Raw genomic sequence first — 54896 nt, 5'->3', positions numbered from 1 at the left:
CCACTCCAGGTCCCTCACTCCTTCAACAAACTCTTCAATAAGACATCCAACAAATTCGATCACTGAATGTCTCAGGACATCCCATGACTCCTGGGATCTTTGAATCTTCACCTGACACCCGGCTTCATCAGCCCTGGGTTTGGAGATGTCTCCTGCAACTGCATTGCCTGAACATTTTACATGATGTTGAGAATTAAAGGGAAAAATGCTTGCAAGCCAAATACAGGCATATATTTAAAAAATCAATAAAGTGGCAGGATACAAAACCAAGTTACAAAATCCAGTTGCCCATGTATACACTAACAATAAGACATAGTGACAAGAGAGATCATGGATTCATTCCTACATACACAGGTGTCAAAGAAAAAAAATGTCATGCTGCAGAGATGGCTCAGTGGTTAAGAGCACAGATGCTCTTGCAGAGGTATTGATTCCCAGCAACCACATGGTGGCTCACAACCATCTGTAATGGGGTCCAATGCCCTCTTGTGTTTGTGTGTGTGGGGGGTGTCTGAAGACAGCCACAGTGTACCCAAACAAAGTAAAATCTGACAGACCACTAAAATCAAGATACCAAGTGACCCAATTTTAAAAAGAAAGAAAGAAAGAAAGAAAGAAAGAAAGAAAGAAAGAAAGAAAGAAAGAGGGTCTATGCATCTGAACACAGATGTTTCAGGTTAAAAAATAAAAAATGATTAAAGTAAAAAAACCAAATCTCTAAAGTGTTCAACACCCTTAGCAATTAGAAAAGTTCAAATGAAAACTACTTTTAAATTCATCTTCCCCCAATCCACAATGGTTAAACTCAGGAAACCTGTGAAGCACAAATGCTGCCAATTATATGGGAAAAGGGAACCTTTGTTCACTGGAGGTGTGGCCACAAGCTGATGTCATCACTCTGAAAATCAGTGTGGAGAACCTTCTAGATACTGAAATTACATACAGAGTGGTTCCAGGACTTCCAGGCGCTACAGAGAGAAACCTAGTCTTGAAATAAAAATCAAAAACAAAGAAACAAACAAACAAAATGCAAAAGGAGAAAAAAGAAAAGAAAGGAAAAAAAGAAATGACTGTTACGGTTTTGCCAAGGAGAACATTATGTTTGTTAGGCAAGGATTCTATAAAGTAAGCTGTATTTTTCAACACAAAAATCGATATCTCTATAATCTTGACCAGAACTATACATAAAAAAAAAAATCCAGGTTCTGTGCACCTTGAAACCACAGTAGTTTCAGGCTACACAACAAAGAACAAACAGGGCCAGAAACATGTATGTGTAAGTTTGGTTTTAGAAAGGTCCAGAATATTGAGGTATGTCTTTTGGGTGGAGAAGAACCCCTCCTCTGGCATCAAGACCCCAGAATATTCCCACCCTAGAAAAACAACCACCTGGAGATGGCCTAGTTCCTAGGGGCTATTCCTAGTCTCTGAGTGGCCAGAGCCTGTTGTAAAATGTTTGCTCCTAAAGACCAGTTTGACCACATGCCTGCAGAGGGGCTGCTTATCTGACAGTATCTGGATAGAGACTGGCGCCTGCTCTCAACCCTTTGACCTTCCAGCGAACACATTAGGAAGGCCCTTTCAAGAGAAATGCAGGGAACCTTAGCAAGGTATGGCGATTTACTCAGTCCTTCACAGTTTTAACCAGTCTGTCCAGGACTAATAACCCCCCATCCTCACCCACGCTCCTGAAAAGGCACACCATGGACACATGGCAGACTCTAACTGAGCTTTCTGTGAACACTCAAAGGAAGAGACCTGGTGGATCACCTTCTCCGTTTAATTTCTCTTCTCTATCAAGTAACAGGCCGCTAGTATAAACTACTAGGCCTAGAGGAAAGACACTCTGTGTTTTGAGAGGAGGTGGTCTCACTGTGGTTCTGGTTTTCTGAAAATCACCATGTAAACAAGCCTGGCCTGAAACTCAGAATCCACTTCATTCTTTCCCCTGAACGCTGGGATGAATGTCGTGAAAAGACACCCCCAACTAAACAAGAGGTATTATAAAAACACTTGTGTATCGTCTCCAGAGCTTTTCTTCTTCAGTACGAGTCGTTTGGCACAGTTGAACGTAGACAGTAATTTATCCAACTGCGAGGTGGGTCGCCACGTGTGCATCCATACCAGCTTGAGTACCATGCGGTCCCTGCAATGATATCCTGCTCCTTGCAGCACAAACCTGTTCTGTTTTGCACCTGAGGCTCAACCCATAGCTGCAGGAGATCAAATGGAGGTCAGGATAGCTCACCTATGATTGGACACTTCACTACCGCCCCCAAGGGCTATGAGAGAATCTCTTCCTGGTTGCAAAGCCAGGCTTTTGGCTTTCGGCTTTCGGCTTTCGGCTTTCGGCTTTCGGCTTTCGGCTTTCGGCTTTCGGCTTTCGGCTTTCGGCTTTCGGCTTTCGGCTTTCGGCTTTCGGCTTTCGGCTTTCGGCTTTCGGCTTTTGCCTTTCAGCTTTCAAAACCTCAGGAGCTCCGACTCAGAATCTGCTGGGGAAAGCTGCAGGGAAGCACTCAGGACATGGAGCATCAAAACACCAACTACCTACTTCATGAGGGACTTGGCAAGGACAAGGAAAAGTTGAATGGTGAGTGCCTTCTGGGAATGGTGGCTTGTCCACATCCATGAGAGGAGGAATGTGTCCCACAGAGGTGACTTGATAGTTGCAGTGCCCTGAAGCATTTCCTGAGATTTAACAGCACCTCAGCACCAGCCTAGGCCCTGATGCCTGTTTGTTTGTTTGTTTGTCTTGTTTGTCTTGTTTTGTTTCCCCACATACAGGTGGGAAGACACAGGCAGTCTTACCACTGGATGGAGAGGGAAGAAATGAGGGAGAGAGTGGACTGGGCCAGTCCGGAGCCGCAGCAGTGGAAGGGGACAAAGCAGAAGAATTAAGTGGAGAAGGTGGGCCTGCTGCTGGTGATGCAGACCTCATGGATAACAGCAACCAAGAGGACCAGGACACCAGTGGCAGTGCCCAGGAGGAGGAGAAGCTGCCAGAGGAGCCAGTTCTCAGGGATGCTGTGGTCATAGACAAAGTGCAGCCTATTCCAGTGCTGGTATCTGGTGTGCGGCCTAAGTCAGTGTGGGTACAGCAGCGTAGCTTACACTACAATTTCCAATGGTGGCAGCTGCAGGAGCTGGAGCGCATTTTCCAGCAGAATCACTTCATCCGTGCAGAGGAAAGGTAAGCAGATTCTTGTTTCCTGGGAGCACAGAGCAGTCCATAGTGGCTGTCGGGTCCTTCAACTGCTACCCCCTTAAAACTGCACATTCTCTCTGTATTTGTTGATTTGTCTATGACAGTGCGCGTGTGTTCATGTGGGTGTAGAGTACAGCTTGGGTTAGGCTGTTCTCTCCTTGCACCTAGTGAGTCTCTGTGTCAAATGTAGGCCATCAGTCACTTCCTTCACCTTCACCTTTGTCTCTATCTTTACCTTCTTCACCTTAATCTTCTGGGCTATTTCCTCAGCTGGCCTGTTACCCTAAATTAAAGCCACTTCCAAAATCAAGGCTGCCAGAATCCTGCATCCTGTAGTAGTGTGGTAGGGTAGTGTGCTGGGGTAGGTGGGAGACTTGTGCAAATGTTTGTTCTGGATACTTTGATATCCACATAAGACAAGCTAGAGTTCTCAGAGAGGAGGGATTCTCAGTTGAGAACAAGTTTCCATAAGAGCAGGCTCTGTGATGAGCGTCACAGTATAAGTGATGAGGCCTCAACAGTTAGGAGCAATAGCTGCTCTTCCAGAGGAGTCAGACTTAAACCCCAGCACCCAGGTGGCAGGTCGCAATGGTCTGTAACTGCAGTTCCAGAGGATCTGGCACCTTCACATACGCATGCCTGCAGGCCAAACATCAATGCCAATAAAATAAGGAACATATATGTTTTTTAAGACCAGGTGATAGAAGTCTTTAGGGTACTTTCATGATTGTTGGTTAAAGTGAGAGGGCCCAGCCTATTGTGGGTGAGGCCACCCCTGGGCTGATGGTCCTGGATTCTATAAGAAAGGAGACTGAGCAATTCATGGTGAGCAAACAGCATCCCTCCATGGCCTCTGCATCAGCTCCTGTCTCCAGGCTCCTGTCCTACTTCTGTTCCTATTCTTAGTGTTAGCGAAATCCGGAACTGTGAGCAAAATAAACTCTGTCCTCTCCAACTTCCTTTTGGTCAGGGTGTTTTATTGCAACAATTGTAACTCTGGCTAAGACAATGAGGATGAAGGTATTATCAGATAGTATTTAAATGAATCAGCGGAAACCTTCAGGCTATGTATTCTCTATAAGCAACGCCCTACTGAAAGTGTGAAAGGTGGAGTGGTTGGAATAAGAGCAACTTCGTAAATCTGTATAACATGTGTTTGACTTTAAGTTCCTTTGTTTGTTTGTTTCTTTGTTTTACTTATGAGTGCATTACCTCTTCAGGGTCTCCCTAAATATATTTGTGTGTGTGTGTGTATATATATATATATATATATGTGTGTGTGTGTGTGTGTCTTGCTGGCTGGCATGGAACTTATACATCTCAAGTGGTGGCACAAGCCTTTAATCCCAGCACTCAGGAGGCAGAATCAGGGGGATTTCTGAGTTCAAGGCCAGCCTGGTCTACAAAGTGAGTTCCAGGACAGCCAGGTCTGCACTGAGAAACTCAAAAAAAAAAAACCAAAATAAGAAAAAACTAAAGAAAAGAAAAGGAATTCATAAAATTTTCTGCCTGCGTTTGACTTCCAAGTGCTTTCATTAAACATAAAAACCACAGAACCTGGTGACACCTTTCCCTTAGTTAATGGGGTTTTTGTTTTTTGCCTACTTTTTGTATCCCTTCCCATAAAAAAATGGTCTGTAACCAAGATTCAATACTTGCCAGGATGGCATCTTTCAGTAACCCTGGTGCTATGAATGCCAATCCTGCACAGGGGTTGCTTTCCTTGTCAGTTTGGGCTAGTGTCTTAGTTCCTTTCCTCTTGCTGTTCTAAGATGCCATGACCAAGGCACCTTATTAAAACAGAGTTTTTGGAGAGTTCCTGAATATCACGGCGGGGAGCATGGCAGCAGGCAGGCAGGTACAGACACTAGCGAAGATCTTGAGACACAACCACAGGCAATGATAGAATCTCATGAGTTTTGAAAGTTCAAAGCCTACCCTTCCTCCAACAAGATCTCAAGTTCCATTTCCTTCGAAACAGTTCTACCAACTGGGGATTTTATTCAATACAATAAGCGTTCAAACATGTAAGTCTGTGGGAGAGTGATATTCTCACAGTGTCAAAGTGAAACATTATCTGAAAACATTATTTTACAAAAGCACGATGCACAATCCTGGCTGTCCTGGAACTCACTCTGTAGAACAGGCTGACCTGGAAGTCACAGAGATCCACCTGCCTCTGCTTCCTAACAGCTGGGACCAAAATCCCAGTGGAATTTAATTAAGTTTCAAAAATCTTCAAGGTGAATGTGACAGATAGTGAAGGGTGGATGAATATTTAGACAAGTATTTATAAAACATTTTATTTCTTTCAAAATGCCCAATATTGAATATCTGCCATTTTTCCCCCAGAAGACATCTGGCAAGATGGATAGGTGTGAGTGAAGCCAGAGTTATGGTAAGGAGAAGAAGACAATTTGACAGGAGAGCCATTCTAGAACTTGATTCTTATCTTGGATACTTTTAACCTAGGCGCAAAGTGGTGGTGGTTGTCCTGGTGCTGCTGGTGGTGGTGTTTTAAGTGCTATGTTTCAAAATGAAATTTTTAAAATCTTTTTTTATAATTTTCATTCACGTGTATAGATTTGCCTGTGTGTGCATGTAACATGTGTGCAGGTGTTCTCAGAGAGAGAAGAGGATATCAGATTCCCTGGATTTACAAGTGCTTATGCATGGGCTAGGAACCAAACTTGGTTCTTCCCCTACAAGAGCATCAAGTGCTCTTAACTCTTCTCTACAGCCTCCTTATAATGACTTTTGAGCCTTATGTTCTTTCTGAGTATAAAATTGAATAAGAAACCCCAACCAACTTGAAATGGCTCATTTTAATAGAGCACAGCTTCTCAAAGGAACCCAGAACACATACACACAGATCAGATATAGATGTATCTTGCATATAAACTACAAATATATGTTGTACCATATACTCTCTATGCATTAATACTTGTATTAATAAAATTGATATTCAACCTCACACATATACATATATATGAAATTCTTTGGAACATTGATATCTTCAGGATATCAATGATGAGACATCCCACTGAGGTTATGAAATATAAATTATTTAAACAAGAATCATATTACTGGAGATAACCCTGATCCTAAACAATTGAAATAGTGAAAACTAAGCATAAATTCTAACCTTATAGGAGCAATTTGAGTGTACCACAAATGGTTAGTTCTCAGTCAGAGCCAGGCACTCAGAAAGCTGATGTAAACTTGGTTAAACAGAGACTGTGGACATGGGGGAAGCATAGAGTCCAGTCCTCCTGGTGTTTGGAGGTGCCTAGTGAAGCCAAACAGATACAGACACCCGTCATGATAACTCTCAGGACCATGCTGCTGCATCTGCCCGAAAGTGCTGATAAGTATCTGCAGAGGGCTCTACAGTAGAGACAGAAACCCAGTGAGCAATGTTTGGTCCACTGTCCAGGAACTATTTTGCACTGCAAGGGCCACACAAGTGGAGCTTCTACATTCTAGGCAAACTCTGCACTGTGTACCAGGTCTTCAGGTCCTCATAGAATTACAGCAGTGAGATACCAGGGACTTCTGAGCAAGATAATATTAATATAAATTCTATTGATGTAAAGTATAGAGGGCAACTACTATTACATGATGTGGTTTCTGATTTATAATCGTGAAAATAATACAGAACAAATCCCTGTTCCCTCTCATGGTAGACATGGTTTAAGAAGAGGAGAGAGCACTTCAGAAGAGGACAAAGTCAGTTAGGAATGAATGATGATGCCCCTGTGGGGTCCCACTCTACCTTTCTCTGAAGATGGCACAGGAGGCCTGGTGTACCACCCTTGACCAGGAGCCACGTGCAGACCCCTGCTGCCTTCCACCAGCATGTTATTGCATCTCTATCCCCTAAGCATTTGTATGTGAAATAAATAGATTCTCAGTTACTTTGACTCATGTGTCTTTTTGATTAGTATTGTAGGTGTGGCCCTAATCAAGGAAATGCCATTTAAAGAGGGCAACAAGGTCTCCTTCTGTGAGTTGATGTTAGCGCGGGATCATCAGAAGCTGTTTAATATTACAGAAGGTTGTCACATGTCACAGTGAGTGTGCATTGACCATACATTGTTTTTGTCCTCCTAACATAATTTTCTCACCGGATGAGCTGGCACTTTTTAAGAGATAGGTGTAAATTATACAGGCCTCAAGATTTCAGAAACACAATGATTCTTAAAATAGGTTCCCACACTTGTAATTTCTTAAACAGTGCCTGATGAAAACTAAACACCACTTAAATTCCAAGAAACACCTAATGACCTGTACTACCCTGTCCGCCCTCTGGCTCTGGGAAGCAAACATGCAACTGTCATTTCTTAGGGACACCAATGGTGCACTGCACACTGAATAGTAGCTGGATGTCTTTCTACCCTATGTCATAGCACTCCGGTGATTGAATTTGCCCTGCAGTGGATGTGCCCATCTGGGCAGAGCAGGAAGGACTCAGAAGCTGCTCCATCAAACACATGCCCCTGCCCCCCACCCTCACCACTCTGCTCAGACTCCTCCCTTCCTCACCTTACATCCTGCACATGCCTCGAGTCCAAATATATCAAGGACCTCAGCACAAGACCTGATACCCTGAACCCAATAGTGGAGAAAGTGGGCAATATGGCTTGCCATCCTAGCAGAGGAAAGGACTTCTTCAACTGGGTCCTGGTGATGTGGGCAGTAAACTTATGAGTTGACCAATGAGAACTCAGAAAAAGAAAAGCTCGAGCAAAGAGAAGGAGAACATCCTTGTGACAAAGAGACTGCATAAAGAATGGTTGAAAAACCTTTACCAATTATAATTCTGTCAAAGTGTTGGTGTGTAGAATATACAAAGAACCTTAAAAACTAAATGGCAGGAAAACATGCACACAGTCAAACATTTCAGCTTGAATTAAACAGGGAGTACTCACAAGGGCCATGTGTATATGAATTCATCCCCTCTGACTACTTATAAAAGACATGCACAGAAAAAGGCTAGCCAAAATGCTACTGCCAATAGGAGAAAGCCTTGGGAATTTCCATGCAAATGGTAAAAGTGACCATTGACTTCAGCTGGGGGAAGGAGAGTCAGTTTGCTGCAATGGTAACATCATGAGGAGGTTATGCATGCTGCAGTAATGGTCTTATATCCATGTACACAGAGGCAGCAAAAAGGAGACTAAGTAGGTTTTAAAAACATAAAATAGGAAGAGAGAAGTAGAGAGGAACAGGGCAGGGGTAATTGGAGCAAAGAGAATGTGAGGGTGGATTTGAGCTGCTGCATCATAAGCAAGGATGCAATGCTCAGACAGTAAAATTAGATAAAATGTAAATCAATTCGGCCGTTCACTGCATGACAGGATAGTAGATGAATGAGAATTGGTAAGCTGAAATGAGTGCCCTACATTTTCTTGACACATAAACTCATGTCTCAGGAAATTACCTTATTGAGACATAACCTTGTTAAAGAAAAACTTCTGAACACACTCACTAACTAAAGATGGTTTGGAAAAGCTGAGCAGCCTGCCTCTCTCTGCCAGTGCTCACATTACAGGCACTGCGGCATTGAGCCTCCATGCTTGCTCCTTCAGTGCTCCAGGTAAACCATGGGTGGCTTTATACATGTTAGTTAAAACTCTGCAAACTGAGCTACATCTCCAGCAATAAACATATGTCGTCACTATTTTTCCAGACTGGACAGTAAATTCTCCAGTGCTTGACACTGACACGAGCAATGCCAGGATTTAGAGCAAAAGGGAAGAAATTCTAGGAAAGAAAACATGTAGGCTTTGTTGTGAGGTAGTTATCAGAGCTGTGAGGTGAGTCTTGTCCAAGGAGAACTGCAGCACCAGGAGTCCACTCCAAACAAGGGACAGTGTGGAAAAATGATAGTGGTGCAGGGCCTTCTATTTGGGAGGATGAGGTGAAGAACTTTGGGTGTAGGATCAGAAACGGAGGCAACATTTGCAATTTATGTATACACACACACACACACACACAAACACACACACACACACACACATATATATATATATATATATATATATATATATATATATATATATATATATACATACATACATACATACATATGCATACATATATTCACACACACACACATCCCCACACACATAATTGACCACACCATGGGAAAATGTGGCTGCCTTAGGATGAGTCTGACTACATTCCAATGTAGGATCTGTTTGAATGACAGTTCCAGGACGTGTGTGTGTGTGTGTGTGTGTGTGTGTCCAAGACAAATGTGAGGAAGTTCAGCACAGGTAGGACAATTCTTGTGGCTTTTGCAAGCACTTATCAAAGCCTGAGAGTAATTCTAACTCCTCCCCAGAAACCCTGGCGAAGGTGAGTCCTCTGCTCTCTCTGCTGAGCCAGCAGGGCCTGCAATTCTGCCCAAGCTCCCATAAAGGCCGTCCTGGAAGCACGATACACTACGTGAACTTCACTTTCTGTGAAAGCCCTAAGGAAGAACCTCCCACATAGAATCATTAGCTTATATCCGGTCTCAGCCATGGATCAGGGATGCAATGTGGAGAAATAGACGAAGCGGTATTGTCCACACATTTCCGCAAGGCCTCCGGAGGTACAGAGGTATCTTTTCTTACTCCCCGCAAATGGGTTTCCTCAGTGAACTGCCATCTCTTCCCTAGGAAGTTAATTAAACAAGGCAGGAGGACTCAAGGAAGATGCAAAGTGGAAGCCCCTTCTATACCTGACTTGGAAAGAGAAGCCATCATTTCCTTCTAATAATTCCTGCTTCTTTAACCTTCCCACTGTCCTGAGTTTTGCAGCGTGGACTTCAGTTGCAGCAACAGGAGGACAACCAGAAGGCAGGACACACTACCATAATTGGATATATGCTAATATTGAAGATGGGGACCGGAGGTGTGGCAGCAGACCATTGGTGGCTTAGAAGCTCTACTTCCGGAATTGTTGAGAGGTGTAACAGTGAATAACGACTTCCACGGCTTTACAGACATGGAGCGACAAAGCATCAATTACAAGCTTGATGTGGGACCTGAGGAGGATGAGGAAAATGCGAATGGTCAGTGAGTGAAGGGAAGGGTGGGTTGACGATATACACAAGGGGAGGAGCATCCCATATAGAACTGAACTGGAGCTGTGCGCCACAGGCTTTGGCCTGACTCCATGACACTTCCTCAGCAGCCTAGGCCCTGAGGCCTGGTTTTTCGTTTCCCCACTTAAGGTATAAAGACTCTGATGGTGTTGCTGGCTGGAGAGGGAAGAAACGAGGGAGAGAGTGGACGGGGCCTGCCTGGGTCGGGAGTCTCAGCAGCGGAAGGATACAGAGCAGGAGAATTAAGTGCAGGTGGGCTTGCTGCGCCAGTAGCCGACCTCATGGATAACAACAACCAAGAGGACCTTGGTGCCACTGGCTGTGCCCAGGAGAAGGAGAAGCAGCCAGAGGAGCCAGTCCCTGATTCCATGGGGGATTTGGAAAATGTAAAGCCTATGTCAGGGCCGTGGTCCACTGTTAATCCTGTGAGAGTGTTGGTGCCTGAATTCCTTCACGGTTGGCAACAGAGCTTCAATGTGCTGCAACTACAAGAGCTGGAGAGCATCTTCCAGTGCAATCACTACATCAGCACTACAGAGGCGTGAGTACATTGCCTAGCTTGCATCAGTTGGATGGGGGAATGAAGTTATGCACAGACAGTTTCTCCTCCTTCCTGGTCCCCCTTTTGCCCACCTTTTATATTCAACTTTTTATTTTATTTTTAGACGTACTTTTTAAGTCTCTCTCTCTCTTCTGTATATGTCTCTCTCTCTCTCTCTTCTGTCTATGTCTCTCTCTCTCTCTCTCTCTCTCTCTCTCTCTCTCCCTCTGTGTGTGTGTGTGTATGTATGTATTTATGCACAGGCATGTTGTGCTGTGCTTGTGTGTGCATGTTAACAAGACTGCTTATCTGGAGGCTAGAAGACAGCTTGTGGGAGTTGTTTCTTGTTTGCATCCTGTGAGCCCTGGGTTTTGAACTCAGGCATGCAGGCTAGCACCTTTACCGTCTAGCTACAGTAGTGAGCACCAGGCCAGCCTCTGCTGCACAGCGCAAGGCTATCTTTAAGCTATTAAAATAAACAAATAAAGCCAACAAAGCAAAAAGAAAACCAAACAAACAACCAGCAGCAGCAGCAGGCTGAATGAGAACGAGGCAGTATATGTCTGTAAGCCCCGTTCTTGGCCGGTAGATCCCAAGTTCAAAGTTATCTCAATTATGTAATGAGCCCCATGCCAGGCCCTTCTCCATTAGGCTATTTGTGTTGTGATTGACAGCATACTCCACCATGTTTTCTGTTTGGTTGTTTGGTTGGTTGTTTCCTGCAGGGGTGGAGGAGATGTGTTCAGAGACCCTCTTCTGATGTTTGATCCTAGATCTCACTGTGTAACTCGGCTTCCCTGGAACTTGCAGGGAGCTTAGACCTCAGATTTCAATCATGTTTGGAATCCAGGACTGTGTGGTCAGTGTGGTGAGGTTTTATAATACTCATTTCCTGTGTACTGTGGCTTCTAACATTTCCTTACCCATAGTGGAAGATGGCTCAGCAGGGTAAAGGCATTTACTATGAGACCCTGAGTGCCAATCAGAGGACACACATAGAAGATCACTCCCTAATGCTGTCCTCTTACATCTGCACATGCAATAGGGACATGCACATGCTAAATAATAAATTTAAAAAAGAAATGTGATATTTGATTTTTCTGGTAATCAGGGATTGGAGTCCCTCATTCTTAACTGAATATTAAAAATTTTTGGATGCTTTCCATTAATCTTCTTTGTTGGAGTTTCCTTTTATCCTGACAGAACACTTTGTTTTTCCTGTTGGCATTTGTTTTGTAGTTTTTGTCTTGTTTTCAGTTGTTTTGTTTGAGATAGCATCTCCTGTACCACTGTAGCCATTGTTAGGAACATTTCTTTTGAAGGTTTTACTGTCTTCATTAGTGCTTTAAAACTTGCTTATTACAGACATGCTTGGGTTTGCATATATCTATTAATGCTAACTTGGTAATCAAATACTACCTGTATCATTTGCTCTAAGCACCTCAAAATTTTCAGGGTGAATAACAGAGAAAATATGAATTGAGACAAACCATTCAACACAATGATAAACTATCCCTTTCCAATTTTATTCCACATATCCACAATTCTGAATGCTGAATATCTTTTTTTTTTTTTGCCTGTAGAAAGTGTCTGGCAAGATCCATGGGTGTGAGTAAAGCCACAGTGCAGGTCAGTCCGCACAAAAAAGCTGTTTCGTAGGACAGCCATTCCGGAACCTACTGCATCTGTAGGTCCTTCTGGTTCTCTCAGTAGAATTGTGTTGCCTTTGATAACATGTCCAAACCATGGTTGAAAATGACTTTTTCAAGATTTATCTCTAGTTTTTTAATGTATGTCTGGGCACGTGTGTATATGCCGCACATTCAATCCATATGTGTGTGGCTGATCAAGGAAGCCAGCAGAGGGCATATATTTCACGTATATGCCGGAAGGACAAGTATTTATAAGCAGTACCAATGGTCCTAAGAGCTAAACTCAATTCCTCTACAAGACCAGCAAGCTTGAAGCTCTAGAACATCACTCTAAACCAACCAATATGGCTTTTGAGATTCGTGGGTATTGTGGGTAGAAAATGGAATAAGAAAGCCCTACTCCTCAGGATTGGCTCATTTCCTGGACACACAAACTTCCTAAGGAACAAAGAAGTGTACAAAGCTTATTTTCACTAAGAACATATATATATCACATACATGTATCCTGTGGGTAAATCATTATATGCATTTTAACTTAGAAAGTTTTACACCTTATGTGTAAATTAGTTGTATTGTGTATAGATGTGTAGGACTTATGTGTATATATGCACTTTAAAAACCATGTATATGCGAGTGTGTATATGTATATATAAAGAAATATTAAAATGTTGTCAGGCTAGTATACTTTGGTGTATATGTGTGTATGTGTGATTTGTTTCTGGGAGACAGTTTCTCTGTGTAGCCCTCCCTGTCCTGAACTAACTCTGTAGACCAGGCTGACCTCAAACTCACAGAGATCCTCCTGCCTGTGCCTCACTAGTGCTTAAATTGAATATTTGTGCCACAATGACCTGGCCAAGCCTAGTGTTCTGGGGAGTAACACTATGGTTGTGACATATGAATTATGCAAATTGGTATAGCTAGATCATCCCTGATACTATTCATAAAAATATTCATAAACTATATCCTTACAGTCTGAATAGGTGGGAGGTAATAATTACAGGTCAAATCCACAGAACTATTTAAAATTTAGCTGTGCAGAGACTTATGGAAATGGAGAAGATAGCAAGTCAAAATACCCACCTTGCTGGTTTTGTTAGTTCTTTGATCTCTTTGTATGAGTTTTGACAATATTTATCCTGTTCCCCATGAAACTTTGTGTCCCCTAATTTTTAATAATCCATCAAGATCAATTTGTGCTGCTCAAATATGTATATGTATGTATGGGTATATATATATGTATATGTATATATATGTATGTATATATATGTCCTGATATACCAAGAAAATCACTGTTTCCTTGTGGTCATACACAGCCTCTTTCCATCCTTTTTCCCTAATGATCTCTGAGCCTTGGGAGGAGGACATGTGGTGTGTATGTTCTACTTGGGGATGAGACTTCTTCAATCTCTTGTTTTCTACACTTTGATCAGTAGAAGATCTCTATGTTGATCACTTCTCAAAGTAGAAGTTTCTCTGATGAGAGCTGAGAACTGCACTAATTAGAAAGATACAACATTAGTTGTCAGTTTAATGCTATGCTGACATGGCAGAGTAATAGGAAGGGGGTCTACCCCTAGGATTTGTCTAGGTTAAGTTTCTTAGCCCTAATAATGTTGCCAGGTCCAGGTTTCAACGTGTGGAGTAGAACCTGAATTCAATTGGAAACTACTTGATTACTACAAATAGGAAATGAATACTGTAGATTCTTTCTGGTATTTATTAAGTACTTCAACTATAATCCTAGTGGTTTACTCTTGTCTACCAATTCCTTTTTCACAATGACTGTAGGAATGGTTTTTGAAGAGGAGAGAGAAATACAGGAGTTATAAGAGGCTGTAAAGGCTCAGAGGTCCTCTTCCTGCATTCCGGAGCATCTCTCTGTGAAGGCTGTGGAGAAGCCCCAGGCAGCCACCCATGCTCAAGTCACTGTAGACAGATGATGTTGTGCCGCCAAAGTCCTGTTACAACACAGTTATCTCCTTAATACTTGTATTTGCAATAAAGAGCTGAATTCTCAATATATTTGTTTTGTGCTTCTTCTGAGATTGTTAAGATACATGTCTCATATCAGGGAAATGCCATTTAAACACGAGAAGATCTGTTTCAAGGAGGTAACATCTGTGCATCCCAGTCAGTAAGCCCTGTGGATTACAGAGACTTTCCAACATCCATAGTAGCTGTACCCTGACACAAGTGCTCTTTTTTTGGCAACCCCTCTTACTGTTCTCACCATGACTCTTTTTTTTTCTTTCCATTTTTTATTAGGTATTTAGCTCATTTACATTTCCAATGCTATACCAAAAGTCCCCCATACCCACCCACCCCCACCCCCCTACCCGCCCACTCCCCCTTTTTGGCCCTGGCGTTCCCCTGTTCTGGGGCATATAAAGTTTGCGTGTCCAATGGGCCTCTCTTTCCAGTGATGGCCGACTAGGCCATCTTTTGATACATGTGCAGCTAGAGTCAAGAGCTCAGGGGTACTGGTTAGTTCATAATGTTGATCCACCTATAGGGTTGCAGATCCCTTTAGCTCCTTGGGTACTTTCTCTAGCTCCTCCATTGGGAGCCCTGTGATCCATCCATTAGCTGACTGTGAGCATCCACTTCTGTGTTTGCTAGGCCCCGGCATAGTCTCACAAGAGACAGCTACATCTGGGTCCTTTCGATAAAATCTTGCTAGTGTATGCAATGGTGTCAGCGTTTGGATGCTGATTATGGGGTGGATCCCTGGCTATGGCAGTCTCTACATGGTCCATCCTTTCATCTCAGCTCCAAACTTTGTCTCTGTAACTCCTTCCAAGGGTGTTTTGTTCCCACTTCTAAGGAGGGGCATAGTGTCCACACTTCAGTCTTCATTTTTCTTGAGTTTCATGTGTTTAGGAAATTGTATCTTATATCTTGGGTATCCTAAGTTTTGGGCTAATATCCACTTATCAGTGAGTACATATTGTGTGAGTTCCTTTGTGAATGTATACCTCACTCAGGATGATGCCCTCCAGGTCCATCCATTTGCCTAGGAATTTCATTCAGCAGAGTGGGGTTCAGCAGAGGAAAATGGAAGGTCATCAGAGCAAAACGGGGGTGTCAGCAGAGAAGAATGGGGGTATCAGCAGAGCAGAATGGGGGTGTCAGCAGAGCAGAATGGGGGTCAACAGAGCAGGATGGGGCATCAGAGTAGAATAGGGGGTGTCAGCAGAGCAGAAGGGGGTGTCAGCAGAGAAAATGGGGGTCAGTAGAGCAGAATGGGGGGTGTCAGCAGAGAAGAACGGGGGGTATCAGCAGAGCAGAATGGGGGGTGTCAGCAGAGTGGGGGGTCAGCAGAGGAAAATGGAAGGTCATCAGAGCAGAACAGGGGTGTCAGCAGAGAAGAACGGGGGGTATCAGTAGAGCAGAATGGGGGGTCAGCAGAGAAGAATGGGGGTCAGCAGAGCTGAATGGGGGGCATCAGAGCAGAATAGGGGGTGTCAGGATAGTAGAATGGGGGGCAGGAGAGCAGAATTGGTGGTCAGCAGAGCAGAATGGGGGTGTCAGCAGAGCAGAAGGGGGTCAACAGAGCAGGATGGGGCATCAGAGTAGGATAGGGGGTGTCAGCAGAGCAGAAGGGGGTGTCAGCAGAGAAATGGGGGTCAGTAGAGCAGAACGGGGGGGTGTTAGCAGAGAAGAATGGGGGGTGTCAGCAGAGTGGGGTTCAGCAGAGGAAAATGGAAGGTCATCAGAGCAAAACGGGGGTGTCAGCAGAGAAGAACGGGGGGTATCAGTAGAGCAGAATGGGGGGTCAGCAGAGCAGAATGGGGGTGTCAGTAGAGCAGAATGGGAGTCAGCAGAGCTGAATGGGAGCATCAGCAGAATAGGGGGTGTCAGGATAGCAGAATGGGGGGCAGGAGAGCAGAATTGGTGGTCAGCAGAGCAGAATGGGGGTGTCAGCAGAGAAAAACGGGGGTCAGTAGAGCAGAACGGGGGGTGTCAGCAGAGAAGAATGGGGGGTGTCAGCAGAGTGGGGTTCAGCAGAGGAAAATGGAAGGTCATCAGAGCAAAATGGGGGTGTCAGCAGAGAAGAATGGGGGTCAACAGAGCAGGATGGGGCATCAGAGTAGAATAGGGGGTGTCAGCAGAGCAGAAGGGGGTGTCAGCAGAGAAAATGGGGGTCAGTAGAGCAGAACAGGGGGTGTTAGCAGAGAAGAACGGGGGGTGAATTTGCTTCCTTTTTTTCTAGAGCTTTTAGATGTGTTGTCAAGCTGCTAGTATGTGCTCTCTCCCGTTTCTTCTTGGAGGCACTCAGAGCTATGGGTTTCCCTCTTAGAAATGCTTTCATTGTGTCCCAAAGGTTTGGGTACGTTGTGGCTTCATTTTCATTAAACTCAAAAAAGTCTTTAATTTCTTTCTTTATTCCTTCCTTGACCAAGGTATCATTGAGAAGAGTGTTGTTCAGTTTCCACGTGAGTGTTGGCTTTCTGTTATTTTTTTTGTTATTAAAGATCAGCCTTAGTGCATGGTGATCTGATAGGATACATGGGACAATTTCAATATTTTTGAATCTGTTGAGGCCTGTTTTGTGACCTATTATGTGGTCAATTTTGGAGAAGGTACCATGAGGTGCTGAGAAGAAGGTATATCCTTTTGTTTTAGGATAAAATGTTCTGTAGATATCTGTCAGATCCATTTGTTTCATCACTTCTGTTAGTTTCAGTGTGTCCCTGTTTAGTTTCTGTTTCCATGATCTGTCCATTGGTGAAAGTGGTGTGTTGAAGTCTCCCACTATTATTGTGTGAGGTGCAATGTGTGCTTTGAGCTTTACTAAAGTTTCTTTAATGAATGTGGCTGCCCTTGTATTTGGAGCATAGATATTCAGAATTGAGAGTTCCTCTTGGAGGATTTTACCTTTGATGAGAACGAAGTGCCCCTCCTTGTCTTTTTTGATGACTTTGGGTTGGAAGTCAATCTTATCAGATATTAGGATGGCTACTCCAGCTTGTTTCTTCATACCATTTGCTTGGAAAATTGTTTTCCAGCCTTTTATTCTGAGGTAGTGTCTATCTCTTTCTCTGAGATGTGTCTCCTGTAAACAGCAAAATGTTGGGTCTTGTTTGTGTAGCCAGTTTGTTAATCTATGTCTTTTTATTGGGGAGTTGAGACCATTGATGTTAAGAGATATTAGGGAAAAGTAATTGTTGCTTCCTGTTATTTTTGTTGTTAAAGTTGGCATTCTGTTCTTGTGGCTGTCTTCTTTTAGGTTTGTTGAGGGATTACCTTCTTGTTTTTTCTAGGGCATTGTTCCCGTTCTTGTATTGGTTTTTTTCTGTTATTAACCTTTGAAGGGCTGGATTCGTGGAGAGATAATGTGTGAATTTGGTTTTGTCGTGGAATACTTTGGTTTCTCCATCTATGGTAATTGAGAGTTTGGCTGGGTATAGTAGCCTGGGCTGGAATTTGTGTTCTCTTAGTGTCTGTATAACATCTGTCCAGGCTCTTCTGGCTTTCATAGTCTCTGGTGAAAAATCTGGTGTAATTCTGATAGGCTTGCCTTTGTATGTTACTTGACCTTTTTCCCTTACTGCTTTTAGTATTCTATCTTTATTTAGTGCATTTGTTGTTCTGATTATTATGTGTCGGGAGGAATTTCTTTTCTGGTCCAGTCTATTTGGAGTTCTGTAGGCTTCTTGTATGTTCATAGGTATCTCTTTCTTTATATTTGGGAAGTTTTCTTCAATAATTTTGTTGACGATGTTTGCTGGTCCTTTGAGTTGAAAATCTTCATTCTCATCCACTCCTATTATCCGTAGGTTTGGTCTTCTCATTGTGTCCTGGATTTCCTGGATATTTTGAGTTAGGATCTTTTTGCATTTTCCATTTTCTTTGATTGTTGTGCCGATGTTCTCTATGGAATCTTCTGCACCTGAGATTCTCTCTTCCATCTCTTGTATTCTGTTGCTGATGCTCAAATCTATGGTTCCAGATTTCTTTCCTAGGGTTTCTATCTCCAGTGTTGCCTCACTTTGAGTTTTCTTTATTGTGTCTACTTCCCTTTTTAGGTCTAGTATGGTTTTGTTCATTTCCATCACCTGTTTGTATGTTTTTTCCTCTTTTTCTGTAAGGACTTCTACCTGTTTGATTGTGTTTTCCTGTTTTTCTTTAAGGACTTGTAACTCTTTAGCAGTGTTCTCCTGTATTTCTTTAAGTGATTTATTAAAGTCCTTCTTGATGTCCTCTACCATCATCATGAGATATGCTTTTAAATCTAGGTCTAGGTTTTCGGGTGTGTTGGGGTGCCCTGGAGTGGGCGAAGTGGGAGTGCTGGGTTCTGATGTTGGTGAGTGGTCTTGGTTCCTGTTAGTAGGATTCCTACGTTTACCTTTCGCCATCTGGTAATCTCTGGAGTTAGTAGTTATAGTTGACTCTGTTTAGAGATTGTTCTTCTGGTGATTCTGTTACCGTCTCTCAGCAGACCTGGGAGACAGATTCTCTCCTCTGAGTTTCAGTGCTCAGAGCACGCTCTGCTGGCAAGCTCTCTTACAGGGAAGGCGCGCAGATATCTTGTTTTTGGACCTCCTCCTGGTCGAAGAAGAAGGCCCAAAACAGGGCCTCTCTCAGAAGCTGTGTTGCTTTGGCAGTTCCCAGAAGCTGTCAGCTTCTGTGGTGCAGACTCTCACCTGTGCAGACTAAATTCCTAAGTTCCAGGGAGTCCTGGAACCAAGATGGCGACCGCTGCTCCTGAGGCTGAGGCCGCCTCCTGAGCCAGGCGGACACCTGTCCTCTGGTCCGGACGGTGGCCGGCTGTCTGCGGCCCACCAAGGGTGCTGCCTCAGCGGCTCTGTGCTTCTGCCTGTCCCAGAAGCTGTCCGGTTCTCTGGCGCACCCTCTAACTTGTTCAGACTAATTTCCTAGGTCCCTCGGAGTCCCGGAACCCAGATGGCGACTGCTGCTGCTGAGGCTGAGGCCACCTCCCAAGCCAGGCGGACACCTGTCCTCTGGTCCGGACGGTGGCCGGCTGTCTGCGGCCCGCCAAGGGTGCTGCCTCAGCGGCTCTGTGCTTCTGCCTGTCCCAGAAGCTGTCCGGTTCTCTGGCGAACACTCTGACCTGTTCAGACTAATTTCCTAAGTTCTCCTGAGTCCCGGAACCAAGATGGCGACCGCTGCTGCTGCGGCTGAGGCCGCCTCCCAAGCCAGGCGGACACCTGTCCTCTGGTCCGGATGGTGGCCGGTTGTCTGCGGCCCGCCAAGGGTGCTGCCTCAGCGGCTCTGTGCTTCTGCCTGTCCCAGAAGCTGTCCGGTTCTCTGGCGCACCCTCTAACCTGTTCAGACTAATTTTCTAGGTCCCGCGGAGTCCTGGAACCCAGATGGCGACCGCTGCTGCTGAGGCTGAGGCCGCCTCCCAAGCCAGTCACCATGACTCTTATCCCATGCAAATTTACAAGAGAGATGATGCAGGACCCAAGGAGAAACAGCAGTCTCTTCCAAACAAAGGTGATGCATGCCACCCTGGCCCCTTCTCAAGATTTCACTCCAGCCCTGAACTCTGACAGACCCTTCATTTGAGACAACCCACAGGGTTCACAGGACACAAGCAATGATGTAGGAAGTACATTCCTCCCAATTATTTTCCTTGCCTTCATTTTTTTCTGTGAACCTTTGGGGCCATATGTGGCATGAGACAACAGTTAATTCTGTCATAGGTCTTAGGTTTAGCTTCCACCATCATGCTGTTATTACACACTTAGTCCCTCAGCCCTTGCATTTCCAACAAAGAGCTGAGTTCTCAATATATCTGTATCAAGTGTCTTCTGAGACCTTTAAGGAATATGTCTAAATTACCAAGGCAATGTCATTTAATCAGACAAGGCAGATGTGACTTTTCTTGGTTCTGATAGTTCAGAGGATCTCCACTTTCCTTGCAAATATTTCATTCTCTTCCATTCATTTAAAAAATTCGATTAAATGTTTTAAATGAAAATGAAGGAAAGCTATCATGCAGTGGTACAGACAGTGGAGTCCTTCCATAGGGAAGTGAGGGTAGACACAACAAGTGCTGAGCACCATGGCCAGGAGCTGTAATCACAGCACTTCAGAAGTGGACTTTTGAATGAAGTGGCCCTCGTTGGCCACACAGCAAGTTCAAGAACAGCCTGCATGCACTAAATGAGGCCTCCATCTCACTTTTAAATGTGGGGCTGGGAAATGGTTCAGTAGGGAAAGTGACTGCCAGCCAGCAGGAAGACATGATTGTGACCCCCAACCTAGATGTAAAACAGTAGCCAACATTTCAGTCTGGGTTCTGAGACCGAGAAAGTTGGCTTCAAAGAGGGTGCTGGTCATCCTGCCAAGTTATAACTATGGGCTGACGTTTAGAGACATAATGGGATCCAGAAGAGGCTAACCTAGGGCTGGCTAGAGAGATGTCTCTGCAGTAAGAGTACATGCTGCTCTTGCAGAGGGCCTAAGCTTGAATCCCAGCACACAAAACAGACAGTCAAAATGCAGTGTAACTAAGCTCCATGTGATCTGACACTCTTCTGGTTTTTACAGCCATCCACATATATGTGCACAAACCACCCTCAGGCCCACATATATGCACATCATTGATAAATGAAAATCAAGAGTCTGGAGAGTATGTACTTGTCTTCCAGAGGACTCAGATAGACTCCTGTCGACCTCCTGCACCAGGAGGCTCACAACCACTTCTCACTTCACCTCCAAGAAACACAACAGTCTGCCTCTGTAGGCATCTGTACACACACACACACACACACACACACACACACACACTTGCAGTTAAAATAACAAAAATAGTCCAAGGTGATTCCCTCTCCAATGGTCTGAGTATGTGCCTTTTTCAGGAATGTAGCAAGTTGGAAGAAAACCAGGCATGTCTGAGGTCTCTGCTGATCAAGGAACACTTGTTTCCTTAGCCCTCCTCTGGCTGCCTACATGTATGCAGAAAAAAAGAAAAAAATAACAAAAATAAATTTTTATATATTTTTATTATGCATTTTCCTAATTTACATTTTCAATGGTATCCCAAAAGTCCCCCATACCTTCCCCTCTCCCCTACTCACCATCTCCCTCTTTTTGTCCCTGGTGTTCCTCTGTACTGGGGTATATAAAGTTTGCATGTCCAGTGGGCCTCTCTTTCCAGTGATGGCCGACTAGGCCATCTTCTTATACATATGCAGTTAAAATAAAGAGCTCCGGGGTACTGGCTAGTTCATATTGTTGTTCCACCTATAGGGTTGCAGATCCCTTTAGCTCCTTGGGTACTTTCTCTAGCTCCTAAATTGGGGGCCATGTGATCCATCAAATAGATAACTGTGAGCATCTACTTATCTGTTTGCTAGGCCCCGGCATAGTCTCACAAGACACAGCTATATGGGATGGAGAGATGGCTCAGCTGTTAACAACAAAAATAAATTTAAAAAAAAACTTACAATAATATGCAAAGCTAGAGGTTGTCGCTCAATGTTGACCTCTGCCCAGCCTTGTGAACAGATGGGTTCCTATCTTGAAAATACATGTGTAAACACATGGACAGACAACACATGCATAGGGTGAAATTGTTTTTAATTAAAAGAGAGAAGTCAGTCATGTATTCAGATTGAAACACTAAGCTTTTAATACTTCCACTATAAATGTTGTAAAAAATTAATGGAATTTATAAAAAAGGAATTAGAGGAACTCATGAGAAAAGTGTTGACAAAGGTTATCAAACTGTTTTCCAATAACAAATAAAAATTCAGAAGAAATAAAAAATAAAAAAATCTATAAATAAAAAATAACATAAGGACTCATGAGGTAGCTGTGAAAATAAAATATCTTACCAGCAGTTCTAATGACCCGATTTCCATACCCAGGACCCAAATAATGGAAGGAGAGAAAGTTGTCCTTTGATATCCACATAGGAAGCACTGGTCCCTTCCCCTCAGCAATAAATAAATGAATTAAAAGTATATATCCTAACAGCATTATTCATAAAGTAAAGACAAATAACTATATTGAATAAAAATCACTGCAGCAGCCAATAATAGAACTGGTTAGTCTAGAAGATTGGTCAGTTGAGAGTACTCAGTCTGAGAAATGGAAATAAGAGAAGAGGGTAGTCTTGAAGATGGGTCAGTTGAGAGTACTCAGTCTGAGGAATGAAGAAGAAGATTTTGAAAGTACTGGGAAGTGTGGGATTGGATGGGTAGGGAGAGTGGCACAAGTACCTTAGGAAAAGAAAAATGTAGGGGTTACCAGGATGCATCCATGGGTAAAGATGTTTGCATCCAAGCTTGGTGTCCTGAGTTTGGTGCCCAGGTTCCTCACAGTATGACAGAACTGATTCCCACAGTTTGTCCTATGGTTTGTGGGTATGTGCCATGGCATACATCCCATAATACAAGGAAATAAAATATAAATTTAAAAAGAAAAATTGTGAGAACCCTTGAGTACAATGCCCAAGAATTTGAAGGTCTAGAGGAAGGGGGGAAATGAAGACTTGGAGAAATAATGGCAAAATGTGTAAATACTGCAAATCCTACACCATTAGCCAAGGAAAAATCCTAACCTCATTAAAGCACCCTAAACTTGAGATTGACACTAAGGCTCTCCTGCTCCTGATAAAGAAAAGGATTGCTTGACAACAGCAGCAAAGAAGAAGCACCTTATGCAAAGACACGTAAATATAAGGAAGAGCACCCTCATGAACATGGGGGCCAGGAAGTACTGTGAACAGTATATTTAAGGCAGTGAAAGGAGCCCGTGGATGGATATTTCTAGATGTGACCAGAACAATTATTCAAAAAGGACAGAGGATGGTAGCAATTGCCATTATCCCAGAAACCAGGAGGAGGAAGCAGGAGGAACAGATTAACATTCTGGAGATGCCTACCGAAGACTGTCTCAAAAATAGTTTTAAAAGAAGGGACATAGAATAACAATATGAAGTGAGAGATGGGCAATTGTAAAATGATATAGATTGCAATATATTATTTTGATAATGTATAATAAAAATAGAGCATCCCAAGGAAAGGGAAACTCACCATAATAAAGCACAATAGATAAAGTGGATGTTCTAACCCCAAGCAGCAATATACATATTGTTTACAAACATACAGGAAATATTCTCCACATAGATGATATAATAAGTGAAAACAACACTTGTCAGTAAATTTTAAAAATTAAAGCAGGCTCCATGCACAATTCATAACTGTAGATTCAAGAATCATAAACGGGGAAAGAAATGGTTGTCTTTTTTTAGAAAGAGTGTCATTTTCTATTTTTAGATGCGGTCATATGTCCCTCTCTGAACACAAACTCACTCTGTACACTAGCATGGCCCTGGCATCTACCTCCTCACAGGATAGCATTACAGTGCAGTTCAGAGATCATGTGACTTTAAGCATGCTGGGTAAGGACAATGCAAACTGAGCTACAGCCCTAGCCCTGAAATGTATGTCTTTACTGTTTTGACTAGACTAGGTCTAGAAAAAAACAATTCTCCTGTGCTGGACACAAGCAATGATGGGATTTAGAGCAAAGAGAGCAGAAAAACTAGAAAAGAGACACATGTAGGCTTCGTTGTGAGGTAGTTATCAGAGCTGTGAGCTAAGTCTTACTCAAGGAAAACTCCAGGGCTCCAGGATATTCCCACCCTACACTAGGGACAGTGTGGAAACATGATAGTGGTGCAGGGCCTTCTATTTTAAGAGTGAGCAGAAAATGTTGGGAAAATGTGGCTGCATTGGGACGAGTCTGAGCACATACCAACACAGGGTCTGCTTGACAGACAGTCCTGGGATAGAGACCCAGGTATAAAAGCACGCTTTCTCAGAGTTCTGTGTGTGTGTGTGTGTGTGTGTGTGTGTGTGTGTGTGTGTGTGTGCCTTTGAGACAAATATGACAAAGGTCAGCACAGGTATGACAAGTCTCATAGCTTTTACCAGTACTTACCAAAACTTGACAGTACTACTAACCTACCTGAATCCCTGCACCACAAGCCCTGTTGAAGTTGAGCCCTCTGATCATTCTTCTGAGCCAGCAGGACCAGCAAGTCTACACAAGCTCCTCTAAAGGCAGAGCATGGAAGCACAACAAGCTCTGTGTTAGCTACCCTCCTCTTTACCTGGTGGCCTGCTTAGAGTTTCAGAGGGTGAATCCACAATCATGATAGCAGGAAGCACGGCAGCAGGTAGGCAGGCATGGCACTAGAGGAGTAGCTGGGAGCTTGTATCTTCTTCACAAACAGGCTTTCAAGAGAGGGGACATGTATTAATTTGGAATGGTGTGGGCCTTTGAAACCTGAAAGCCCACGCCTAACAATAAGCCTCTTCCCACAAAGCCACACCTCCTCTAACAAGGCTATAGCCCCCAGTCCTTCCCAAGTACTTCTACCAACTGGAGACCTAGAATTCAAATATATGTGTCTATAGGCAGTCATTCTCATTCAAACCACCACAGGGTCTAAGTTCACTTTCTGTGATAGCCCAAAGGAACAGGCCTCCTAGATAATCACATCGATGTAACTTCTTTTCTCTGCCACCTACCAGGGAATCAATGTGGAACACTAGACCAAGAGGTAGTTCTACAAACATTTTCCTCAAGGGCTTCAGAGTTACTGGGAGATATTTTCTTGCTCCCCACAACTTGGCTTCTACAGTTGACCACCATCCCCTCGGTAGGACGAAAATTCAATAAGGTCAGAGAAGTCAGCTGAGATGCAGCTTCAAAGGTTATTTCTGCATCTCTACTTCCCCGAGGTTTGTGTCCTCCCTGAAAACATACCCTGCTCATCCCAGCAACAAACTCCTCTCACCAGGGCACCTCAGGGTGAGCACCTAATGGTCCTCATTATAGCACTTCTGGGCACCTACCTCACCATAGCAACAGGTGATGAGCATGAAGCCAGAACGTTCCATCTCTAACTAGATACATAGTAATGTGGAACCGGCTGGAAGAAATCTCTTCCAGGTCAATGGTCACCGCTCTGCTCTATTACTGGAACTACCTCAGTATTACCACAGAGCTTCAAGGTCAGTCAACGGATGTGAGACTAAAATGGACAGCACCCAAGGTATGGACTGTTACAACATCGAGTACTTGTTCATTCGGGTAGTATATGAGGGTGAGGGTACAGGAGATGGTCAGTACGTAGCTGGAATGGTCAGTAGGTAGGTGGAATGGTGATATAACTATCTCCCTGAGAGACATGGAGGTGGCTCGGGAGGCATGACGGGAATGGCGCCATGGGCAGCTGTCATCTCTGTGACTTGCTGCCTACTTTTGGCGGCAAGGTTGACTTTTCTCTATTTTCCCACCTCCAGGTACCAAGGTTTTGCCGGCTGAAGAGGGAAGAAATGAGGAAGATGGAGGACAGGTGGAGTCGGCATTGGGAGCCACAGCCGCAAGGGGTAGAGGAAAAGAAGCATTAAATGGAGAGAGTCCCGCCGCTGCTGGCACTGCAGGCCTTGTAGAGGAAGACAGGAACAAGGAAGATGGTGGCACCAAGGGAGGTGAGAAGAATGAGCAGGAAGTGAGGGAGCAGATTCCTGAGCATGTTGAAGGAGAGAGTGACCAGGCTGAAGCGCCAAGGCAGGTGCCACGACGTCGATTGCACCATAGATTCACCCAGTGGCAGCTGGACGAACTGGAGAGAATTTTCCGGATGAATTATTTTCTCAGTCTAGAAGCAAGGTGAGGAGATTGCCTGGCCTTTTCTCCTACTTGATGGGAGCAAGTGCTGGTCCGAGGTGACCATTGACCTCCTCCCTGCTCCCCCACAGAGCCTCGTTTTTGAATTTATATTTTAAATACAGACCTTCATTTATTTGGTGGGGGTGGGCATGTGGCGGGTCGGTGGATTTGCATGTGTGTGAGTATATGGACCACCTGGCACATGAGGAGGCAAGAGGACACTTACAGCGTTCAGTTTTATAATCCATCATGTGGGTCCAAGACATCAAACTGAGAACATCAGGGCTATCCGGAAAGCACAGGGACCCACTTAGCCATCTTGTCAGTCCCCACAAACTCTTGCCTCTTGAAATCCTAATCACCTGGAAAATTCAGACTGCCAGATCCAGTGTCCTCCACTATGGTTCCGAGGTAGGGGTAAGAGTCATACAAAATGACCTTGAAGGTATTTTCATACAGTATTCACATGAGTCCAAGTACAAAACTTCAGTCCATGTCTCCTAATGTAGTTAGGTTCTTTTTAAAGAGATATGCAAGGCTGAGCTATGTTTGCCATACTACAGAGGGGTATCCTGCTGTTCTTAACGTTTTTGATATATCTGTACATCGTGTATTTTTCCTTTAAGTGTTTTATAATTAGAAACTCACTGACAAATTTCTCTCCTTACCGACCACCTCCAAGATCTCTCTAGGAATCCCTTCCTGGTCTGGCACTCACATTATAGCAGCAGACTGATCTCAAACTCACAGACATCCTCCCACCTTTGCCTCTCAAGTGCTGAGACAACATGCTCCACCAAGCCTGGCTCCCAACATTCTCCTAGATTTTTTGGCTTTGCTTCCCCCCCCCCCAAACTGGCCACAGAATATGGTCCACAAAACCAGGACTTAATATTGAGCATGTGGAAGAGCTTTTGTGCTGAGATCTAAGGCATGTTCAGCTTAGCTGGGTTTCCCTTTCTGTTTATTCTTGTCTGCTCACTCTGTAGTCCAAGCTCACCTGGAACTCACAGGGACCCATTGTCTGAATTTCCATCCTTGTCATTCTGGGAATTCAAGAAGCGATTGCCAGTACTATGGAGGGTTGTTTTTCTTGTTCCTTGATTGTTTTGTGGATTTGTTTGATTGTTTCTTTTCTGTCTGAAGTGCTTTTGATATTTTCTTGCCCAAGGCTTGTGAGATTATTGTTCAGTGGGTAAAAGTACTTGCCACTAACCTGGAGACCCAGAGTTTTGTCCCCAGTATCCACTTCCATATGATAGAAAAAGGAGAGACTGACTGCTAATTGGGTCTTGGTCTTAGGTCTTTTCAAAGACTAGGCAATCTTGTTCCGAGCTAGCTTTTGAGGCTTCTGCCCCATCGCATCGCCATGGAGGAACCATCAGAGAAAGTCGACCCAATGAAGGACCCTGAAACTCCTCAGAAGAAAGATGAAGAGGACTCTTTCGATGATACAGACGTCCTACAACCAGAAACACTAGTAAAGGTCATGAAAAAGCTAACCCTAAACCCCGGTGTCAAGCGGTCCGCACGTAGGCGCAGTCTCCGGAACCGCATTGCAGCCGTACCTGTGGAGAACAAGAGTGAAAAAATCCGGAGGGAAGTTCAAAGCGCCTTTCCCAAGAGAAAGGTCCGCACTTTGTTGTCGGTGCTGAAAGACCCTATAGCAAAGATGAGAAGATTTGTTCGGATTGAGCAGAGACAAAAAAGGCTCGAAGGAAATGAGTTTGAACGGGGCAGTGAGCCATTCAGATGTCTCTGCACTTTCTGCCATTATCAAAGATGGGATCCCTCTGAGAATGCGAAAATCGGGAAGAATTAGGACAGTTTACATTGTACGCTGCCCTGGCTGTCGACGATGCCGCACAACAGATGTGAAAGCTATTTTTTGTTTAAGATTAAACTTTTTCTGGTGCTGGGAATCTTAACTTGTTAACCTTTAAATTGTAGATAGGATGCACGAAGATCCAGATTTATGTGAAGTTTAGAAGCCTCAAGCTGTGAGGCCCAGGGCTGAGGAATAAAGTAAATAGAATTTGGAGTATGTACTTTCTAATTTCCAGAAATTTGTAATAAAAGCATTTTTGTTAGCTTGAAAAAAAAAAAAGAAAAAGGAAACTATCTTCCAGTAGGTGCCCTCTAACATCTACACGTTCACTAGGGCATAGGAGTGTGTGCGTATGTGTATACACACCCCCAAAGAGCAATTCAAAGAAATGTAACATTTCATTTTCCCCAACACTCTGTACATTGGAAGTCCTCTTATACTAATGGCACATTAGAAATTTTCCTGTCCTCCCTATTAATCCATCTTCTTTTGAGTTTAACCTTCTGTCCTGACAAAGGGCCTCTCACAGCATTCCTGTGTGAATTTGCTTTGCAACTATTGCTCTGTTTGCTTTTCTCTTGTTTTTAGAGGCAGGGTCTCATACACCACCACAGAGAGTATTGACAGCATTTCCTTAAGGTTGTTGACGCCTGTGTTGTGGCTTTTAATAATGCTTTCTAGGGGCATGCGTGGGTGCTCATGTGCATGAACGGTCCATTAATAATAAATAAAATTACATATAGAATTTGTTTAAATCTTCAAATCCTTCCAGATAAATGTCAAAGAAGTTGGGGAATGAGACCAACATTTTAAAGCAAATATAAAAGATGATTCACATTTTTTTCTTTCATGTATATCGGTAAATACTGAACATCTATCATTTTACCCTCAGAAAACAACTGGCCCGATGGATGGGTGTGAATGAAGCCATAGTGAAGGTCAGTAAACCAAAGAAAGACGTTTGGCAGGACAGCCAGTTTACAACTTGCCTTATGTCTTGGCCGCATTCATCTTATCCATGAAATTGTTAACATAAAACTGTTTCAGAGTATTTTTCAAGATTTTTTTTTATTTTTACTATGTGTATGTCTCTGTGTATAAAATATGTGGCCAAGTGCCAAAAAATCCAGAGGAGGACATTTATTCCCTGACGCTGGATTTACAAAATCCAGAGGAGGACACTTATTCCCTGAAGCTGGATTTAGAGGTCATCTTGATGCACCTGGCTCAGACACTGGGAAGCAAACTCTGGCCCATGTGCAGGAGCAGCAAGGACTCTTAGCCACTGAGCTGTCTCTGCTGTCTGTACCAAGTTACTTTTCAGCTCTAAGGTCTTTGTGAGTAGACATGGAATAAGGAAGCCTCACCATGCACAAAGGGCATATTTCAAAATGGAACGTGACTTCCTAAACAAATAAAGAAGAGCACTGAACGACTTTCATTTCTTAGACACATACCTATTACACATACATGTACTCTGTAGGTAAATTATAAATACAGATGTCTTAACTTATAACACAGGTATTTAGTAGAGATGATTACATTAATTATGTATACATATACAGACATACATACATAACTATGTGCAATTCCTTGCAATGCTGGTGTTTTAAGGTAGAGTTACTCTGTGACATCATACTGAAGTTAGGAGCTGCACAATCATAATCTATCTTAAATGCTCAAAACCAAACATAAATTTTATCCTTGCAGAAGGAATATTAGTTAGGCCATAGCTGAATGGCTGAACCCAGCACTCATAAAGCTGGTGAATAGGCTGGTGCATCTGCCTGAAAATGCTGCTCACTTGCAAAAATGTGAATTCAGTAGAGAGCGAAACAAGGTGAGCAACCTTTGAATACTTTTCTGGGACTATTTTGCAGTGCTGCTGTGGAAAGCAGGGTCTACAACATTCTAGGCAAGCGCTGAACATCTTGCTAACCCCTTAGTGCCTCACAAAATTAGAAAGAAGAGTTAGACACCATGTTCAAGTAACACTGATATATGAACTTATATGGTATGTTTTTTTTTCAATTATCGTCCTAAAAGTTTGCTGCTCTGAACCAATTCATTCTTCTCACTCATTGTAGAGATGGTTTCAGAAGAGGAGAGAACAATACAGGTGGTATAAGAGGCTATAAGGTCTCAGAGGTTCTCCTCCTGCTTCTCAGAACATCTTTCATGAAGACTGTGGAGGAACCCTGCAGTGCAAATATCACCAAGGCAACAGAGAGAAATGAATTGCTTTCTTCTCCTAACAATATGTTATTAAACTCTTATATCTGAAGCGATTATATTTCAATAACAATATGAATTTTCAATATAATTGTCCCATGTGCCTTTTGATTTAGTAAAATATATGTATAAGCTCTGTTTTTTCCATATTGTAACTTTTAAAATAGTTCCTGGTAAACACTTTCCGCTTAAAATTCAAGAACACAACTTTGTTCATGTCCTGGTCATGGTAATTCTGAAACACTCTACCTACATGGATGTGCCAGCAGTATACCAGCTGAAGGATACTGGCCCTCACCATCAGGATTATGGCCTCCAGTTCAGAGATCAACATGTTCGAAGTCACATAATTTTACCAGAAGAAGTATGGACTTTCTCATTGCAGAGCCTTTCACAATGAAAGCAAAGGAAATTATGAAAAAGTCCTGGTGGCTGTGTGGTACAAATTAGAAGTCCCCACTGCTCTGCAAGATTATGAGGAGAACATCTCTTATCTGCTCTTTTCCTTCTATCACCATAGGCTTAGTAGGAAAGTTGCTTTAGCACAGAGTCCAATTATCTCCTTGAAATAATATAGCGTATTAATACATTTTACATCATACCTCAGTACAATAGAGAAATTCTTGTTGTGTTAATTATGTTTATTCTAAATTATAAATCCCTATAAGCAAGTCACTTTGGTGATAATATTCCTGAGAGACTACTTTACATGGACTAAAATAAATCAGTTTCACAAAACAACAATCCAAGAACACTGAGTGTACATCAATGTATTCACCCTATGGCACTGTGTGCCTGAGATCTTCCAGAGTCATGGAAGATTCTGAGATGCATTATTCCCAGAGACCATAGTTGCCAATGAGTTCATTACAGATGTAGAAGCTGACACTCTCCACATCTTCTGTGGGGCTGGAATTCATGATTAGCTGCCCTGTCAAACTCAGACCCCAGCTGCTTGCACCTTCTTCCATGCTCTACCCCTCACTCCTCATCCTGGAAATATGGGCTGATCATTCACAGAGATGCAAGAGTGGCATCTTTCACTTAAGGGAGCAGAGAGAGGCATGGGATGATGTTTGTTCTCAGAACCTAGAGTCCATAAATAAAGTATAAGAAGCCAGCAGAAAGCCTCAATTTCAAACGTGATTTTTGTGATATGTACAAAGGATGTATTTTCATAGATCGTTTCTGGAGTTCTTGCTAGAAAACAAAAATCAGAAACAACAAATTGAGCTGGAAAAGAAACTCTGCAGGGTGCATCAAAGCCAAAAGTGAATAAAAGGAATTTTCATATAAAGAGGAAAAAGTCCATTAGAACAACACCAGAGTCCTCAGTGGAAACTCGGAAATCCTGAAGACCCTGGCGCAAGGTATTATGATTTCTAAAAGATGGCAACTGTCAGTCTAGAATACTATCCCCAGCAAAACTATACACCAAAATTGTAAAAGAAAGAAAAAAGGCCTTGTTACAAGCACGGTAGAATTCATGTCCACCAAACCAGCTCTACAGAGAATACTGGAGACAAAATGTCAGACTGAGGAGAAAAATAAGCACATCAACAGACTCTATACAGTGAACAGGTGAAGCTATGTTTACTGAAACACAAAATGGCACTACACACACACAAAACAAAGAAGAACAATAAAACTGCTGCAATCAACACACACCTTTCAATAACACCTTTAACGATTCATAGCCTTAACTACTCCATAAAAAGACACAATTTGGATGAACAAATTAAGAAAGAAACTCTAACTTTTGCTGTCTAAAAGAAACTCTTCTTATCTTGAAGGACAGTGAACGGTTGTGTGGAAACATATTCCAAGCAAATGGGACCGGGAAACAGGAACATGGTCCTATCCTAATATCTGAGCAAAAAAACCTCTTGCCTTCAAACTAAAATTGATCATAAAAAATAAGGGAGCACCCTTTATTCTAAGCAAAAGACACTAAACACATACACTCACACACACACACACACACGGATAAATAAAAACATGTAAACACTCATATACACACACTCACACTCCACCTTACACACTCAGTTAAAGTCACACATGCACTCACACTAACACCCAAAACACAATAACACAACACACACTCACTCCCACAACTCTCTTTCATGCACACTCATATACATGCACACACTCACACATTTACACATACTCACACACCTAACCATTATACCACACTTAGTAGAGATACACACCCATAAAGAAATACTCACACACATGCACAGGCAAAACACTCATATGTAAAATGAATACATGTAAAGTATTCTTTGTTATCAATTATCTTAATTTTATGTGTATGGAAAAAATATCTAATAAAAAAGAATATATCCTGAGTGAGGTAATTCAATCACAAAAGAACACACATGGCATGCACTCACTGATAAGTGGATATTAGCTCAAATGTTCAGAATATCCAAGATTCAATTCACAGACCATATGAAGCCCAAAAAGAAGTAAGACCAAACTGTGGATGCTTTACTACTTCTTAGAAGGCTGAACAAAATACTCACAGGAGCAAATATGGAGACAAAGTATGGAGCAGAGACTGAAAAAAGGCTACTCAGAGACTGTACCACCTAGGGATCCATCCCATATATAGCTACCAAATCCAGATGCTACTGTGGATGCTGGGAAGTGCTTGCTGATGGAAGCCTGATATGGCTGCCTCCCGAAATGCTCTGCCAAAGCCTGACAAATACAGAGGTGGTTGCTCACAACCAACCATTGAACTGAGCACAGGGTTCTCCGATAGAGGGTTGGAGACGGGACTGAAGGAGCTGAGGGGCTTTGCAGCCCCATGAAGGGAGCAACAGTGTTAACTGGCCAGATCCCCTGGATTTCCAAGGGACTGGACCACCAACGAAAGAATACACATGGAGGCGCCCATGGTACTGGCCACATATGTGGCAGAGGATGGCCTGATGAGACATCAGTGGGAGGAGAGGCCCTTGGGACTTAGAGTGTAAAAAAAGAATTACAGAGTGTGATGAATTGTGCCAGAAGAAGATAAATATGTGGACAACATTATATTGTTAAATTAGTATTACCTATAGTATATATTACATTTTATAGTAATATTTTATATTAATATAATGTATTTACATTATTGTTTTATAGCAAAATATTATATTATATATTTATATTCATATCATAAAATTGTTATACATTATTAACATAATGTATAACACTTATTTTTATCAATATTTAGAGACTATATGAAAAGTAGTACAACACAAAACTTTTGCTAGTGTATGTTACAGGAGAGTACTTTTCTTCTCTTTTCTCTTTTCCCCTCTTTTTATTAAAAATAGGGCTTCGGTCATACAATGTATCCTGATTACAGTTTCCTTACCCTTCCCTCCACTCCTTCCAGTACCTCCCTCTTCCACTTTCATCCTGGTCTAATCCTATTTTCTTTCTGAGGAAGGAATAGGCTTCTGATAGATAACAACAAAACATAACAAATGTATACATATATTGTAATAGAACAAACACCATCATATGAAAAGTAAACAATCAAACCAACAGAAGGAGAACAGAAAAATCAGGGAACACACACCTAGCACATGGTAGCTCACAATCATCTGTGACTCCAGTCCCAGGGAATCCTCAACCCTCCTCTGGACTGCTCAGGAACTGCACAGATGTAGTGCAGAGCCATTCATGCAGAAGAAAGCTGTGTGTGTGTGTGTGTATGTGGGGGTGTGTGTTCTGTAATATATATAAAATGAAAGTATTTTAAAAGAAAAATCTGCCAGAAAATGAAATATTAAAAAAGCAGAAACAGACAAGTAAATTTCAAAGAAATGTACCATGACCTTAATACCAGGCAAGACTAAATTCTGGGTAAAGACTTCAGTGAATTAAAAATTGCTTCAAAATCATGTAGCTGTGTGTGTGTGTGTGTATGTGGGGGTGTGTGTTCTGTAATATATATAAAATGAATGTATCTTAAAAGAAAAATCTGCCAGAAAATGAAATATGAAAAATGCAGAAACAGACAAGTAAATTTCATAGAAATGTACCATGACCTTAATACCAGGCAAGACTAAATTTGGGTAAAGACTTCAGTGAATTAAAAATTGCTTCAAAATCATGTAGACTGAGATCAAAATGGAGAGGTAGTATTTCACTTCCTACATCATCAGTTTCTCTTTATGGTGATTGCCCAAGGGATATGTATGCATGTGTTGGTGTGGTGTGTCCATGTATGCTTGTGCACTCGAAGTCAGATGCCGATGTCAGGTGTCTTTGTCAACTGCACTCTGGTTTTGTTTTGTTTTGTTTTGTTTGCTTCTTTGTTTTGTTTTTCTTTTTTTTGTTTATTTTTTCCATTAATTTATTTATTCACTTTATATCATGATAACTGCCCCATCTCAGAGAATATTGGAGGCAAAATGTCAGAATGAGGAGAAAAAATGAGCATATCAATTGACTCTATACAGTGAACAGGTGAAGCTATGGTTACTGAAACACAAAATGGGACCACACACACACACACAAAGAAGAACAATAAAACTGCTGCAATCAACACACACATTTCAATAACACCTTTAACGATTCATAGCCTTAACTACTCCATAAAAAGACACAATTTGGATGAACAAATTAAGAAAGAAACTCTAACTTTTGCTGTCTAAAAGAAACTCTTCTTATTTTGAAGGACAGTGAAAGGTTGTGTGGAAAAATATTCCAAGCAAATGGGACCAGGAAACAAGAACATGGTCCTATCCTAATATCTGAGCAAAAATCCCCTTGCCTTCCAACTAAAATTGATCATAAACAATAAGGGAGAACACTTTATTCTAAGCGAAAGACACTAAACACATACACTCACACACACATGGATAAATACAAACATGTAAACACTCATATACACACACTCACACTCCACCTTACACACTCAGTTAAAGTCACACATGCACTCACACTAACACCCAAAACACAATAACACAACACACACTCACTCCCACAACTCTCTTTCATGCACACTCATATACATGCACACACTCACACATTCACACATACTCACACACCTAACCATTATACCACACTTAGTAGAGATACACACCCATACAAAAATACAGTAATTCAGTCACAAAAGAACACACATGGCATGCACTCACTGATAAGTGGATATTAGCCCAAATGTTCAGAATATCCAAGATTCAATTCACAGACCATATGAAGCCCAAAAAGAAGTAAGACCACCCTTCCGCTCGACTCGAGCCCCGGGCTACCTGCCAGCAGAGTCTTGCCCAAAACCCGCAAGGGCCCACACGGTACTCCCCACGGGATCCTAAGACCTTTGGTGAGTGGAACACAGCGCCTGCCCCAATCCAATCACAGGGAACCTGAGACTGCGATACATAGGGAAGCAGGCTACCCGGGCCTGATCTGGGGCACAAGTCCCTTCCGCTCGACCCGAGCCCCGGGCTACCTGCCAGCAGAGTCTTGCCCAACACCCGCAAGGGCCCACACGGGACTCCCCACGGGATCCTAAGACCTCTGGTGAGTGGAACACAGCGCCTGCCCCAATCCAATCGCGCGGAACCTGAGACTGCGGTACATAGGGAAGCAGGCTACCCGGGCTTGATCTGGGGCACAAACCCCTTCCACTCCACTTGAGCCCCGGGCTACCTGCCAGCAGAGTCTTGCCCAACACCCGCAAGGACCCACACAGGATTCCACACGAGATCCTAAGACCTCTAGTGAGTGGAACACAACTTCTGCCAAGAGTCTGGTTCAAACACCAGATATCTGGGTACCTGCCCTACAAGAAGAGAGCTTGCCTGCAGAGAATACTCTGCCCACTGAAACCAAGGAGAGTGCTACCCTCCAGGTCTGCTTATAGAGGCTAACAGAGTCACCTGAAGAACAAGCTCTTAACAGTGACAACTAAAACAGCTAGCTTCAGAGATTACCAGATGGCGAAAGGCAAACGTAAGAATCCTACTAACAGAAATCAAGACCACTCACCATCATCAGAACGCAGCACTCCCACCCCACTTAGTCCTGGGCACCCCAACACAACCGAAAATCTAGACACAGATTTAAAAACATTTCTCATGATGATGATAGAGGACATCAAGAAGGACTTTCATAAGTCACTTAAAGAATTACAGGAGAGCACTGCTAAAGAGTTACAGGCCCTTAAAGAAAAACAGGAAAACACAGCCAAACAGGTAGAAATCATTAAAGAAAAACAGGAAAACACATCCAAACAGGTGATGGAAATGAACAAAACCATACTAGAACTAAAAGGGGAAGTAGACACAATAAAGAAAACCCAAAGCGAGGCAACGCTGGAGATAGAAACCCTAGGAAAGAGATCTGGAACCATAGATGCGAGCATCAGCAACAGAATACAAGAAATGGAAGAGAGAATCTCAGGTGCAGAAGATTCCATAGAGAACATCGACACAACAGTCAAAGAAAATACAAAATGCAAAAGGATCCTAACTCAAAACATCCAGGTAATCCAGGACACAATGAGAAGACCAAACCTACGGATAATAGGAATTGATGAGAATGAAGATTTTCAACTTAAAGGGCCAGCTAATAGCTTCAACAAAATAATAGAAGAAAACTTCCCAAACATAAAAAAAGAGATGCCCATGATCATACAAGAAGCCTACAGAACTCCAAATAGACTGTACCAGAAAAGAAATTCCTCCCGACACATAATAATCAGAACAACAAATGCACTAAATAAAGATAGAATATTAAAAGCAGTAAGGGAGAAAGGTCAAGTAACATATAAAGGAAGGCCTATCAGAATTACACCAGACTTTTCACCAGAGACTATGAAAGCCAGAAGAGCCTGGACAGATGTTATACAGACACTAAGAGAACACAAATGCCAGCCCAGGCTACTATACCCGGCCAAACTCTCAATTACCATAGATGGAGAAACCAAAGTATTCCACGACAAAACCAAATTCACACAATATCTTTCCACGAATCCAGCCCTTCAAAGGATAATAACAGAAAAGAAGCAATACAAGGACGGAAATCACGCCCTAGAACAACCAAGAAAGTAATCATTCAACAAACCAAAAAGAAGACAGCCCCAAGAACAGAATGCCAACTCTAACAACAAAAATAAAAGGAAGCAACAATTACTTTTCCTTAATATCTCTTAATATCAATGGACTCAATTCCCCAATAAAAAGACATAGACTAACAGACTGGCTACACAAACAGGACCCAACATTCTGCTGCTTACAGGAAACCCATCTCAGGGAAAAAGACAGACACTACCTCAGAGTGAAAGGCTGGAAAACAATTTTCCAAGCAAATGGACTGAAGAAACAAGCTGGAGTAGCCATTTTAATATCGGATAAAATCGACTTCCAACCCAAAGTTATCAAAAAAGACAAGGAGGGACACTTCATACTCATCAAAGGTAAAATCCTCCAAGAGGAACTCTCAATTCTGAATATCTACGCACCAAATGCAAGGGCAGCCACATTCATTAGAGACACTTTAGTAAAGCTCAAAGCATACATTGCACCTCACACAATAATAGTGGGAGACTTCAACACACCACTTTCTTCAAAGGACAGATCGTGGAAACAGAAACTAAACAGGGACACAGTGAAACTAACAGAAGTTATGAAACAAATGGACCTGACAGATATCTACAGAACATTTTATCCTAAAACAAAAGGATACACCTTCTTCTCAGCACCTCACGGGACCTTCTCCGAAATTGACCATATAATTGGTCACAAAACAGGCCTCAATAGATACAAAAATATTGAAATTGTCCCATGTATCCTATCAGACCACCATGGCCTAAGACTGACCTTCAATAACAACATAAATAATGGAAAGCCAACATTCCCGTGGAAACTGAATAACACTCTTCTCAATGATACCTTGGTCAAGGAAGGAATAAAGAAAGAAATTAAAGACTTTTTTGAGTTTAATGAAAATGAAGCCACAACGTACCCAAACCTATGGGACACAATGAAAGCATTTCTAAGAGGGAAGCTCATAGCTCTGAGTGCCTCCAAGAAGAAACGGGAGACAGCACATACTAGCAGCTTGACAACACATCTAAAAGCCCTAGAAAAAAAGGAAGCAAATTCACCCAAGAGGAGTAGACGGCAGGAAATAATCAAACTCAGGGGTGAAATCAATCAAGTGGAAACAAGAAGAACTATTCAAAGAATTAACCAAACGAGGAGTTGGTTCTTTGAGAAAATCAACAAGATAGATAAACCCTTAGCTAGACTCACTAAAGGGCACAGGGACAAAATCCTAATTAACAAAATCAGAAATGAAAAGGGAGACATAACAACAGATTCTGAAGAAATCCAAAACACCATCAGATCCTTCTACAAAAGGCTATACTCAACAAAACTGGAAAACCTGGACGAAATGGACAAATTTCTGGACAGATACCAGGTACCAAAGTTGAATCAGGATCAAGTTGTTCATCTAAACAGTCCCATATCACCTAAAGAAATAGAAGCAGTTATTAATAGTCTCCCAACCAAAAAAAGCCCAGGACCAGATGGGTTTAGTGCAGAGTTCTATCAGACCTTCAAAGAAGATCTAATTCCAGTTCTGCACAAACTATTTCACAAAATAGAAGTAGAAGGTACTCTACCCAACTCATTTTATGAAGCCACCTGATACCTAAACCACAGAAAGATCCAACAAAGATAGAGAACTTCAGACCAATTTCTCTTATGAATATCGATGCAAAAATCCTCAATAAAATTCTCGCTAACCGAATCCAAGAACACATTAAAGCAATCATCCATCCTGACCAAGTAGGTTTTATTCCAGGGATGCAGGGATGGTTTAATATACGAAAATCCATCAATGTAATCTATTATATAAACAAACTCAAAGACAAAAACCACATGATCATCTCGTTAGATGCAGAAAAAGCATTTGACAAGATCCAACACCCATTCATGATAAAAGTGTTGGAAAGATCAGGAATTCAAGGCCCATACCTAAACATGATAAAAGCAATCTACAGCAAACCAGGAGCCAACATCAAAGTAAATGGAGAGAAGCTGGAAGCAATCCCACTAAAATCAGGGACTAGACAAGGCTGCCCACTTTCTCCCTACCTTTTCAACATAGTACTTGAAGTATTAGCCAGAGCAATTCGACAACAAAAGGAGATCAAGGGGATACAAATTGGAAAAGAGGAAGTCAAAATATCACTTTTTGCAGATGATATGATAGTATGTATAAGTGACCCTAAAAATTCTACCAGAGAACTCCTAAACCTGATAAACAGCTTCGGTGAAGTAGCTGGATATAAAATAAACTCAAACAAGTCAATGGCCTTTCTCTATACAAAGAATAAACAGGCTGAGAAAGAAATTAGGGAAACAACACCCTTCTCAATAGTCACAAAAAATATAAAATATCTCGGAGTGACTCTAACTAAGGAAGTGAAAGATCTGTATGATAAAAACTTCAAATCTCTGAAGAAAGAAATTAAGGAAGATCTCAGAAGATGGAAAGATCTCCCATGCTCATGGATTGGCAGGATCAACATTGTAAAAATGGCTATCTTGCCAAAAGCAATCTACAGATTCAATGCAATCCCCATCAAAATTCCAACTCAATTCTTCAACGAATTGGAAGGAGCAATTTGCAAATTTGTCTGGAATAACAAAAAACCTAGGATAGCAAAAAGTCTTCTCAAGGATAAAAGAACTTCTGGTGGAATCACCATGCCAGACCTAAAGCTTTACTACAGAGCAATTGTGATAAAAACTGCATGGTACTGGTATAGAGACAGACAAGTAGACCAATGGAATAGAATTGAAGACCCAGAAATGAACCCACACACCTATGGTCACTTGATCTTCGACAAGGGAGCTAAAACCATCCAGTGGAAGAAAGACAGCATTTTCAACAATTGGTGCTGGCACAACTGGTTGTTATCATGTAGAAGAATGCGAATCGATCCATACTTTTCTCCTTGTACTAAGGTCAAATCTAAGTGGATCAAGGAACTTCACATAAAACCAGAGACACTGAAACTTATAGAGGAGAAAGTGGGGAAAAGCCTTGAAGATATGGGCACAGGGGAAAAATTCCTGAACAGAACAGCAATGGCTTGTGCTGTAAGATCGAGAATTGACAAATGGGACCTAATGAAACTCCAAAGTTTCTGCAAGGCAAAAGACACCGTCAATAAGACAAAAAGACCACCAACAGATTGGGAAAGGATCTTTACCTATCCTAAATCAGATAGGGGACTAATATCCAACATATATAAAGAACTCAAGAAGGTGGACTTCAGAAAATCAAATAACCCCATTAAAAAATGGGGCTCAGAACTGAACAAAGAATTCTCACCTGAGGAATACCGAATGGCAGAGAAGCACCTGAAAAAAATGTTCAACATCCTTAATCATCAGGGAAATGCAAATCAAAACAACCCTGAGATTCCACCTCACACCAGTCAGAATGGCTAAGATCAAAAATTCAGGTGACAGCAGATGCTGGCGTGGATGTGGAGAAAGAGGAACACTCCTCCATTGTTGGTGGGAGTGCAGGCTTGTACAACCACTCTGGAAATCAGTCTGGCGGTTCCTCAGAAAACTGGACATCGTACTACCGGAGGATCCAGCAATACCTCTCCTGGGCATATATCCAGAAGATGCCCCAACTGGTAAGAAGGACACATGCTCCACTATGTTCATAGCAGCCTTATTTATAATAGCCAGAAGCTGGAAAGAACCCAGATGCCCCTCAACAGAGGAATGGATACAGAAAATGTGGTACATCTACACAATGGAGTACTACTCAGCTATTAAAAAGAATGAATTTATGAAATTCCTAGCCAAATGGATGGACCTGGAGGGCATCATCCTGAGTGAGGTAACACATTCACAAAGAAACTCACACAATATGTACTCACTGTTAAGTGGATATTAGCCCCAAACCTAGGATACCCAAGATATAAGATATAATTTGCTAAACACATGAAACTCAAGAAGATTGAAGACTGAAGTGTGGGCACTATGCCCCTCCTTAGATTTGGGAACAAAACACCCATGGAAGGAGTTACAGAGACAAGGTTTGGAGCTGAGACGAAAGGATGGACCACGTAGAGACTTCCATATCCAGGGATCCAACCCATAATCAGCATCCAAACGCTGACACCATTGCATACACTAGCAAGATTTTATTGAAAGGACCCAGATGTAGCTGTCTCTTGTGAGACTATGCCGGGGCCTAGCAAACACAGAAGTGGATGCTCACAGTCAGCTAATGGATGGATCATAGGGCTCCCAATGGAGGAGCTAGAGAAAGTAGCCAAGGAGCTAAAGGGATCTGCAACCCTATAGGTGGAACAACATTATGAACTAACCAGTACCCCGGAGCTCTTGACTCTAGCTACATATATATCAAAAGATGGCCTAGTCGGCCATCACTGGAAAGAGAGGCCCATTGGACTTGCAAACTTTATATGCCCCAGTACAGGGGAACACCAGGGCCAAAAAGGGGGAGTGGGTGGGCAGGGGAGTGGGGGTGGGTGGATATGGGGGACTTTTGGTATAGCATTGGAAATGTAAATGAGCTAAATACCTAATAAAAAATGGAAGAAAAAAAAAGACGTAAGACCAAACTGTGGATGCTTTACTACTTCTTAGAAGGCTGAACAAAATACTCCGAGGAGCAAATATGGAGACAAAGTATGGAGCAGAGACTGTAAAAAGGCTACTCAGAGACTGTACCACCTAGGGATCCATCCCATATATAGCTACCAAATCCAGACGCTACTGTGGATGATGGGAAGTGCTTGCTGATGGAAGCCTGATATGGCTGCCTCCTGAGACGCTCTGCCAAAGCCTGACAAATACAGAGGTGGGTGCTCACAACCAACCATTGGACTGAGCACAGGGTTCCCCGATGGAGGGTTGGAGACGGGACTGAAGGAGCTGAGGGGGTTAGCAGCCCCATGAAGGGAGCAACAGTGTTAACTGGCCAGATCCCCTGGATTTCCAAGGAACTGGACCACCAACGAAAGAATACACATGGAGGCGCCAATGGTATTGGCCACATATGTGGCAGAGCCTGATGAGACACCAGTGGGAGGAGAGGCCCTTGGGACTTAGGGTGTAAAAGAAGAATTACAGAGTGTGATGAATTGTGCCAGAAGAAGATAAATGTGTGGACAACATTATATAGTTAAATTAGTATTACCTATAGTATATATTACATTTTATAGTAATATTTTATATTAATATAATGTATTTACATTATTGTTTTATAGCAAAATATTATATTATATATTTATATTCATATCATAAATTGTTATACATTATTAACATAATGTATAACACTTATTTTTATCAATATTTAGAGACTATATGAAAAGTAGTACAAGACAATACTTTTGCTAGTGTATGTTACAGGAGAGTACTTTTCTTCTCTTTTCTCTTTTCCCCTCTTTTTATTAAAAATAGGGCTTCGGTCATACAATGTATCCTGATTACAGTTGCCTTACCCTTCCCTCCACTCCTTCCAGTAACTCCCTCTTCCCCTTTCATCCTGGTCTAATCCTATTTTCTTTCTGAGGAAGGAATAGGCTTCTGATAGATAACAACAAAACATAACAAATGTATACATATATTGTAATAGAACAAACACCATCATATGAAAAGTAAACAATCAAACCAACAGAAGGAGAACAGAAAAATCAGAGAACACACACCTAGCACATGGTAGCTCACAATCATCTGTGACTCCAGTCCCAGGGAATCCTCAGCCCTCCTCTGGACTGCTCAGGAACTGCACACATGTAGTGCAGAGCCATTCATGCAGAAGAAAGCTGTGTGTGTGCATGTGTGGGGGTGTGTGTGTTCTGTAATATATATAAAATGAAAGTATTTTAAAAGAAAAATCTGCCAGAAAATGAAATATTAAAAAAGCAGAAACAGACAAGTAAATTTCAAAGAAATGTACCATGACCTTAATACCAGGCAAGACTAAATTCTGGGTAAAGACTTCAGTGAATTAAAAATTGCTTCAAAATCATTTAGACTGAGATCAAAATGGAGAGGTAGTATTTCACTTCCTACATCATCAGTTTCTCTTTATGGTGATTGCCCAAGGGATATGTATGCATGTGTTGGTGTGGAGTGTCCATGTATGCTTGTGTACTGGAAGTCAGATGCCTATGTCAGGTGTCTTTGTCAACTGCACTCTGGTTTGGTTTTTCTTTTTTTGTTAATTTTTTCCATTAATTTATTTATTCACTTTATATCATGTTAGCTGCCCCATCTCCTCCAGGTAGCTTCCAAGTAGGACATCTGCTACATATATATGGGGGTTTAAGTCCCGCCGGTGTATACACTTTGGTTGGTGGTTCATTTTCTGAGAGCTCCCAAGAGTGACTTGATCCTGTTGGTCCAACTATGGAGTTCCTAGCCACTCCAGGTCCCTCACTCCTTCAACAAACTCTTCAATAAGACATCCAACAAATTCGATCACTGAACGTCTCAGGACATCGCATGACTCCCGGGATCTTTGAATCTTCACCTGACACCCGGCTCCATCAGCCCTGGGTTTGGAGATGTCTCCGCAACTGCATTGCCTGAACTTTTTACATGATGTTGAGAATTAAAGGGAAAAATGCTTGCAAGCCAAATACAGGCATATATTTAAAAAATCAATAAAGTGGCAGGATACAAAACCAAGTTACAAAATCCAGTTGCCCTTGTATACACTAACAATAAGACATAGTGACAAGAGAGATCATGGATTCATTCCTACATATACAGGTGTCAAAGAAAAAAAATGTCATGCTGCAGAGATGGCTCAGTGGTTATGAGCACAGATTGCTCTTGCAGAGGTATTGATTCCCAGCAACCACATGGTGGCTCACAACCATCTGTAATGGGGTCCAATGCCCTCTTGTGTGTGTGTGGGGGGGGGTGTCTGAAGACAGCCACAGTGTACCTAAACAAAGTAAAATCTGACAGACCACTAAAATCAAGATAGCAAGTGACCCAATTTAAAAAGAAAAGAAAAGAAAGAGGGTCTATGGATCTGAACACAGAGGTCTTAGGATAGAAAATAAAAAACGATTAAAGTAAAAAACCAAATCTAATGTGTTCAACACCCTTAGCAATTAGAAAAGTTCAAATGAAAACTACTTTTAAATTCATCTTCCCCCAATCCAGAATGTTTAAACTCATGAAACCTGTGAAGCACAAATGCTGGCAATTATGTGGGAAAAGGGAACCTTTGTTCACTGGAGGTGTGGCCACAAGCTGATGTCATCACTCTGAAAATCAGTGTGGAGAACCTTCTAGATACTGAAATTACATACAGAGTGGTTCCAGGATTTCCAGGGGATACAGAGAGAAACCTAGTCTTGAAATAAAAATCAAAAACAAAGAAACAAACAATCAAAATGCAAAAGGAAAAAAAAAAGAAAAGAAAAAAAGAAATGACTGTTTCGGATTTGCCAAGGAAAACATTAAGTTTGTTAGGCAAGGATTCTATGTAGTAAGCTGTATTTTTCAACACAAAAATTGATATCTCTATAATCTTGACCAGAACTATACATAAAAAAAAAAATATCCAGGTTCTGTGCACCTTGAAACCACAGTAGTTTCAGGCTACACAACCTAGAACAAACAGGGCCAGAAACATGTATGTGTAAGTTTGGGTTTAAGAAAGGTCCAGAATATTGAGGTATGTCTTTTGGGTGGAGAAGAACCCCTCCTCTGGCATCAAGACCCCAGAATATTCCCACCCTAGAAAAACAACCACCTGGAGATGGCCTAGTTCCTAGGGGCTATTCCTAGTCTCTGAGTGGCCAGAGCCTGTTGTAAAATGTTTGCTCCTAAAGACCAGTTTGACCACATGCCTGCAGAGGGGCTGCTTATCTGACAGTATCTGGATAGAGACTGGCGCCTGCTCTCGACCCTTTGACCTTCCAGCGAACACATTAGGAAGGCCCATTCAAGAGAAATGCAGGGAACCTTAGCAAGGTATGGCGACTTACTCAGTCCTTCACAGTTTTAACCAGTCTGTCCAGGGCTATTAACCCCCCCATCCTCACCCAAGCTCCTGAAAAGGCACACCATGGACACATGGCAGACTCTAACTGAGCTTTCTGTGAACACTCAAAGGAAGAGACCTGGTGGATCACCTTCTCCGTTTAATTTCTCTTCTCTATCAAGTAACAGGCCGCTAGTATAAACTACTAGGCCTAGAGGAAAGACACTCTGTGTTTTGAGAGGAGGTGGTCTCACTGTGGTTCTGGTTTTCTGAAAATCACCATGTAAACAAGCCTGGCCTGAAACTCAGAATCCACTTCATTCTTTCCCCTGAACGCTGGGATGAATGTCGTGAAAAGACACCCCCAACTAAACAAGAAGTATTCTAAAAACACTTGTGTATCATCTCCAGAGCTTTTCTTCTTCAGTACGAGTCGTTTGGCACAGTTGAACGTAGACAGTAATTTATCCAACTGCGAGGTGGGTCGCCACGTGTGCATCCATACCAGCTTGAGTACCATGCGGTCCCTGCAATGATATCCTGCTCCTTGCAGCACAAACCTGTTCTGTTTTGCACCTGAGGCTCAACCCATAGCTGCAGGAGATCAAATGGAGGTCAGGATAGCTCACGTATGATTGGACACTTGGTAACCTGCACTACCGCCCCCAAGGGCTATGAGAGAATCTCTTCCTGGTTGCAAAGCTAGGTTTTCGGCTTTCAGCTTTCGGCTTTCGGCTTTCGGCTTTCGGCTTTCGGCTTTCGGCTTTCGGCTTTCGGCTTTCGGCTTTAGGCTTTTGGCTTTCGCCTTTAGGTTTTCTAAACCTCAGGATGTCCGACTCAGATTCTGCTGGGGAAAGCTGCAGGGAAGCACTCAGGACATGGAGCATCAAAACACCAACTACCTACTTCATGAGGGACTTGTCAAGGACAAGGAAAAGTTGAATGGTGAGTGCCTTCTGGGAATGGTGGATTGTCCACATCCATGAGAGGAGGAATGTGTCCCACAGAGGTGACTTGAGAGTTGCAGTGCCCTGGAGCCTTTCCTGAGATTTAACAGCACCTCAGCACCAGCCTAGGCCCTGATGCCTGTTTGTTTGTTTGTTTGTCTTGTTTTGTTTTGTTTCCCCACATACAGGTAGGAAGACACAGACAGTCTTACCACTGGATGGAGAGGGAAGAAATGAGGGAGAGAGTGGACTGGGCCAGTCCGGAGCCACAGCAGTGGAAGGGGACAAAGCAGAAGAATTAAGTGGAGAAGGTGGGCCTGCTGCTGGTGATGCAGACCTCATGGATAACAGCAACCAAGAGGACCAGGACACCAGTGGCAGTGCCCAGGAGGAGGAGAAGCTGCCAGAGGAGCCAGTTCTCAAGGATGCTGTGGTCATAGACAAAGTGCAGCCTATTCCAGTGCTGGTATCTGGTGTGCGGCCTAAGTCAGTGTGGGTACAGCAGCGTAGCTTACACTACAATTTCCAATGGTGGCAGCTGCAGGAGCTGGAGCGCATTTTCCAGCAGAATCACTTCATCCGTGCAGAGGAAAGGTAAGCAGATTCTTGTTTCCTGGGAGCACAGAGCAGTCCATAGTGGCTGTCGGGTCCTTCAACTGCTACCCCCTTAAAACTGCACATTCTCTCTGTATTTGTTGATTTGTCTATGACAGTGCGCGTGTGTTCATGTGGGTGTAGAGTACAGCTTGTGTTAGGCTGTTCTCTCCTTGCACCTAGTGAGTCTCTGTGTCAAATGTAGGCCGTCAGTCACTTCCTTCACCTTCACCTTTGTCTCTATCTTTACCTTCTTCACCTTAATCTTCTGGGCTATTTCCTCAGCTGGCCTCTTACCCTAAATTAAAGCCACTTCCAAAATCAAGGCTGCCAGAATCCTGCATCCTGCAGTAGTGTGGTAGGGTAGTGTGCTGGGGTAGGTGGGAGACTTGTGCAAATGGTTGTTCTGGATACTTTGATATCCACTTAACACAAGCTAGAGTTCTCAGAGAGGAGGGATTCTCAGTTGAGAACAAGTTTCCATAAGAACAGGCTCTGTGATGAGCGTCACAGTATAAGTGATGAGGCCTCAACAGTTAGGAGCAATAGCTGCTCTTCCAGAGGAGTCAGACTTAAACCCCAGCACCCAGGTGGCAGGTCGCAATGGTCTGTAACTGCAGTTCCAGAGGATCTGGCACCTTCACATACGCATGCCTGCAGGCCAAACATCAATGCCAATAAAATAAGGAACATATATGTTTTTTAAGACCAGGTGATAGAAGTCTTTAGGGTACTTTCATGATTGTTGGTTAAAGTGAGAGGGCCCAGCCTATTGTGGGTGAGGCCACCCCTGGGCTGGTGGTCCTGGATTCTATAAGAAAGGAGACTGAGTAAGTCATGGGGAGCAAGCAGCATCCCTCCATGGCCTCTGCATCAGCTCCTGCCTCCAGGCTCCTGTCCTACTTCTGTTCCTATTCTTAGTGTTAGCGAAATACGGAACTGAGCAAAATAAACTCTGTCCTCTCCAACTTCCTTTAGGTCAGGGAGTTTCATCGCAACAATTGTAAATCTGTCTAAGACCAAGAGGATGAAGGTATTTTCAGATAGTATTTAAATGTATCAGCGGAAAACTTCAGGCTATGTATTCTCTATAAGCAAGGCCCTACTGAAAGTGTGAAAGGTGGATTGGTTGGAATTATAGCAACTTCGTAAATCTGTATATCGTGTGTTTGACTTTAAGTTCCTTTGTTTTTTTGTTTGTTTGTTTGTTTTACTTATGAGTGCATTATCTCTTCAGGGTCTCCCTAAATATACTTGTGTGTATATATATGTGTGTGTGTGTGTGTGTGTGTGTGTGTGTGTGTGTGTGTATCTCGATGGCTGGCATGGAACTTATATAGCTCAAGTGGTGGTGCAAGCCTTTAATACCAGCACTCGGGAGGCAGAAGCAGGGGAATTTCTGAGTTCAAGGCCAGCCTGGTCTACAAAGTGAGTTCCAGGAAAGCCAGGTCTGCACAGAGAAACTCTGTCTCAAAAAAAAACCAAAATAAGAAAAAAGAAAAGAAAAGAAATGAAAGGAAAAGAAAGGAAAGAAAAGGAATTCATAAAATTCTCTGCCTGCGTTTGACTTCCAAGTGCTTTCATTAAACATAAAAACCACAGAACCTGGTGACACCTTTCCCTTAGTTAATGGGGTTTTTGTTTTTTCCATACATTTTGTTTCCCTTTCCATAAAAAAATGGTCTGTAACCAAGATTCAATACTCGGCAGGATGGCAACTTCCAGTTTCCCTGGTGCTATGAATGCCAAGCCTGCACAGGGGTGGCTTTCCTTGTCAGTTTGGGCTACTGTCTTAGTTCCTTTCCTCTTGCTGTTATAAGACGCCATGACCAAGGCACCTTATTAAAACAGAGTTTTGGGAGAGTTCCTGAATATCACGGCGGGGAGCATGGCAGCAGGCAGGCAGGAACAGGCACTAGCTAAGATCTTGAGATACAACCACAGGCAACGATAGAATCTCATGAGTTTTGAAAGTTCAAAGCCTACCCTTCCTCCAACAAGATCTCAAGTTCCATTTCCTTCGAAACAGTTCTACCAACTGGGGATTTTATTCAATACAATAAGCGTTCAAACATGTGAGTCTGTGGGAGAGTGATATTCTCACAGTGTCAACGTGAAACATTATCTGAAAACATTATTTTACAAAAGCATGATGCACAATCCTGGCTGTCCTGGAACTCACTCTGTAGAACAGGCTGACCTGGAAGTCACAGAGATCCACCTGCCTCTGCCTCCTAACAGCTGGGACCAAAATCCCAGTGGAATTTAATTAAGTTTCAAAAATCTTCAAGGTGAATGTGACAGATAGTGAAGGGTGGATAAATATTTAGAGAAGTATGAATAAAACATTTCATTTCTTTCAAAATGCCCAATACTGAATATCTTCCATTTTTCCCCCAGAAGACATCTGGCAAGATGGATAGGTGTGAGTGAAGCCAGAGTTATGGTAAGGAGAAGAAGACAATTTGACAGGAGAGCCATTCTAGATCTTGATTCTTATCTTGGATACTTTTATCCTATACACAAAGTGGTGGTGGTAGTGGTGGTGTTTGAAGTGTTACATTTCAAAATGACATTTTAAAAATCTTTTTTTAATTTTCATTCACGTGTATAGATTTGCCTGTGTGTGCATGTAATATGTGTGCAGGTGTTCTCAGAGAGAGAAGAGGATATCAGTTTCCCTGGATTTAGGAGTGGTTATGCATGGGCTAGGAACCAAACTTGGTTCTTCCCCTACAAGAGCATCAAGTGCTCTTAACTCTTCTCTACAGCCTCCTTATAATGACTTTTGAGCCTTATGTTCTTTCTGAGTATAAAATTGAATAAGAAACCCCAACCAACTTGAAATGGCTCATTTTAACACAGAGCACAGCTTCTCAAAGGAACACAGAACACATACACACAGATCAGATATGCATGTATCTTTCATATAAACTACAAATATATGTTGTACCACATACTCTCTATGCATTAATACTTGTATTAATAAAATTGATATTCAAGCTCAAATATATACATATATATATAATTCTTTTGCACATTGATATCTTCAGGATATCAATGATGAGACATCCCACTGGGGTTATGAAATATAAATTATTTAAACAAGAATCATATTACTGGAGATAACCCTGATTCTAAAGAATTGAAATAGTGAAAACTAAGCATAAATTCTAACCTTATAGGAGCAATTTGAGTTCACCACAAAAGGTTAGTTCTCAGGCAGAGCCAGGCACTCAGAAAGCTGATGTAAACTTGGTTAAACAGAGACTGTGGACATGGGGGAAGCATAGAGTCCAGTCCTCCTGGTGTTTGGAGGTGCCTAGTGAAGCCAAACAGATACAGACACCCGTCATGATAACTCTCAGGACCATGCTGCTGCATCTGCCCGAAAGTGCTGAAGAGTATCTGCAGAGGCTTCTACAGTAGAGACAGAAACCCGGTGAGCAATGTTTGGTCCACTGTCCGGGAACTATTTTGCACTGCAAGGGCCACACAAGTGGGTCTCCCACATTCTAGGCAAACTCTGCACTGTGTACCAGGTCTTCAGGTCTTCATAGAATTACTGCAGTGAGATACCAGGGTCTTCTGAGCACGATAATATTAATATAAATTCTATTGATGTAAAGTATAGAGGGCAACTACTATTACATGATGTGGTTTCTAATTTATAATCGTGAAAATAATACAGAACAAATCCCTGTTCCCTCTCATGGTAGACATGGTTTAAGAAGAGGAGAGAGCACTTCAGAAGAGGACAAAGTCAGTTAGGAATGAATGATGATGCCCCTGTGGGGTCCCACTCTACCTTTCTCTGAAGATGGCACAGGAGGCCTGGTGTACCACCCTTGACCAGGAGCCACGTGCAGACCCCTGCTGCCTTCCACCAGCATGTTATTGCATCTCTATCCCCTAAGCATTTGTATGTGAAATAAATAGATTCTCAGTTTCTTTGACTCATGTGTCTTTTTGATTAGTATGGTAGGTGTGGCCCTAATCAAGGAAATACCATTTAAAGAGGGCAACAAGGTCTCCTTCTGTGAGTTGAAGTTAGCGCGGGATCATCAGAAGCTGTTTAATATCACAGAAGGTTGTCACATGTCACAGTGAGTGTGCATTGACCATACATTGTTTTTGTCCTCCTAACATAATTTTCTCACCGGATGAGCTGGCACTTTTAAAGGGACAGGTCTACATTATACAGGCCTCAAGATTTCAGAAACACACTAATTCTTAAAATAGGTTCCCACACTTGTAATTTCTTAAACAGTGCCTGATGAAAACTAAACACCACATAAAATTCCCAGAAACACCTAATAACCCGTACTACCCTGTCCACCCTCTGGCTCTGGGAAGCAAACATGCAACTGTCATTTCTTAGGGACACCAGTGGTGCACGGCACACTTAATAGTAGCTGGATGTCTTTCTACCATATGTCGTAGCGCTCCAGTGATTGAATTTGCCCTGCAGTGGATGTGCCCACCTGGGCAGAGCAGGAAGGACTCAGAAGCTGCTCCATCACACACATGCCCCTGCCCCCCACCCTCACCACTCTGCTCAGACTCCTCCCTTCCTCACCTTACATCCTGCACATGCCTCGAGTCCAAATATATCAAGGTCCTCAGCACAAGACCTGATACCCTGAACCCAATACAGGAGAAAGTGGGCAATATGGCTCGCTATCCTAGCAGAGGAAAGGACTTCCTCAACTGGGTCCTGGTGATGTGGGCAGTAAACTTATCAGTTGACCAATGAGAACTCAGAAAAAGAAAAGCTCGAGCAAAGAGAAGGAGAACATCCTTGTGACAAAGAGACTGCATACAGAATGGTGGAAAAACCTTTACCAAGTTCAATTATGTCAAAGTGTTGGTGTGTAGAATATACAAAGAACTTTAAAAACTAAATGGCAGGAAAACATGAACCCAGTTAAACATTTCAGCTTGAATTAAACAGGGAGTACTCACAAGGGCCCTGTGTATATGAATTCATTCCCTGTGACTACTTATAAAAGCCCTGCACAGAAAAAGGCTAGCCAAAATGCTACTGTGAATAGTAGAAAGCCTTGGGAATGTCCATTCAAATGGTAAAAGTGACCATTGACTTCAGCTGGGGGAAGGAGAGTCAGTTAGCTGCCATGTTAACATCATGAGGATGTTATACATGCTGCAGTAATGGTCTAACATCAGTATACACACAGGCAGCAAAAAGGAGACTAAGTAGGTGTTAAAAACATAAAATAGGAAGGGAGAAGTAGAGAGGAAAAGGGCAGGGGTAATTTTAGAAAAGAGAATGTGAGGGTGGATTTGAGCTGCTGCATTATAAGCAAGGATGCAATGCTCACAACATAAAATTAGACAAAATGTAAATCAATTCGGCTGGTCACTGCATGACAGGATAGTAGATGAATGAGAATTGTTAAGCTGAAACGAATGCCCAATTTTTTTTTGACACATAAACTCATGTCTCAGGAAATTACCTTATTGAGACATAACCTTGTTAAAGAAAAACTTCTGAACACACTCACTAACTAAAGATGGTTTGGAAAAGCTGAGCAGCCTGCCTCTCTCTGCCAGTGCTCTCATTACAGGCACTGTGGCATTGAGCCTCCATGCTTGCTCCTTCAGTGCTCCAGGTAAACCATGGGTGGCTGTATACATGTAAGGTAAGACTCTGCAAACTGAGCTACATCTCCAGCAATAAACATATGCCGTCACTATTTTTCCAGACTGGAGAGTAAATTCTCCAGTGCTTGACACTGACACGAGCAATGCCAGGATTTAGAGCAAAAGGGAAGAAATTCTAGGAAAGAGAAACATGTAGGCTTTGTTGTGAGATAGTTATCAGAGCTGTGAGGTGAGTCTTGTCCAAGGAGAACTGCAGCACCAGGAGTCCACTCCAAACAAGGGACAGTGTGGAAAAATGATAGTGGTGCAGGGCCTTCTATTTGGGAGGGTGAGGTGAAGAACTCTGGGTGTAGGATCAGAAACGGAGGCAACAATGCAATATATATATATATATATATGTATGTATATATATATATGTGTGTGTGTATATATATATGTATATATATAGACATACATACATAAATACATATATGTACACATACATACATACATATGAATACATATATTCCCACACACACATCCCCAAACACATAATTGACCAGACCATGGGAAAATGTGGCTGCCTTAGGATGAGTCTGACTACATCCCAATGTAGGATCTGTTTGAATGACAGTTCCATGACGTGTGTATGTGTGTATGTTTGTATGCACAGGCATGTTGTGCTGTGCTTGTGTGTGCATGTTAACAAGACTGCATATCTGGAGGCTAGAAGACAGCTTGTGGGAGTTGTTTCTTGTTTGCATCCTGTGAGCCCTGGGTTTTGAACTCAGGGATGCAGGCTAGCACCTTTATCATCCAGCAACATTAGTGAGCACCAGGCCAGCCTCTGCTGCACAGTGCAAGGCTATCTTTAAGCTATTAAAATAAACAAATAAAGCCAACAAAGCAAAAACAAAACCTAACAAACAACCAGCAGCAGCAGCAGGCTGAATGAGAACGAGGCAGTACATGTCTGTAAGCCCCGTTCTTGGCCGGTAGATCCCAAGTTCAAAGTTATCTCAGTTATGTAATGAGCCCCCATGCCAGGCCATTCTCCATTAGGCCATTTGTGTTGTGATTGACAGTATACCCCACCATATGTTTTCTGTTTGGGTGGTTGGTTGGTTGTTCCTGGCAGGGGTGGAAGAGGTGTGTTCAGAGACCCTCTTTTGATGTTTGATCCTAGATCTCACTGTGTAACAGGGCTTCCCTGGAACTTGCAGGAAGCTTGGGCCTCAGATTTCAATCATGTTTGGAATCCAGGACTGTGTGGTCAGTGTGGTGAAGTTTTCTAATACTCATTTCCTGTCTGCTGTGGCTTCTAATGTTTCCTTACCCATAGTGGAAGATGGCTCAGCAGAAAAAGGCATTTACTATGAGACCCAGAGTCCCAATCAGAGGACACACATAGAAGATCACTCGCTCACCCTGTCCTCTTAGATCCGCACATGCAATAGGGACATGCATACACTAAAAAATAAATTTAAAAAAGAAATGTGATATTTGATTTTTCTGGTAATCAGCGATTGTAGTCCCTCATTCTTAATTGAATATTAAAATTTTTTGGATGCTTTCCATTAAGCTTCTTTGTTGGAGTTTACTTTTATCCTGACAGAACACTTTGTTTTTCCTGTTGGCATTTGTTTTGTAGTTTTTGTCTAGTTTTCAGTTGTTTTGTTTGAGATAGCATCTCCTGTACCACTGTCGCCATTGTTAGGAACATTTCTTTTGAAGGTTTTACTGTCTTCATTAGTGCTTTAAAACTTGCTCATGACAGTCATGCTTGGGTTTGCATATATCTATTAATACTAACTTGGCAATCAAATACTACCTGTGTCATTTGCTCTAAGCACCTCAAAATTTTCAGGGTGAATATCAGAGAAAATATGAATTGAGACAAACCATTCAAAACAATGATAAACTATCCCTCTCCAATTTTATTCCACATATCCATAATTCTGAATGCTGAATGCCTTTTTTTTTTACCTGTAGAAAACGCCTGGCAAGATCCATGGGTGTGAGTGAAGCCACAGTGCAGGTCAGTCCGCACACAAAAGCTGTTTGGTACGACAGACATTCCGGAACCTACTGCATCTGTAGGTCCTTCTGGTTCTCTCAGTAGAATTGTGTTGCCTTTGATAACATGTCCAAACCACGGTTGAAAATGACTTTTTCAAGATTTATCTCTAGTTTTTTTTTACTATAAATATTTTTTATTTGTTTGCATTTTTTGCATTGCTAATGTTCCAGTCTGCTAGTAGAGTGGGTTTACACAGTTGAAGAGATAAACTTCCTTCGATTACAGGTGGATAAATCAAACAGAAAGGAATAAGAGTGTATAATGTTACATACATGTGAGTATCAGAGAGACTTTCTGTAGCCTTGAAACATGGAACAGAACCAGGAGTAAATCATCCCCAAAAGGAAATTTAATTGGGATGAATAAATATAAAAAGGAGGGAGAACGGGAGGGGGTGGGGAGAAAATACTTAAAATTAAATATGGTAGTGAGGT

General features: G+C 42.4%; 4 protein-coding genes, 1 non-coding gene and 1 pseudogene across 5 annotated transcripts; all 6 read left to right on the top strand.

Moving 5' to 3' along the window:
- Nucleotides 1-2300: 2300 nt before the first annotated feature.
- On the top strand, nucleotides 2301-7127 carry Rhox4g (reproductive homeobox 4G). Its single transcript, NM_001039698.1, has 4 exons — nucleotides 2301-2590; nucleotides 2785-3190; nucleotides 5558-5603; nucleotides 6892-7127. Exons 1-4 carry the CDS (start codon nucleotides 2524-2526, stop codon nucleotides 6988-6990), a joined length of 618 nt encoding a protein of 205 aa, NP_001034787.1. The 5' UTR covers nucleotides 2301-2523; the 3' UTR covers nucleotides 6991-7127.
- Nucleotides 7128-10157: 3030 nt separating this feature from the next.
- On the top strand, nucleotides 10158-14516 carry Rhox2g (reproductive homeobox 2G). The gene is made up of 4 exons (NM_001114153.1): nucleotides 10158-10268; nucleotides 10431-10842; nucleotides 12426-12471; nucleotides 14286-14516. The coding sequence occupies exons 1-4, from the start codon at nucleotides 10202-10204 to the stop codon at nucleotides 14334-14336; spliced, it is 576 nt and encodes a 191-aa protein (NP_001107625.1). The 5' UTR covers nucleotides 10158-10201; the 3' UTR covers nucleotides 14337-14516.
- A 6764-nt stretch (nucleotides 14517-21280) lies between these two features.
- On the top strand, nucleotides 21281-21423 carry Gm24493. Its single transcript, XR_003953173.1, has one exon. It is a non-coding gene; the product is annotated as a small nucleolar RNA SNORA67 (small nucleolar RNA).
- Nucleotides 21424-25488: 4065 nt separating this feature from the next.
- On the top strand, nucleotides 25489-30197 carry Rhox3g (reproductive homeobox 3G). Its single transcript, NM_001145406.3, has 4 exons — nucleotides 25489-25539; nucleotides 25790-26159; nucleotides 28880-28925; nucleotides 30075-30197. The coding sequence occupies exons 1-4, from the start codon at nucleotides 25524-25526 to the stop codon at nucleotides 30123-30125; spliced, it is 483 nt and encodes a 160-aa protein (NP_001138878.1). The 5' UTR covers nucleotides 25489-25523; the 3' UTR covers nucleotides 30126-30197.
- Nucleotides 27431-28248, top strand: Dppa3-ps (developmental pluripotency-associated 3, pseudogene; annotated as a pseudogene).
- A 15744-nt stretch (nucleotides 30198-45941) lies between the features above and the next one.
- On the top strand, nucleotides 45942-50733 carry Rhox4f (reproductive homeobox 4F). Its single transcript, NM_001039696.1, has 4 exons — nucleotides 45942-46182; nucleotides 46373-46778; nucleotides 49179-49224; nucleotides 50498-50733. The coding sequence occupies exons 1-4, from the start codon at nucleotides 46116-46118 to the stop codon at nucleotides 50594-50596; spliced, it is 618 nt and encodes a 205-aa protein (NP_001034785.1). The 5' UTR covers nucleotides 45942-46115; the 3' UTR covers nucleotides 50597-50733.
- Nucleotides 50734-54896: the final 4163 nt, after the last annotated feature.

The sequence above is a fragment of the Mus musculus genome, chromosome X (genome assembly GCF_000001635.26).
Source record: "Mus musculus strain C57BL/6J chromosome X, GRCm38.p6 C57BL/6J".
NCBI classification, from domain to species: Eukaryota; Metazoa; Chordata; class Mammalia; order Rodentia; family Muridae; genus Mus; species Mus musculus.
The sequence above is the reverse complement of the archived record's forward strand: the minus strand, read 5'-3'. Positions and strand labels throughout refer to the sequence as shown.

Coding starts and splice junctions, on each gene's coding strand:
- Rhox4g (NM_001039698.1), top strand. CDS start 2,524: ATGGAGCATCAAAACACCAACTACCTACTTCATGAGGGACTTGGCAAG. Junction 2,591..2,784: donor GGACAAGGAAAAGTTGAATG/GTGAGTGCCTTC, acceptor CCCCACATACAG/GTGGGAAGACACAGGCAGTC. Junction 3,191..5,557: donor TTCATCCGTGCAGAGGAAAG/GTAAGCAGATTC, acceptor TTTTTCCCCCAG/AAGACATCTGGCAAGATGGA.
- Rhox2g (NM_001114153.1), top strand. CDS start 10,202: ATGGAGCGACAAAGCATCAATTACAAGCTTGATGTGGGACCTGAGGAG. Junction 10,269..10,430: donor GGATGAGGAAAATGCGAATG/GTCAGTGAGTGA, acceptor TCCCCACTTAAG/GTATAAAGACTCTGATGGTG. Junction 10,843..12,425: donor TACATCAGCACTACAGAGGC/GTGAGTACATTG, acceptor TTTTGCCTGTAG/AAAGTGTCTGGCAAGATCCA.
- Rhox3g (NM_001145406.3), top strand. Junction 26,160..28,879: donor TTTCTCAGTCTAGAAGCAAG/GTGAGGAGATTG, acceptor TTTTACCCTCAG/AAAACAACTGGCCCGATGGA. Junction 28,926..30,074: donor TGAATGAAGCCATAGTGAAG/GTCAGTAAACCA, acceptor CACTCATTGTAG/AGATGGTTTCAGAAGAGGAG.
- Rhox4f (NM_001039696.1), top strand. CDS start 46,116: ATGGAGCATCAAAACACCAACTACCTACTTCATGAGGGACTTGTCAAG. Junction 46,779..49,178: donor TTCATCCGTGCAGAGGAAAG/GTAAGCAGATTC, acceptor TTTTTCCCCCAG/AAGACATCTGGCAAGATGGA. Junction 49,225..50,497: donor TGAGTGAAGCCAGAGTTATG/GTAAGGAGAAGA, acceptor CTCTCATGGTAG/ACATGGTTTAAGAAGAGGAG.